The sequence below is a fragment of the Delphinus delphis genome, chromosome 15 (assembly GCF_949987515.2).
Source record: "Delphinus delphis chromosome 15, mDelDel1.2, whole genome shotgun sequence".
Classification (NCBI taxonomy): domain Eukaryota; kingdom Metazoa; phylum Chordata; class Mammalia; order Artiodactyla; family Delphinidae; genus Delphinus; species Delphinus delphis.
The window spans coordinates 20,977,123-21,043,473 of record NC_082697.1 but is presented as its reverse complement, the minus strand read 5'-3'; the positions used below and the strand labels follow the sequence as shown (position 1 = coordinate 21,043,473).

At 48.1% G+C, this 66,351-nt stretch overlaps 1 protein-coding gene across 1 annotated transcript; it reads left to right on the top strand.

The window, feature by feature from the left end:
* Positions 1 to 28,042: 28,042 nt before the first annotated feature.
* Positions 28,043 to 57,866, top strand: BPI (bactericidal permeability increasing protein). Its single transcript, XM_060032719.1, has 15 exons — positions 28,043 to 28,172; positions 30,659 to 30,773; positions 32,032 to 32,160; positions 33,642 to 33,803; positions 35,315 to 35,378; positions 40,899 to 40,962; positions 42,330 to 42,421; positions 46,169 to 46,345; positions 47,359 to 47,418; positions 48,847 to 49,014; positions 50,103 to 50,170; positions 52,301 to 52,343; positions 55,174 to 55,237; positions 56,279 to 56,355; positions 57,828 to 57,866. Exons 1-15 carry the CDS (start codon positions 28,043 to 28,045, stop codon positions 57,864 to 57,866), a joined length of 1,452 nt encoding a protein of 483 aa, XP_059888702.1.
* The last annotated feature ends 8,485 nt before the right edge of the window (positions 57,867 to 66,351 follow it).

Here is a 66,351-nt window from a genome sequence, read left to right as displayed (position 1 = left end):
GGCCAACCCCAAATTGTTACTCATAAGGAGTTTGTGGCAATGCAGTAGAGAATAAAGAGATGGGAGTGAGACTTCTCTGAATATATTTTTATACAGTTTTGATTTTTTAACCATGTAAACATTTTACATTTTCAAAAACAAATGAGAAGATGAAAACCTAGACCCTAAGCTTAAAAGAAAGAGGAAAAAAATGAGCTTAATTGTATGTCAAATTCATAATATAGGGGCTTCCCTGGTAGTGCAGTGGTTGAGAGTCCGCCTGCCGATGCAGGGGACACGGGTTCGTGCCCCGGTCTGGGAAGATCCCACATGCTGCGGAGCGGCTGGGCTCGTGAGCCAAGGCCACTGAGCCTGTGGGTCCGGAGCCTGTGCTCCGCAATGGGAGAGGCCACAACAGTGAGAGGCCCGCGTACCACAAAAAAAAAAAATTCATAATATAACCACACAAAGAAAACAATTAATTTAAGTAAGTTTGGCCACAGAACTCTTATTCCTAGATTATTAGTGGGATATATTCTAAGAACAAAAAGAACTACAAAGAAACTTTAATTAACAGTACTTGGCAAAGGTATTGGTGTTATAATTCTGAAACTACTATCTCTGTTGTCTGATAGAAGAAATGAGTAAATATATTGACGATTTGGCAACCTGGGTTCTCACTATGGGAATGAAAGTTTAAAATATGGAACAGAGGAAGGGTCTGTGGCTATGAGTTTTATTTGGAGACATCGGTGTGAGCTCCTGCTTTACACACACACACATATTCTCTAGCTCTGCCCACTGAGAGGGCTAGGGAACACTGCCATAGCAATTAGCATACCCAGTGCTCAGATCTTGGCTCCTAAATACCATTCCCCACTAAAGGAGACCCACATTCTTAGAGGAATGGCTGATTCCAGGATTGTGCAGGGAAGGTGCGAGGTGAACCTGAAATGTCTTGTGTCGGGAAGCAAGGAAGTCTTCAAAGAATGGTGAAACCAAGTGAAAGGAGCCGGCTTAAAAGGACTTCCATCAGCCAAAGTTCAGACAATTTGATCATCAGAAGAAGAATGGTGTGGGTTTCTCACTATTGGAGTGAGAAGTTACAGACAAGCAAGGGACTAGACTGATCCATGTGGTAATGGATTAGAGCTGGAGACCGTGTGAACTCATCATGCTTAGCTTAACGTAGATACAGATGTAGATAGATTGGTAGATTGATAGATACATATAAAAATATGTACGGATATGTGTGTACACAGAAGTCAGCCTATACACACTTATTTCTTTGCTCCATCAGCTGAGAGGGCTTAGAAACAACAACACCCCAGTAGCAATGAGCCCACCTAGCATCCACAACTTGGTTTCTAATACCATTCTCCAATAAAAGAACCAGGGCTCCTGGGAAAAGTGGCTTATTCTAGGACTGGGATAGGAATACACAAGATGAGCCTGGATCATCTTGCAGTGCCAGAAAGTAAGGAAGTGCTAACGAACAAACAAAACCCACAATGATGGCAGCATGTCAAAGGGACACAGGAGGGCTTCCCTGGTGGCGCAGTGGTTGAGAGTCCGCCTGCCGATGCAGGGGACGCGGGTTCGTGCCCCGGTCCGGGAAGATCCCACATGCCGCGGAGCGGCTGCGCCCGTGAGCCATGGCCGCTGAGCCTGCGCGTCCAGAGCCTGTGCTCCGCAACGGGAGAGGCCACAACAGTGAGAGGCCCACGTACTGCAAAAAAAAAAAAAGGGTCACAGGAACCAACTGAAAGAGCTTCTAATGACCAAAGCTGGGACAATTTGAGCAAGAAAATAAAGCATTATACTGATATAAATAAATGAGTGGATAAATAAGTGGGAGAAAATAGATAAGTCTCCTTGCAGAAGAATTCCAAATAATTTCTGTAGATACACCACCTTCGAGGAGATGGAGCATAACTTGTCACTCCTAAAGTATGGGCTGCACATAGTGACTTCCTTCCAAAGAGCACAGGATGGAAAGGAAGAAAAAGAGTAACTTTACATGGAGAAACCTGACAAACACTACCTCAGCCAGGTGATCAAGGTCGACAACAACAGTGATAAATCCTGTCGGTAGTAACTACTCTTCGTATGTGGGCAAGGTAAGGTAATTGAGGTACAAACTGCCTTAGACAGCCTCGATTCTGTTCCCACCTACCTTGCAAAAATACCCAGAGAGGGCAATAGTCTTCTCCAAGGACACACAGAGTGTCCATGGCAGATCAAGATTCAAACCCTCTACCCTGACCTCTAGTCCAGGAATCTACCCCCAAATTCCAGAGTGCTGGAAATGGGAGGCACACAACAGGCCTATTTACAATATTACCCAAGCTGCCACTATGGGGACACCCATTTCACAGAGAAGGTAAGTGGGGCTCGAGGGGCTGGTAGAATTTCTCCCGCATCACCTTGGAGTGGCAGAGCTGCAAAAAAATAGGATGTGGGGCTTCCCAAGTTACGTATGCCCCCAACAGCCACAGCTTAGCCTGATTTACCTTCATCCCTGGAATTCTCAGCCCTAAAATGTCTCCTTCCCCAAATCTGTGGCTCTTTCCCCCTCTTTTCTCATGAGAACGCCCCTTCTCCTTGTGGCCCCCACTTCAAGGCTTTAGGGCCACCCAAGGACACCCCAGGCCTCTCGCTGGGGTGAAAAGGCCTGGGCAGTGCGAAAAAACTGGGCAGATGGCGCCACGGCAATGGCCACAGGGAGGGGGCCAGGGTCATCCTGCGGCCTCTTCCCACCAGCCAGCCAAGAACTTAGCTCCTAATGAAAGGGCTAAATTGTCCTGTGCAGCTGTGCTTGTTTTTTCCTCCTCTTTCAATCTGCAAGGCTGATAGGAGAGAGGGGAAGGTCTCTTTCTTCCTGCCTGTGTTCTACCCCCCACCCCCAGGGAATCCCCTAGGACTATTCTACAAGGGCTATCAAGTGCCGCTTTCCCTTTCTGGTTTCTTGTCAAAGCAGTCTCAGGTCTGCAGAGTGAGAAGGGGGTCTCAGAAGCCATGGTGTCCAGCTGTCGCCACATCAGAATGACCCATGGGGTATATTACACGTAGAAGTCCCTTTCTTCTCCGGAATCGGGACCTCCAGGGCTGGGACTGGAAATTGTATATTTTCATAAACACAGCTGGTTGGTGAGACACCTGGTTTCACAGATTGAGAAAAACTGAGGTCCATAGAGAGTTGTGGACTTGCTCACAGTCACAGAGTGATTTTTATGGCTAGACCCAAGCCAACTCACTCATTCAGTCAGTCATAAAAGCATTCATGGGCTTCCCTGGTGGCGCAGTGGTTGAGAGTCCACCTGCTGATGCAGGGGACGCGGGTTTGTGCCCCGGTCCGGGAAGATCCCACTTGCCGCGGAGCAGCCGGGCCCATGAGCCATGGTCGCTGAGCCTGCGCATCCGGAGCCTGTGCTCCGCAACGGGAGAGGCCACAGCAGTGAGAGGCCCGCATACAGCAAAAAAAAAAAAAAAAAAGCATTCACTCAGCGCTGACTCTACCAGGCTATATGTTAAGGATTTACCAGAAAGAAGGTTTGCTAACAAGATGCTCACAATAAGCAAACAAGCAACAAACGGGTCCTTCAAAAGCACAATGATAAATCTGACCATTGAGATGTCCAAGATACTGCAGGAGCCCAGGAAAGGGTACTTAACCAGGCAAAGGAGCAATAATCAGGGAAGGCTGCCTGGAGGAGGTGATAACCCAAGCAGACTCTTCAAGGAATCCTATGAAATATCTATGTAGCGGAGGAAAGGCCCTCCAGGAAGGTGGATCAGCATGAGTAAAGGCTTGGAGGTGATAAACAGCATGTTGTGCTTGGGCAGCCAAAAGCAGTTCAGTGTTGCTGAAGCCCAAAATCTGAGGGAGGAAGAAGTAGAATTTCACTCACTGCTTCTATCTATTGAGTGCTTGCTGTATGCTGGACCTTTTTCAGGCACTGGGTTTGGGCACAGTGAACAAAGTGGACAAAATCTTTGCCCTCGTGGGACTTACATTCTAGTGGGAAGGAGAGAAAAACACAAACTGGTAAGCAAACAAGCAAATAACATGCATGAGGTGATAAGTGCTGAGGAGGAATATAAAGCAGGGTAAGAGGCTGGGGTTTCCTGTTTCATGAGGGGCAGACAGGAAGGCCTCCTGGAGAAAATGGCCATTAGTGGAGACTTAAAGGAAACAAGGCAGTGAGTCATAAAGTATCTGAGTGGAATGTGTTCTAAGAAGAGGGAGTAGCAAGTGCAAATGTCCTGAGGCAGGAGTGAGATGGAGAAATGTTGGTGGGCATCAATTCAAGGAGGAACTTATGCAACATGTTAAGAATTTTGTTTTTCTTCATTATGGAAAGTATAAGTCAGCAAAAGATTTAAGCAGAGGAGGGGACAAAGTCAAATGTGGACTTTAAAGGTCCTTCTGACTGTCATTTAGAGAATGGAGCAGATGGCAGCAGGAAGACCAGTGAGGAGGCTGCTATGGCTGTCGAGGTGGGAGGAGATGGTGGCCTGGACTGAGGGGGTTGATGAGGAAGAGAAAAGAAATGCTGAACTAAGTCTCCAACAAGCAAAATCCACAAGGCTGGATTGGTTGCTATTGTAGGGAGAGAAGGAGGTGTCCAGGATGGCATCAGGTTATAGGTGGGAGGCATGACCATCTCTTAGTTGGAGGCATACTTGGACCTGGACGAGCAGGACTGGGGGAAAAGATACATTTAATTTTTAACTCCTGAGCCTGGGGTTCCTGTGGGATTCCCCTGTCCAGAGGGAGGATGATGTAGGGCTCTAGAGGGATCTGAGACAGAGATGGGGGTTGGGGAGTTGGCAGCATAACGAGGGGCTGGGGAGAGGCTGGACAGATGGGTCATTTGAGATGGTTCATGAACGTTGAATGGGAAGGAAAGGGGGCCTAGAACAGAACCCCAGGAAGCCCCAGCATTTAAGGAGTGGAACAGACACCCACAAGGGAATAAGAACCAGGGAGCTGGGACCCAAGGAAGTGAGGAGAGAGTCTTTTGGGTGAAGCCAGGGGATGCTTCAACGGGAGAAAGACAGGCTGTGTTAAGGGCTCTCAGAGACACATTCAATCAGGGACTAAAATATGCCCATGGGATCTTTGTCAGGCATTAAACAGAATGACACTCCTCTCAATGGGCTGATGTAGAGCTGTCTTCAAGACTGTATTCATTACCTACTGCTGGGTAACAAATGACTGACAACTCAGCAGCTTAAAGCAACAGTGAACATTTATTGTGTCTCACAGTTGCTGCGGATCAGGAATTTGGGAAGGTTTAGCTGCCCTGTTCTGGCTCAGAGTCTCTCACGAGGTTGCAGTCAAGATGGCGGCCAGGGCTACAGTTATCTGAAGGCTCAACTGGGGCTGACAGACCTGCTTCCAAGATGGCGCACTTACATGGCTGATGAGTTGGTGCTGCCTGCTGTCAGGAGGCTCCGTTCCTCACCCCGCGGGCCTCTCCACGGGGCTGCTTGAGCAGCCTCACAACGTGGCGACTGCTTCCTCCCCCAGCAAGTGATCCAAGAGAGCACGTGGAAGCCACAATATCTTATGACCTCACCTCAGAAGTCACACACTGTTATTTCCACAATATCCTATCGTAGTCAGTCCTATTCAGTGTGGGAGGGGACTCTACATAAAGGCAGGGGTCACTGGGGGTCATCTTCGAGGCTGGCTCCACAAGATGAAGACAGTAAGACCATCAAGTGCCCAGCAGCACGTTGGGTACACGATGATTTGTGGAAGTCTTTCAAAGGCCACCCATCTACATAAGCATGTGATGCTTATTTCATAGAATATTTCTGGGCAGATATGCTTTTCACTGTTTAATCCCTTTGTATATTTTACATGTTTCCCCTATTCTAATAAATACATTTTAAACAATAATTATCAGGTGACTGGAAGAAGTGTCCATTGAGTTTGGAAAGGAGTTCTTTCATTCCTTCAAACAACAGACACTTGTACTGAGTTCCTACTGTGTGCCAGGCATTGCTCTTGGCATTGGAAACAGTGAAGTGAGCAAAACAAAATTCTTGTTGTCAGCTGATTTGTTTGCTAGGGCCACCATAACAAAACATTACAGACTGCAGAGCTAAAAAAACAGAAATTTATTTTCTCACAGCTCTGAAAAATCAAGGTGTCAGCAAGGTTGGTTCCTCCCAAGGGCTCTGAGAGAAGAATCCATTGCAGGCCTCTCTCCCTGGTTTATGAATGGCCATCTTCATGTTCCAAAGCCTTTTCCCTGTGTTTATGTGTGTCCAGATTTCCCCCTTTTTATAAGGACACCCATCATATTGGATTAGGGCCCCCTCTCATGACTTTATTTTAACGTGATTACCTCTCTAAAGACTGTATCGCCAAATAAGGCCACATTGCGAGGTACTGGGAGACAGAACTCCAACGTATGAATTTGGAGGGAACACTATTCAGCTCATAGCATCACCTTATGATCTAGTGAGAGAGACAGATGATAAGCCAATAAGCATATGATTCCTCAGGAGGTGAGGGGTGTAATGGAGAGAGAGACAGCAGCACTAGGGATGAGTAGGCCAGAGGAAAGGTGTGGCTCTTATCTGTGGGATGGAAGGTTCCAGGGGCTGGGTGGGGAGGGGTGGCCTGAGGGCAGGAAGTGGGAGTCTGGGCCAAGGAGACAAATGGGGCTTTGTGGAGGTTTAGCTGAGGAGAGGGTGGAGGATGATAGCTGGAGGGAGGACTGAGATCAAAGGGAAGTTTCATCTAATTTTACGAGGAAGAATTTCATGAGCTGAGAAGACTCAGAAATATTCAGGAGGGCTTCCCTGGTGGCGCAGTGGTTGAGAGTCCACCTGCCGATGCAGGGGACGCGCGTACGTGCCCCGGTCCGGGAAGATCCCACATGCCGCGGAGTGGCTGGGCCCGTGAGCCATGGCCGCTGAGTCTGCGCGTCCGGAGCCTGTGCTCCGCAACGGGAGAGGCCACAGCAGTGAGTGGCCCGCGTACCGCCAAAAAAAAAAATTCAGGAAAGTGGGGCAAGACCCCAGGTGGAGAGCTGGGCCTCTTCTGGGAGCTATGAGGAAGTGAGGGAGGGAGTGAAGAGGCGGAGATATCAGCGTGAGTGTCAGGGAGGGGAGGGAGGGAGCTGAAGTAGGAGACTTGCTGATGGAGCTGCAGGGTGGGTATGAGGAGAAGGCTGAGGGCTTGGCTGAGGGACACAGGAAGCTTGAGGGTGGTGGCTCCCCAGCCCTCTCTGCCCACAGGCCTCCCTCCCAATCCCCCACCAGCCCCAGCAGCCTCTGTCCTTCCCATTTCCTCCCTGTCTCCCCCAGGACCCTCCTATGACACGGCTGTGGGACACTCCCTCCCCACCGCTGTCCACTCCATCAATGGATGCTGTGTTCTCTCTGACGTTCCCCCCACCATGTGTCCACCGTCACAGGGACCACATGGCCTGGGGTCAGTCAAGGCCATCTCCATCTGGCGGCAGGGAAGCTCTGCCTCCACGTTATGACAATTCGGAAATTCTTAAGAAGCTGTGCGGGGCTTTCCTGGTGGCACAGTGGTTGAGGGTCTGCCTGCCGATGCAGGGGACACGGGTTCTAGCCCTGGTCTGGAAGGATCCCACATGCCGCGGAGCAACTAGGCCCGTGAGCCACAATTACTGAGCCTGCGCGTCTGGAGCCTGTGCTCCGCAACAAGAGAGGCCGCGATAGTGAGAGGCCCGCGCACCGCGATGAAGAGTGGCCCCCACTTGCCACAACTGGAGAAAGCCCTCGCACAGAAACAAAGACCCAACACAGCCAAAAATAAATAAATAATAATTAAAAATGAATATCTGCTTATAAAGAAAAAAAGCTGTGCGATGGTTTGTTTTGGGGTTTTTTTGTCTTCAATTTTTATGAGAAGCTGTGTTTTGTCTTTTCACACCCATTGGACTCTGCCCCACCTTTTGAAAACCTTCCAGTGATGCCCTGTTGCTCAGAGGACAGAATCCAAACACTTCAGAGTGGCCTCCAAGGAAGGCCCTGCATGGTTTGGCTTCTTCAGTACTTTTTTTTTTTTCCACATCGCGCATGCGGGATCTTAATTCCACGACCAGGGATCGAACCCATGTCTCCTGAAATGGAAGCGCAGAGTCTTTTTTTTTTAATTTATTTATTTTATTTATTGATTTTTGGCTGTGTTGGGTTTTCGTTGCTGCGCGCGGGCTTTCTCTAGTTGCGGCGAGTGATGGCTACTCTTTGTTGCAGTGCGTGGGCTTCTCATTGCGGTGGCTTCTCTCGTTGTGGAGCACAGGCTCTAGGCACGCGGGTTCAGAGTTGTGGTACACGGGCTCTAGAGCGCAGGCTCAGTAGTTGTGGCGCACGGGCTTAGTTGCTCTGCAGCATGTGGGATCTTCCTGGACCAGGGCTCGAACCTGTGTCCCCGGCATTGGCAGGCAGATTCTTAACCACTGCGCCACGAGGGAAGTCCCTAAAGTGCAGAGTCTTAACCACTGGACCACCAGGAAAGTCCCTCTGTAGTACTTTTAAAAAACTTTTTCGTTTTGAAGTAATTTCAGGTTTGCAGAAGACTTGCGAAGACAATATAAAGAATTCCAACATACCCTTTGCCTAGGTTCCCCTAATGTTGCCATCCTACCTCACTATAGTACATTTATCAAAACTAAGAAATTAACGTTGGTGCAACGATGCGTTACTTTTATAATAAATAAAAATGCTTATGGATTTTTCATTTTTATTGTGGAATTACCACAAATACAAAGGCATATATGTGCAGTTTGAAGAATAATGATAGTGCCCTTGAACCCACCAGTCCATTTAAGAAATAGAACCTTACTGTTACCTTGAAGATCTCTGTACGCCCCTCCCCGATCAATTCCCCCGGTCTCAATTATTGTACCCACAGATTTTAATTTATGAAGGTGACTGAGTGACAACTCAGAGAGGCTAACGTCACTGAAAAAAGAATTGATTACTTACACTTTCCAAGGGAAGGGGGTTGCCCCAGGCCACTCAGGGTCACATGAGAAAGACACCTGGGTGATTAGCAGGCAGAAGCAAGGATGTAGGGAGCTTAAGTTCCTTTACAGGGGTTTCCATGGCTGTAGGGGTGGTCTCTAGTTGCCTGGTTAGCTGGATGATTTAGGGCAGGGAAGTATTGGTTTGGTGTGTGAGAGTTAGATGAAGTGGGTAGTAGTGGGTATGGACTCTGGATTCGTTGGTTTGCATGTAAAAAGCACACTCCTGGAGAAACCCTTTGCTATCTCTAAGAATTGGCTACCCTGCAGTGCCATCTCTCTTGGGCCAGCAAGATTTTCAAAATGTCAAAACACCATAAGATAACAGAAAATAAAAATCACAATTAAGGGAGTTCCCTGGTGGTCTAGTGGTTAGGATTCTGGGCTTTCTCTGCTGTGGCCCAGGTTCAATTCCCTGGTCGGGAACTGAGACCCCACAAGCCGCAAGCTGTGCCGCGCCGCGTGGCCAAAACAAAACGAAAACAAAGCGATTAATACGCCCCCCCTCCCTCCATGCTCCTGCTGCCTCACCTCGGAAAACCCATTCCCTTGTTTTTCGCTATAGTTTTACTCTTTATATATAATTTCCTAAACAAAATAGTCTTTTGCTTTGTCTGTTTTCAAACTTTATATAAATGGAGTCATACTGAATACATTCCTCTGCGAGTTGCTTCCTCCCAATCCTCCCGAAACCTGCTTTTAAGATTCATCCATGTGAACACAAGCAGCAGACAGTTTCATTTGCCTTCACTGCTGTATAGTACTTCACTGTCTGCATATTACAATGTGTATTGTACAATGCAAATTACAATGTAAGTTTGTTCTATTGTGGATGGATACTTGCATCTTCTCCAGGTTTTCGCGGCGGTTGTTTTTCTGTTGTGAACAACATTTCTCTGAGTATCCCTGCAGATATTGCTGACATACAGATGTGCTTCTTTTGGGTAAACCTAGCAGTGGAAGGGCACGTACAAATACATTCACGTCAAAGCACAGCATCTTCAGCGTTACTGAGGATAACGGAAAACTGTTTTCCGAAGTTTACATGCCTGCCAGCTCCCCTCAGACCCTCATCGTCTCTTGGTACCATCTGACTTTCAAAATTTTGCCAATCTAGTGGGTATGTAAGGGTATCGGATTGGGTCTTAATCTCGACTTCTTTGATTGATAATCGGGTGTCAGTCCTGACTGTTGGCTTTTCTTTTTGTAATGGAGGTGGCTGACTTAAGCTTTGATTGCCCGGGCATCCACTTCCAAGAGGGCTATCTCAGATAAACACATTGCTGGCCACAGAACTAGGCCACCTGCCCCAACTGAGGCTCTTTTGTTTTAGAGATCTTGGTTGATTTCAGTAATTGACCTTTTGGGCTACTTGTTTTTGGTTGTTTCCTCTTCCTGTGCTTTAAATTCCCACTCCTATGCTTCAAATTTTCCAATAAAGAGAGAGTCTGAGAAACCCTAGGTCCCCACCCTTGACCCCAATTAAAGCAGGACCCCAGGCCCTCACCCTCTCTCTCTGCTCGAACCTTGCTGTGTGGCCCCAGGTGTGCTGTGTAACTTCTGGTTCCTGTAAGTAATAAACCTTTATTTTTTCATGCTGAAGGGCATCTGGCAATCATATGAACCCCAAGGGCCGGTCCATCCCAAGCACTGTTTACTGATGGGCTGAGACCAGCACACAACAATTAGTAAAGTTGGCTGGATTCTATGATTGCCCTTGCGATTAATCAAGGGGAATGCCCCTTTTACCTGCAACCTTCTTACTAACCACCTGACTCAGGTGGGGACTCCACCTGGGAAAGAGCACCGCTTGCTGGGCTTGTGCACTGCTATGTGCTTTCTTTTTTTTTGCGGTACGCGGGCCTCTCACTGCCACGGCCTCTCCCGCCGCGGAGCACAGGCTCCGGACGCGCAGGCTCAGCGGCCACGGCTCACGGGCCCAGCCGCTCCGTGGCATGTGGGATCCTCCCGGACCGGGGCACGAACCCGCGCCCCCTGCATCGGCAGGCGGACCCTCAACCGCTGCGCCACCAGGGAAGCCCTGCTGTGTGCTTTTGCATATTGCTTCTGTGTTGCCTGCAGTATCCAACCCAAAAGGTAACGGCCGCCATAATAATCCAAAGATCTCCCCAGAGCAGCGTGATCAAGGACATATGGTTTAAAGAGACAATTAGACAACTGATTATAAAGGCTTAAATTGACTATAAATGTGCATAAGGGTCCTCCACGTCTCAAGACTAAGGGGAGCTAAGGAGGGTGGATTGGATCACAAGGCTATTGTCACTGCCCAGGGAGAGGCTCTGGGCTAAAGGCACCAAGAAAAAGTAAGGAGGACAAAGAGGGTGGGAGACCTCAGCCTGCAACCACTGAGTCAGTGGGTTGTGCCTGGACTACGTGTCCTACCCCAGGAGTCAAATAGCCTTGCAACCGGAAACCAATGGGAACACCAGAGGGAAGATACAACAGAGGCCTATGGTCTCTGTGTCACCATTTCACTCACAACCGTTGCTCTTCAGTTTACTATGGACTCAATCCCTGGCGTGATGTTGCTGGCAAAAGCCAATCCCTAAGAGGTCTCTTGGGATACCCTAGGGGGAAAAAAAGAAGTGAAAGGGCTCACAGTGATGTCATCCAAAATTTGCCAGTAACAACACACAAGATTAAGGTAACAGGAGAAATCAAGAGGTAGAAACTGAGATCAGAAGCTGTACCTTATTCAAACTTCAAACCTTTCTTAAAGATTTGACGCAACAAGAAGGAGGGAGAGGATCTAATTGGCTATTGTAGGTTTTTATTTGTTTGTCCGAAATGGGCTCCAGATTATTTTTCATGGCTGCCAACATGCATCAACTGGCTTGTATCTCTGAGGACCCTAAATTCCATAATCTTCTTAAAGATCCGTCCGGGCTACACGCTCATTGTCTTCAAGATACCACAGATCCTAAGTCCCCTCGGCTTTCCCTTGAATGGGGCATAACTAAAACACACACCTCGCTAGGGGTCCCTGCCACCAAGGGAAAAGCTGGCAGGGTTACTGAGGCCTCCAGTGAGGATCACTGCTAAGGCTCACAGTGAATGAAAAACATTAAGATGAGACCTATCTCCTGGTGCACAAAGTTGACCTGGTCCAATGGGTTTATCATTTCCGTGACCACTGTGAGGCAAAAGACCCCCTCTTCACTTCCAACCCTGAAGAGGCCCCATCTGACCTTGAATCGAAGGAATTATTTTTACAGGGGCCTTCCCTAATTGCAGGGCAATGCTACTACATTTTATTGGGACTGTCAAAACCATCCAAAGGACACTAAAACTTCTAGAAGAAAACTTACATTCTTTCTCTGTCTCTTGAAGATATAAATCTCCCCATGTCTTTGAAATTTAAAACCCCAAGAGGTAATTTAAGATCAGAAGTGGATCGACACAGTTCAAACCCGTGTTGTTCAAGGGTCAACTGTACTTTTTTTTCTCACTACCTGATCCCTCCAGCATTTAGAAACTCTCATCGAGTATTCTTACATTCATAGCAGTATAGTTATTTGCATAAGTTCAATAAGAATCTGTTCTCCTTGTGACAGGATACAATTTGAATCATTGGTTATATTACCAAGGCTTTGGCTGGAACATCGTATTTGAGAATGTGCATAAAAATACACATGACCAGGTCGAAGGAACTAAGGCTGACGATATTGAGCCAGTAAAGCCCAACACCAAGTCTCCCTAAAACTGAGCGCCCTTACTGAGTGTATGATTAATCTCTCTATCCAAAACTTTATGCCCCTCCTTGTCTCCTTTGACCTCAATCCCTTTTTCGTCCCCCCTGATTTCAATCCGGTGCTAACCAAACACTAATCAAGAAGGGTCAGATGACTAAGATTGCTGTGGTCAATAACATCGTTAATGTACTAAACTTGCCATTATAGTATCATCATTAATATACAAATTCGGTTTGTTTCTCCAGGGCAAGATGAACTAACAGACCCCCAAGCCATGGACCACCTGACCTGAGAATTGTAAACCAAAGACATCCTGACTTCCAAAACTATGATTAAGAAATGTTACAGAAATGTCCCAACATGATGTTTAATCCCAGTTTCTTTGTTCTTCCCCTTTAATACATCCCTAACTCAAAGACCAAGTTGGAGTGGATCTGAGACTTGTCTCCCGCTCCCTTGCTTGGTGCCTGACAAATAAACCCTTATTTTGTTGCAAACACTCACTGTTAGGAGTTTGGCTTTCTGCACCAGGGGCACATGAGCCCTTGCCCAGTAACAGCCCCTTGGAAAATCAGCCTGGCACGTTTCTTATAGGGTTTCTGGCAACCTTACCAAGTGGGTAAGAAAGGTCACTTCCTGGCAGGCCCAGGAACCTCAGGATATTTGGGAGACCTCGAGAAGAGAGGAATTCATCTAAATCTATAGGTATTGCAGGCAAAGTCTGATGGTAAATGTTTGGCTTGGCCTCCTAGCCTTTAAAAGTGCAATCTGAGATTCCTTATGAAAAGTTCCAGCAAATCAGATGTAAAAGAGTCTATATGGTCCATCACTATTCTTGCTGCACTTATGTGAATAATAAGGCCAAGTTTAATGAGACTAGATTTCTTTTGTGAGCAAATTAGTCTTACTTTGATTGTCTCTGATAGAAAAAGGGGTGACCGTAGAGAAAAAAATGATGTTTCAGTAGAAACTATAATACACGCTTGTGGATACTAGATTCTAGTTCTGTTAGTGGTCTTTGTGGTTTTGTTTTCTACCTGTAAACTGGAATGGATACTGAACCATTTTCATTTCCTCTGATATCTGGCTCCAGCTCTCCAAACTAATGTTTCCAATTTTTCTCCCCCTTTCTGACTTGGAACCACTGAGAACTAAAACTGCCCTTTCCCAAAGTCGCAAAAGCTGAAGTGGAACAACTTGAAATAAACTTCAGAGAAATCACCACACCAGCTCATATACGGTTGATCTTCATGTCTGTTGCTATGTGGGCCCCTCAGAACCATCACCAGAGGCATTCAAACTGCAAACCAGGAAAATCTGTCAGGTCACCACCGCCTGCCCTCATTCCATCTGAAGATGCTTCAAGCTCAGCACCTAGAAATCTTCTCTACTGGTTGCCTTCAAAACTCAGAATCTTTCGTTTCCATAGAAATGCCTCTCATGCAAGTACTTGCACCATGTTGGCCTGACTTGGAGAACTCACCTGCATCACAGCCAACTGAAGACACAACCCTTTAACTGAAGCAACCTATTGTCAGGACTAAGAGACTGATTCAATTAGATAATGGAGCAATCTACCAAATCAGGACAGGTTCAAACCTACTTATAGCAAATGGCCCAAGCTGTTAAAATATTTCATAAAACTACTCAAATCTTTGAACAGATTGCTAGGGCTCCCAGATCACTGAGTTAGTTCCATCACGAGGCCCTTCAAGTTTGAGAAAATGGCCACGAACTGGATTTCAGACTATTGGCTGTATAATTATTGTAGAATTTGCTACTATAATCCTATTTAGGTGTGTCATTTCTGGGTTGAAACGTGCCCTACCCCTGACTTTTAGCATCCAGCTATACAGGCAGTTAGTTGACTCATTGTCGACTCTGTTGCCTCCACATCACAGGGTAGATTGTAGTGTAAACCTTGACAGCTGGCTTTTCCTTTTGTAATGGAAGTGCCCGAGCCTCCACTTCAAAGAGGGCTATCTTGAATAAACAACTAGGTAAACAGCAAGGCCCACATCCCCCACTGAGTCTCCTTTGTTTTAGAGATCCTGGTTAATTTCAATAATTGACCATATGGACCACTTGTTTTTTCTCTTCCTGCACTTTACATTCCCCCTCTTATGTTTTAAATTCACCAATAGAGAGAGAGCCCAGGAAACCTGAAGCCCCCACCCTTTACCCCAATAAAAGCAGAACCCCAGGCCCTCACATGTGTTCTCTCTTGCTACTTGCAGCCTTGCTGTGTGGACCCAGGTGTGCTGTGTACTTTCAGATCCTGTAAGTAATAAACCTTTATTTTCTCAGTTTCCTGATGGTTATTTCTGAAGGACATCTTGTAATCATAATAAGAACCACAAAGGCCGGTCCAACCACATTGCTTATTGATGGACTGAGATGAGCACAAAACAGGTGGAGTGTCTTTTCTCATGTTTATGGATCATTTCTGCTTCTTTTTTGAAATTTCTGTTCATATTTTTGCTCACTTTCTATTGTGTTATTTATTAGTCTCTTTCTTATTGATTCATAGGTGTTTTTACATATTATAGTTGCTACTCTTTGGTTAGTTATGTGTGTTGCAAATATAGCAGATTGTGACTTGTCTTTTCATTCTCTTAATGGGGTCTTTTGATGAATGGAAGTTCTCAATTTTCATGTAGTCAAACTTATCATATATTTCCTTTACGGTTTCAACCTTTTGTATCTTTTTTTTTTTTTTTTTTTTGTATCTTGTTTTTAAAAGCTTTGGTTAAAGAATCTTTCCATAAAGATGCTCTCCTACATTTTATTCTAAAGTTGTAAGCGTTACCACTACATTTAAATTCCTAATTCATCTGGAATGGGTTTTTCGTATATGGCGTGAGGTAGGGAATCATTTTCATTTTCTTTGTTATGAAGAGCCGATTATTCTGGCACTTTACTGGAAAGACCAATATTTCCTTCTGCATTTGCAAGGCAGGTTGTGTTGTATACCAACTTTTCATATATGCATGAGGAAAAAGAAGTGTTAAGGAAAAAGTAGAATGAAATAAAGTGGCGTGCAAGTCTTCATCCCAGCAAGTCCACGTCTAGGAATTTATCCTAAAGGAATAACTATAAATGCAAAAGAACACTTAGCTCAAGGATGTTGTTCATAAGACCTAAAAAAAAAAAAAGGAAACTATCTACTTGCATATCCAACAAGAGGGGATTGTTTAAATATATTATGGTACATCCATGCATTGGAACACTGTATAGTAATCTAAAAAGATGTGGTAGGTTTCAATGTGGTGACATATGTTGACTGAAAAAAAAATGCACCACCTGAAAGTTGAGAATTATGTTTTATTTGGCAGACTTGCTGAGGACTTAAGCCCGGGAGGCAGCCTCTCAGCTCTGAGGGACTGCTCTGAAGAGGTAAGGGAGAAGCCAGGATATATAGGAGATTTTGCAACAAAAACCAGGTAGTCAGAACATCAAAAGATTACTGTTAATTAAAGAAAAAACAAACATCTCAACTTAATGAATTTAGTGCTTTTGTATGTATGGGAAGATTCAAGAGTCTGGGTACATTGAAATCATTCCTTTGATACGCACCTTAACTATCTAGGGCCAGTATCCGCTTTTTCTCCATCCTGAAGCCCCTCAGGGTACACAGCTGGGGGCGCTGCAGTGGCTGATGGCTTGCTGGCCACAACCTCCTTTGTTCACTGATACGGCAGGTGACATTTTTCGTTCACACATGGAAAGAAATACTGAGAAAAGCGGACTGTAGAACCACATATATAGTATAATTCTCTTTATATAATCTGTTCATAGATACACTTCAAAGAAGGGGAAGAATTTCTGTTAAAATACCGGCAGTTTATGTGTATTGTTCGAGTTTTTCACAGTGCACGTAAATAACACACAATTAGCTTTTCCTATGTTAAAACATAATGTTGCCTATGTTAGTAGGACCCAGAGATCCTACTCCTAGGTTCTTATCCAAGAGAAATAAAAAATTAAACACAAAAGCCTGTATGTGAATGTTTATAGCAGATCCACTCATAATCACCAAAAACTACAAACAGATTCCTTCGTCTGGTGAATGGACGAACTGTAATACATCCATACAATGGAATATTACTCAGAAATTAAAAAAAAAACAAAACACTACTATTAGATGGATATACCTCCATGCTCCGTTCTGTAAAAGAAGCGAGGCTCAAAAGGCTATACGCTCCATTTATGACATTTGGGAAAAGGCAAATGTATAGGAAAAGAAAATATCAGGGGTTGCCAGGGTAGGGCTGGGGGGAGGGGCTGACTGCAAAAAGGTACAAAGAAACTTTTGGGGGAGAAGGAACTGTTCTGTATGTTGATTATGTGGTGATTAGACAACTACGGGTTTGTCAAAACTCAGACATAAACACTGAAAAGGGTGACTTACTGTATGCAAATTACACCTCAATTTAAAAAATGCTAAGTATAAAAGGTGATGCGTATAATACCTTTATAAATTAAAACAAGCCAACCACATGAAAGCTAGAAAAAATACGCTGTGTAAGAACATCTAATGATATGGAAAAACATTCCCAACATTGTCAAATGAATATCCATGGCACACAACTAAGTAACAGACTTCCATCTGCTTGTGTGTATATACACAAATGTGTATACACACAAATGCACGCATACACGCACACACTGGTAGGAAGACACACTGCTGGCTCAACACCAGAAATGGTGTCCACGTCTCTCCTAGTGGAGGGGTCACAGCTGATCTTTATTCTCTTTTGCCCCTCCCTTTTTTTTTTTTTTTTTTTTGCGGTATGCGGGCCTCTCACTGTTGTGGCCTCTCCCGTTGCGGAGCAACAGGCTCCAGACGCGCAGGCTCAGCGGCCATGGCTCACGGGCCCAGCCGCTCCGCGGCACGTGGGATCTTCCCGGACCGGGGCACGAACCCGTATCCCCTGCATCGGCAGGCAGACTCTCAACCACTACGCCACCAGGGAAGCCCTGCCCCACTTTTTGCTGATTTTCCCACGATGACCACGCTTTGTCCTGGCTCCTTGGAACCACTGGAGTCCAGGAGGCTGGGAGGACACGGCCATTCCACAGCTGGGAAAACAGCAGCCCTCACATGAACCCTGAGCCCCATCCTGTCAATGTTTATTTTTCCTCCCTGAACAGACAAGGCAGGAGACTGGGACAGGGGGGCAGAACTTCAGACCCTGAAGCCCCCTTCAGTTGCCACAAGGCAGCCTGGCCGTCTCCCAGGCAGGGGCCCTACACCCTGGGCTCTAGTACATGAGGATAAGGTCAAGAGGGTGGGCTCTGGTGCCCCCTGGATCGACTCGCAATTAATCACTTATCAACTGTGTGTCCCTGGGCCAGGAAGTCAACTGCTCTGTCCTCCTCTGTAGCATGAGGATAAAGATGGTACCTCCTTCATCAGGATGTCGTGCGTGTATATGAGCACGCACACATGTGCAAAGGGTTTTGAACGATGCCTGGCACCATGTAAGTGCTCGGCAAATGACTAGGAGGATTGCTGTGAAAATCCCGCTGGTAGATGTATGTGTATGAGCCTACTGGTCCCATCTCAGGGCATGTGGTGCTCACAGGGTCACTGTCCTGACATCCCCCAAATAATTTTTAAACAACTCATTGTGATCTAGAGCACCCAGAAAGGAATAGGCACAATCTCCTGAGATCCTTCTTAATATTTCCCTCGCAACAGTTCACATCCCTCACCACCATCACTATCATCTCTCTGGAGGTCTCCCTTAATTCAGCCAACAGGCGCCTACTGTGTGCCAGAAGCCAGTCTAGCTACTTAGGAGCAAAACAGGTAAGAATCCTTTTATCCATATGTAGATTACAGAGCCATCCCCCAGAGCTAGCCCTGGAACCTGGTCTTTTCCCTCTTTCTTCCCCCACCCCTGCTTCATCATTTTGCCACTCAGAACCCCCAGATCCCTGCAGCTCCCTCTTCAGAGGGCGGAGGACAGGAAGAAGCTGAGCCAGCCTCTCTTTAGCAGGCAGGGCTCAAGCAGAGCCTGGGCACCTCCAGTCATCAACAGCCATGTCCATTACAGACGGAGATTTCCAGCTCTGGCCGGGCACACAGGAAAGGCTTAGCCATGGTGGCCTCATTTTACAGTGGTCATCTCAACCCCAGTTGTACTGGCAGCAACTTCCAGGACAGAGCCCACTGTTGTTCACCCCTCGGGGAAGGTACACCATGGGGCAAGGCGTGCAGTAGGCTCTTGGTGGCCAACGGGGCCCTGTAGGGCACCCCATGGACAGATCTCTTTCAGAGGCCATGGATGGCCCACGTCAGAATCCACTGATATGCTGGGGAGGTGTGTGGGGCAGGGGGTGGGACTCACCAGCCCAGCCAGGGTTTTCTGTGCACTTACAGAAATCACAGCGCCCCACGCTGGCAGAGCACTCTGCCCCTTTTGAAGACCCCACCTGGCCAGTCTGCCACACGTTTAGTCCTCAAGATACACCCATGAGCTCCAGGGGACAGACAGTGGGTACGGTGGGAGGAGGCCAGGGTTTGGACTTGTCCTCAGCTGCACGCTTAGTAGTGCTGAAGCCTTGACAACCTTCCTGACCCTCAGTGTCATCTTCTATAAAAAATACAAATGTTAACCCCTTCCTGGGTGGAGAGGATTCAATGAAAGGTGGTACACAGAAGCATTTTGTTAATGTTTGTCTGCCCTTTTCTCTCAGAAAAATCCTCCACCTTCAGACTATCAGACACCCGGGAACAGAACCCAGTACACGGCTTCTCATGGTTCTTATCACCGCGGTCACTGCAGATTCATACATGCGAGCTTGTGTACACCACGCACACACACACACACGCACACACACACACACACACACACACACACACACACACACGGCAATTACGGATATTGTTCTAACCAGGGATCTTAACTGCAAGCAACAGAAGGCAACTGTGGCTGATTTGAACAGGAAAAGAAATGTATGGAAAGGATAAAAAATTGCTTCACAGAATCACAGGAATCTCCAGGCCTTTAGTCTGAAGGCAGAGTGAACTTCATTAAAATGAATTGAGAGGCACACATAACATTGTGCCTTTCACAGAGTTAGTGCTCCATAAATGTTATCTAAGCTAAGAATTACCTTATGCTACACCTCTGCTCAAAATCCTTTAATGGCTCCTACTGTCACCAAGGTAGTCCTGGCCTCGGGCTGTGGTGCAGGTGGGGATGGAGGATCTGAATTCTTTCAAAGGATCTGTGAACACAGATAGTCAGGAAGCGTCTGGAAGCCAGCTCACATCCCCAAGGAGGGTAAGAAATGCTCTCAACCCCACCTGCTTCCCTGCTCTCGCCACCTTTCCCCCTCCCCTAGGAATTTGGAATTGCTACTCCAATTGGCTGGATTCCAGGACGCTGATGGGTTCTGGTTTGCTGGTGGGCAGGAGTCTCTGGGGCTAAAGGGCCACATACCCAGGTGCCCTTTCTCTGTTCTTTTGCTCTGTGCCTTGTGACCAGTAAGCCAAACCCAAGCTCACTCTGGCTTTCTCCCCCCCCCCGCCCCCCCTCCACTCTCTCTCCACGCAAGCCAGCCATTGTTGGGATTTCTCCACCAGGCAGTCAGTCAAAGTCTGGGAGGGGACGGGATGAGCCATGGGAAGAGACCCGTCCCCATGGCGTCTGTGCTCCTGGCCAGGCTAAGCCACTGGCCACTGGTCCAGCTGACAATGAATCAGTACTTGGTTTCTGAGCTTGACAGTCTCTGAGTTCAGCTCCCCAGGTGTAGTGGGGGCCAGGCGGCGGGGAACCGGCAGCACAAGTTTTAGGCGTTTAGAGGTCCCTTTGCCAAACTATCAACTATCACCTGAACATGCCCCTGGCTCCTCATCTCAAATGTCTAAACCCTGAGCTCGAAAAATGCAAATTCATTTAAAAGAGTGGCTGGTGGCCCCCACTTGCCACAACTAGAGAAAGCCCTCGCACAGAAATGAAGATCCAACACAGCCCCAAATAAATAAATTAATTAAAAAAAAAATCAGAGAGAACATTTCCTAGCTGTGGTCAGAGGAAGTCCTGACTACTGAATAAAGGCACAGAGATGCAACATTGGTGCCTTTAAACAATAAAAAAATATAAAAAAATAGAGTGGCTAAATCTTTAGTGGTTTTCCTCAACCTCCTGGTTGCAAACATTAACTATCATCACGGAGGACCTTCATACTTGAAAAACTTGGGAGTCAGTGGGCTTTCAGAACAAGACCACAATGTGCCTTTGCTTACCTGTTCCCTCCACCTGGCCTCCCCCCACACGGTCCATGGAAAATGCTCAGGGGGCTAAGGGGATGTGTTTCTCAGGGAGTCCTGACATTGCAGAGTCAACTCCATCATGCAACCCAACAGGAAGTGCACCCTCCCCTCTTTTTGAGGCCCTCAACACCCATGTGCCATTCCTCAGTTGTGTGGCCTCAGGCAAGCTACTTAACTTCTCTGAGCCTCAATTTTCTCACCTGTGAAATGGAGCCAGTGATACCTACTTTCAGGGATGGGTGAGGATTATTAAAAGGGAATGTTAGGGTTTCCCTGGTGGCGCAGTGGTTGGGAGTCCACCTGCCGGTGCAGGGGACACGGGTTCGTGCCCTGGTCCGGGAAGATCCCACATGCCGTGGAGCGGCTGGACCCGTGAGCCATGGCCGCTGAGCCTGTGCGTCCGGAGCCTGTGCTCCGCAGCGGGAGAGGCCACAACAGTGAGAAGCCCGCGTACCATAAAATAAAATTAAAAAAAAAAAAAGGGGGGGGGGGAATGTTAGCCAAGGGTTTGACATGGTTGCCAGTGTGGTTTAAACCCTCCAAAGGGGGGGCTGCTCTTACGGATGAGGACCCTGGGCCCAGAGAGGAGCAAAGACTCGTCCAAGTTCACACAGCCGCGTAGAGGCAAGCCAGGGCTCAAAGCCAGGCCGTTCCTCACTGGCCCTCCGTGGTCCCAGCCCGCCTGTGTCTCCATCTCCGTGCTCTTACCACTACTGGGCAGGGCCAGGCCGGCCGGGGTTTGCTCTTTACCAGCCACAGTCCCCCGGGGCTGGCTGAGCACACACCTATTTCCCAATGTGGCTGAGGCGAAATGGTTCTGGGTGCTCCTTGGACATTTGGCAACTGTGTGTCGCTTTACTTCCTGTGATCCGCTGTGGGGCTGGAGGAGGCCCAGCCTGCTAGAGCCAACATTCTCAGCTTCCAGAGCGAGTGGAGAAGCAAGAGCGACACTCTCTCTCCCCTCTGCCCCCTGGGAGAACAACATTGCTTTCTATTTCCCTTTCCCTCGGCCTTCAGCTCTCCCCAGAAACTGTCCTTCCTGCAAAGCTAATGCCTTCAGACTCAGAAGTGGCCCTCCTCCTCTCAACCCCAAGGCTGCCACCCCAGGGCCCAGGTCAATTCTCACCTCCTCCTGGAAGCATCTGGGGATTGTCAGGCTGAGCTTGTCCTTCTCAGTCTCCATACATTTATTGTCTGGAATTTATGCTCTGGGTTCTGACCCTTCTTTCATTTATTCATTGGTTTTATGAAATGTTTAATTTTTATAAAATTTTAAAGGTTACTTTCCGTTTACAATTATTATAAAATATTGGCTATATTCCCTGTGCTGCACAGTACATCCTTGAGCCTACATTACACCCAATAGTTTGTACCTCCCACTCACCCACCCCTATATTGTCTCCCCACCCCGCACTGGTAACCACTAGTTTGTTCTCCTGAGTCTGCTTCTTTTATATTATATTCACTAGTTTGTTGTATTCATTGTGATCTACTCCAGGACTGCACTAGTAATAATAAAAATAATAATAACAATAACAGCACCATGAGAAAGACCTGCCCTCACGTCCAAGACCAGGGTACCCAAAGGGGTCTTTTTCTGAGATTTAAGGCTCAGAAAGAGATTTTTTTTTTTAAACATAACAAGGTAGGGGAGACACCCTCTCAAGAGGTTTTCTCCACGGTACAAAACGTCTGATTGCCTTTTAGATACTACATACCTTGAGGCCTGATGTCCATGAGGTCCTATTCTTCTCCTCCCCTCCACCCCTCGGACCCACCACGAGACCCTTCCTGTTCCTGCATCCCCAATCCACGATCAGAAAATAACTGACAACATACACCAGAAGCCAGACACACAGAGAAGTTGGAACCAGGAGGGAAAGAGCAGGAGGACCAGGGGCTGAGGGGGAGGGAGAAGTTTATGGGGCCTCCACTGACCGCAAGGATGACCTCATGGTCACAGCTGAGCATCGAGGCCTGATGAAGAGCTGCCCCTGAAGATGGAGTGTGGGGACAAATGAGGAAACAGGTTCAGCAAGGTTAAGTGACAAGGTCAAACTCACAGAGTGAGTAAGTGGCAAGCTGGAATCTGCCCCCAGATCAGTGAGGTTTCAGCTTCCACTCCTAACTGCCTTGCTGTGCTGGGAGCGGGTGTTCCTCTGCAGAGCGCCTGGCCGAGGAGTGGCGGCTTACAGAGGCCGTGGGAGCCCTGGATTCCTCTCCCTCTACGCATGTCCAGCCCAAACACAAAGACCCGAGGACCGAGCGCTCAGTATGTTGTGCCCCTAGTGTGTTTTCCTGGGGGCTCCAGGACTCTCCAGCCAGCTAGCCATGAAGGTTAAGTTATGACTATTTGTTGAGCACCTTCTCTATGCAAATTGATCCACACTTGTTATCTCATTTAATCCTCAGAACAACCCCCATGATGGGCATTGTTTCCCCATATTTAAATGAGGAACCCCAATTTCAGAAGGGTCAAATAACTTGACCAGAGCAGGTAGCCTGGCTGGAACTATGAACCTAGGGCTCCAAGCCCAATGAAATTTCCTCTGGAAAAACTCGACATCCTAAGGAGCACGGATTAGAAAGATGGACAGAGCCAGCCCCCGAATTAACCACTCTTGACCCATCCCACCTCTAAACTCCTGCTGAGGTAATATATTTTCCTATGATTTAAGCCATGTTGAGTTGGGATAACAGGAGAGAATTTGAGTGGATGACAGAATTTTTCTATATCCTTATTGTGATCCTGGTTACGTACACATAGCTATATAGGCATTACAATTCATAGAACTAAAAGAAACTATAAGAAGTAAATATGGCATAATATTAAGATTTTATAAACCTGGGTAGTCTATTCTTATCTATATGTTTGAAGTATTTTACAGTAATGATAAAAAGACCAAAAAAGAGGAGGAAGAAAAAGAAGAGGAGGAAAAGGAGGAGGAGACATTGGAATAAGCCTGTTTAGACGCAATGGCTGGAGCTGCTGCAACCATCTTGCAACTGTCAATGAAAGATTAATCAGTAGATCTAAGAAAAATGAAAAATTTCATTCACGCCAAGTTGAGGATTATAGCCCAGGAACTGGAGAAGTTAATCTGTGAACTTAGTTCCTGCTTCTCCATTCTCTGGTCACTGAATAAAGCTTGTATTGTTTCAATCTAAAACAAAACAAAACAAAATGAAAAAACGAAAAAAAAAAACCCAGGAACAGCATCTCAGAAAGCTCTGAGAACTGTTCCACCCATTAGAAGTCAAAACACAGTTACATAAGTTTTTTGAGACAGAGGGCTGTACGTTAGATGACGTATTATTGACATTTTACACAATTCAGATATGCAAGTACAAGGTGATGGGCCATGTGATCCCCTTACAAGATCAAGAAGGAATGTTATCTTTAAGGAGTTCTCTTGGTGATGCTAGGAGAATGTGGCTCTTTAGGGTTGAGCAGGTATTTCTGCCAACAGGGAAGTTTCGGTCAATGCCTAACGCAATGCACAGTAGAGGGGAGAGAGGAGGCCAAAGGGCAGAGAAAATTTTTTTTTTTTTTTTTTTGTGGTACGCGGGCCTCTCACTGCTGTGGCCTCTCCCATTGCGGAGCACAGGCTCCGACGCGCAGGCTCAGCGGCCATGGCTCACGGGCCCAGCCGCTCCGCGGCTCGTGGGATCTTCCCGGACCGGGGCACGAACCTGTGTCCCCTGCATCGGCAGGCGGACTCTCAACCACTGCGCCACCAGGGAAGCCCCCAGAGAAATTTTTTTACATTTAAATTTTCTTGTCTTGCCATTAAATGTGAATTTGATTTCACACAACCATGAAAGAAGCCAGTGTGAGGGTAAATCTGAGACACTAGGATGGCAGGGCAGACAGGTGTGGAGAGATGGTAAATGTCTGTTAGCTGTTGAATTTTTTTTTTTAATTCCCATTTTTATTGCGAATTTGTTTGTTTTTGTTTTTCTTGGCTGCACGGCATGTGGGATCTTAGTTCCCCAACCAGGGATCAAACCCACACCCACTTCAGTGGAAGCACAGAGTCTTAACCACTGGACCTCTGGGAAGTCCTGTTAGCTGTTGAATTAATCAGAACCTCAAACCTGCCCTCTCTCTGGACTTTGTCTCTGAGATATTATATGTGTTTATTGTTGAAGCCAACGTGAGCTGGGGATTTCTATTCCTTGGGTTAAAGACATTGTCACTCATACCGAGTAGAGAGTCAGGCCTGAAGCAGTAGGACACCTCCATGGCCAGTGGCAGAGCTGAAAAGGAGGCCAGAGGGTCGCTGATGGACTCGTCTGGATTTGACTGATCAGAGGGAAGCCAGTGGGGCTGGCTGCTTCAAAAACTTGCCCGTTGGTTTTAAGATTCTGATGTAGTGGCGGTGTAAGTCATCATCATGTGAGTTTGCTCTTAATACTTCTTTCCTGTCTGACACCCTCACAGATGCAACATCTGCCTGGACCCAGGGCACTCAGGAATTTGGGGCAGTTAGAGCTGCAGGTGTTCAAAACTGTGTAAGATAACTCTTCAAAAATCTAATTGTCTGACAAGTCATGGATCTATGTGTTTTGGCATCTATCTTCCTTGTACAGATACAGACATGTGAGTCTGGGGGCCCAGGAAGGTAGAGCTAGGGTGAGGACCCAGGGTGACAAGTCCTCTTGGAAAGCTAGAGGGGAGAATTCTTCTCTCCATGAAAGGCAGTGTGACCTTGATAGGGACATAATCGCTCTGTGACTCAGTTTCCTCAACTCCAAAATGGAGAATAATCATCCCACCCTCACAGGTTGTTTTTAGGCTTGGAGACAATATATGTAAAGTGTCTGCCACATACTAGATGCTCGGCGCATGGTCACTGTTTTCATTCTTAAGCAAGCCAGAAGGATTCTTGTTGTGGCAGGTTGGGGCAGGAAGGGAGACCCTTTTAGATACAGAGGAAGAGAAGAAAGAAAAAAAAAACAACAACTCAGGAGGTCTCATGTCCTCCTGGCTCAATGGGCTTCATTAGGCTTTCATCAAATCAGAGTCGCGGAGACAGGGCGCCAGGGGGCTGATGAGGACTCAGCAGAAGAGAAGCCATCCTCCCCCTCTGCAGCCCCGCCCCTCCTCTAATCACCATGGAGATGGTGTGGCTGCCCAGCGGGATTCCCGCCCACACCGGGCCTGAGGCTGCTGCAAAGGGAGGGGCAGGTGCAGAGCAGACAGAGATCCTTCGGGGAAGCTGGTGTGGAGATGGGGAGTATGTGCTGGTCACCGCCCCCCTCAACCCCCAAGACACTGAAGGACTCAGGATGGTGTGGGATGCATCTGCGTTTGAATCCCAGCTCTGCTAGCAGCTAGCTGTCTGACAGTGGGAAGAACACTTCCCCTCTCGAACCCTCAGGTTCCGCATCTGTCAAAGGAAGCGGTAAAAAGAATAAAAACAAAAGCTTGGTGAAGAAAACTGTGGGATGAGGAAGCAATGAAATACCGTGCAGTGCAGGTAGAAGGAGACAGAACCCTACATACTGTTCATTGAAGAAAGGGAACTTTGCAGAACTGATCAGTGTGATCCCGTATTTCTTCGTTGAAAAACACACTCTATCTACACTTACCAAAAGTGGGGAGAGGGGAGAGAAATGCTCTAAAATACACTTCTGCTTGTCCTCTCTGGAATTAGGGATTGCAGGTAATTTTTATTTTTTGGGTTCTTTCTCAAATTTTGGTCAATGAACATGGATTACTTTTAAAGCCAGAGTGACATTAATAGCTACCATTCGTGGGCTTATTATGCAGGGGTGTTGTGCTAGGTGCTTTACGTGGTTTAAAGCCCTTTATGTCTTCACAAAAACCCAGGGAGGGAGGGTATTCTGTTTATCCCCACTTTACAGAGAGGAAATTGAGGTTCAGAGAGGTTAAGGGGCTTGACCAAGGTCAAACAACCACAGAGTGGCAGAGTTGAGATTTAAAACCAGAGTTAAGATACCAGACTCCAAAATTCAAGCATTCAATTATTACCATTTTTGCCTCTCAGGACAAGAAAATAATCAATGTTCTGTTTCCTTAAATGTTTTACTGTGGAAAACATCGAGGGAATCAAAAATAGAAAGACAAATATAATTTTCAGTTATAAAATGAATGAGTTTTGGGGATCTAATGCACAGCAAGGTGACTATAGCTAAGAGTACTCTATTGTACACTTGGGATTTGCTAAGAGAGTAAATCTTCAACCTTCTCACTACATACACAGAATGATAACTATGTGAGGTGATGGATGAGTTAACTAGCGTGGCTGGGAAAGTCACTTGACAATGTACACATTTATCGAATTATCACCTTGTACACTTTAAATATACACTAGACCCTTGAACAATGCAGAGGTTGGGGCACTGACCCCCCCGACAGCAGCCGAAAATCCACGTATAACTTAAGAGTCGGCCCCCCATATATGCGGTTCCACCATATCCGAGGTTCCACACCTGTGGATTCAACCAACCACAGATGGTGTAGTACCGTAGCATGTATTTATTGAAGAAAATCCCCATATAAGTGCACCTGCACAATTCAAGCTTGTGTTGTTCGAGGGCCAACTGTATCCAATTTTATTTCTCGACTGTACCTCAGTAAAGCATTAAAAAAAAGAAAAGAAAAATATAATGAGCACTGATGTACCTACCACCCAGCTTCCAGGAAGTCCTTAGATAAAGGGATTGGGGTGGGGGTTCAGGGAGGGAGAAGGGGTGCTTAGGGAGGAGAATGATGCCCAGAGCCAGAAGTCTCAACCTACACACACCACACACCACACATACAAACACACACAGCATACCACACCACACACACAGACACAGGGCTCCCAGGCTCCACTGCTGGCTGCTCTGGGGCTGTGGCCCCGACCATGGTGGGGGACCGCAGGCAGGCAGCCGTCCATCCCTTCTCCCGCCCCTGCTGTGTTCCTTCCTCTTTTCTACATTCCACTGACTTGCGCTTCCCCGGCTGCCTCATTTATAGGTCCCTGCGTCCCCTCCAAGGCCTCGAGGTTTTGGCAGCTCTGCAGTACGAAGACATGGCCAGGGGCCCTGATGACACGTGGAGGTGGGCGACCCTGGTGGTGCTGGCCGCCCTGGGCACAGCTGTGACAGCGACCACCAGCCCCGGCGTCGTGGCCAGGATCACCCAGAAGGGCCTGGACTACGGTAACTGGATGCCTTCCTTTTCTCCCCTCCAACCCCTGAGGAGCACTGATTGAGCACCTGCTGTGTGCAGCCCTTTACATCCAGTGTATGGCCTGCTCACAGCTCCTCCAAGGAGGCCCTCTTACCCCTGTGTTACATATGAAGAAGCTGAGATAAGGTGAGCTACCCAAGGTCACAGGGCTGGAAGCGGCAGCACCGGGATTGGAGCCCTGGCCTGGAGGACTCTTGAGTCCAGTGCTCAGGTGCCTCATGGTCCCCTCCCTCTACGCAATACCCCACTTGGCTTCTAGGCCTTTCACTTCCTTCCAAGCTGGTTCTCAGCCCTGATTTTTGTCTCAAGGTCCCTGGCTCAGTCTTCAGGGCGGGGAGGCCCTCCCCCAGGGCAGGGGCTGGCAGCCATATTGTGCACACTAGCCATCTGGGTGACCCAGAGAGGGTCCCCCAGGCCATGCATCCAGGCCCAGACAGAGGAGAGACTGGCATGAAGCAGCCCCCTGACCTGCTCAGATCGGTGCCAGGCACTGTGCTAAAAGGACGTACTGTTACTAGCGACCTTTACAGATGAGCAGACAAACTTGGAGGAGGGACTGGGAAGTGGGCGGCCTGGAGCTGAGCTCTGGTCTTGTCAGATGTACCAGGGTGGGGCTGCTCAATGCTGCCTCTCGGTGGCAGAGAGATGAACTGCAGAACAGTGGGGGACAGCCAGTGCCGGAGAAATCAGATCCGGAAGGCAGAACCACAGCCGCGGTGGACCCCTGGGGAATCAGGACAGGACCAAAGGGACCTGGTATCCCACCCCTGAATTCCTACCCCAGCCCAGGCAGGACACCTCTGAATCCCAGGGGTGCAGACGGAAGGTTCCCCATGAGCTAGGAGAAAGGATTATGTCCCTGCTCTATACCCAGAGCTGGGGTGGTTCTGAAGTCTTCCAGAGAGCAGAGGCTTGGGCTCGGCCTTTAAGCCCAGAAGTCTTCATGTCCTGTCACAGCAGCCTCGGTTCCCCCTTCTACTCACACCCCATGCGGCAACCAGTGACAGTTGTGAAATACAGCAAACTGCCCATTCCCCCTCTTTACTTACACTGTTCAGTGGTTCCCTAGTGCCCTCAGTGGATGTCTTGGGCTTGGCATTAGAGACCCTTCAAGACCTGGCCGCTGCAGACCCACAGATCGTGGCCATCCCACATTTTCTTTTCCCTCCGGGCAGTGACAATCTATGCATTTTGAACCCCCAGAAGGCCTATCCCAGGGCACAGGCTCTGGGACCAGAAGGCCTGGATTCCAATCCTGCCTCCATCACCTGCCAGCTGTGTGGTCACCTTTCTGAGTCTCAGCTTCCTCATCTGTGAACCGGGAGTCGTAACAGGACCTACTACCCAGGATTGTTCAGATTCAGTAACTTAATACGTGTATAGAGCCCAGAACTGTGCCTGGAACAGAGTGAGAGCTTGATAACTGTTATTATTATTATTACTATTATTATTCTTACTACTTCCTAACTGGCTCCTGGGATCCCTCATCCTACTACTTACTCTTCTCATTTAACGTGTTTGCCTTTTAACTGGTTTTTCGATGCTGTTAACCACCTAATAACTGATGGCAGAATTCCTGACCCTGGAACATTCATTCATTCATTCCTCCAACAGGTATTAAGTTCCAGTCACTGTGGTAAAGATAGGGGATGTCCGTGACGTCTACCACTGACCTTGGGGGGCTTACATCTAGCAGGGAAGAGAGATAGTAGTAAAAAAAATCACATGAATAAATGCATAATTACAAACGGTAATGGGAGCTCCAAAAGAGATGCCCACAGCATCATGAGAATGATAACAAGGGGGATCGCTCTCATCTGATGAGTCAGAGAAAGTTCCTAGAGGAAGTGATGACTAGAACGACCAGGTGAAGATGAGAGGAAGGGGCTTCCTAGGCAACAGGAATGGTACATGCAAAGGTCCTGTGGCGAGAGAGTCCGAAAGCCAGAGAGATAGAGTATCTGTGAGGGCAGAGCACAGAGCAGATGTTCAATAACACCCGCAGGATGCATGACTGGGTATTTGGAGGGGGTGATATTTTAAACTAGGGCTTGGCAAATGACAGCCCATAGGCCAAATCTGGACCAACACGTGTTTTTGCATGGCCCAGGAACTAAGCATGGCTTTTACAGTTGGAAAAAATCAAAAGAAGAATCCTATCTCACACCATGTGAAAATGATATGAAATTCAAATTCCAGTGTCCATCAATAAAGTTTTATTGGAACACAACCGTACCTACTCATTGACGTATTGTCTACGGCTGCTTTTGTGCAATAAAAGCAAAACTGAGTGGTTGTGACAGAGACAGTAAGACCCACAGAGCAGAAAATATTTGCTCTGGGGCCCTTGACAAAAACCTTAACTTGAGCCCTGCTTTAGATCTTTCCAATCCCAACGTCCCTGCCATGAACAGGCTGCACACCTCTGACCACTGACCCCGCTCTTTCCCCTCAGCCTGCCAGCAGGGAGTGGCTACTCTGCAGAAGGAGTTGGAGAAGGTCACAATTCCCACTTTCTCAGGAAGCTTTAAGATGGAGTACCTTGGGAAAGGGAAGTATAGCTTCTACAGGTAAGGTCCGTCAAGCTCAGTCCTCCGTGTGCAGGACTGTAGTGTGTTGGGGCCACCAAGACCTAGACTCACAGAGCCACCGACTCCTAAACTCAGAGACATTAGGATCCCCAAGCTAATGTTTACACCATCCCAAGGGGATCCAATCCCCCAAGCTGCATGTGGAGAAAACCACACAAACGGTCTTTCAGGCACTCGCCGTGACTCCTACGGGGATGTCACGGACCCCCAAACTCTGTGCCAAGCCCACATGTTAATTAGGATTAGGGGTGGGGGTGAGGTTTCAAGGACAGAAAACCTAGTCCAAAATGGCCTAAACCAGAAGGTATTGGCTCACAGGTCCCTGGAATTGTCTGTCTTCGGGTTCAGCTTGAGGAAGGCTCAAATGTCACTGGACCCTGTTTCTCTCCTGCCACCTCTCAGCACCGCTTCCCTCGGGAGGGCTAATTCTTGGGTAGGGCCTCCCCGCGAAGCACTCGCCGGCACCTTCTCAGCACTCCCAGCCCTGTGGGAGGAGGGCACCTTCTCCTTACAGCTCAAGCGAAACTCCTAAGATTCACTCTGATTGGTCCGTCTTAGGTTATGTACACACTCCTGGACCAATCACTGTGGCCAGGGGGATAGCAGACACGAAGGAGCTTGTGCTGAAGTCTCAAGCTCCACCCCCTGAAGATGGCGGTGAAGTCAACTTTCTTTGGAGCGTCACGGACTAGATGTGGGGAAGGGTTCCTCCAAAGTAAATGGCACTTCTGTCATCACGAGAGAGGGGAATGGGTGCTGGGGAGAGAAATCCATAAATGTCCTCTAAAGAATTTTAGGCACTCACTCATTCAACAGATATTTTTGAACACCTACTGTGTGTCTGACTCACCAGGCTATGCTACAGTAGTGAAAAAAAGGCAGACACATTCCACCCTTTACAGAAATTGTAGTCACTGGGATAATCTTCACTGATCATCACACACCCTGCAAGACAGAGGTTACTGTGCTCATTTTACAACATGAGGAAACAGGCTCAGCATGATTAAGTGATGTGCCCGGGGTCACACAGCAGTAAACTGAAGAGCAGGGTTCAAATGCAGATTTGTCTGACTTCAAAGCCTAACCACAGAGCTCCCCAGGCTGCTCTCATAGCTTCTGGGTTCTTTTGGAATAACTGGGGTAAAGGGCCGGGATGGAGGGGAATGCGTCTGCACTGACCACTGACTGAGTCCTTGTGGGGACACTTAGAGACTAACCGATCATTTCTTCTTTGCAGCTTGGTTATTCGTGAATTCAAGCTTCCCAATTCCCAGATAAGACCGTTGCCTGATCAAGACCTTGATCTCTCCATCAAAGATGCCAGTATCAAGATGAGTGGAAAATGGAAGGCACGAAAGAATTTCATGTGCGTGTCCAAGCTCAGTGTTTGTTGAGTGTGTGAGTGAGCTCTTGGTGATATTTGGAGGAGATGAGAGCCAAGGTCTCGAGAATGCCCAATTTTTGCCTGGCCCATTACCATTTGGCCCCTCAGAGTTCCTGGGGGAACTTTTCACAGAAGAATTTTCAACATAACCCTTGGTTAATAGCTGAGAATTTTCCCACATCTCAATGCAGGGCACGGGCAAGGCTGAGCTGGTGCATGTGGCTTAGGATGGAAGGCTAAGTGGGACCTTTAGTTTACCCCTTTATCAGTTAGCTATCGCTCTGTAACAAACCATCAGTGACCGAAACTCAGTGACCTCAAACAAGTCATATATCATCACTTACCTATCTATGTGTTGACTGGGGTTCCCTGATGTAGGTTGACCTCAGCTGAGGTAGCCGTGCTACACAGGTATCTCCTCCTCCCTGGACCAGTGGGCTACCCAGAGCATATTTAGTGATGGCGGAGGTGCAAAAAGGGCAACCAGAAACATGCAGGTCCCCTTAAGGCCTGGGGGGGATTGAACTGGCCCATGGTCACTTCTATTCGTATGCCATTGGCCAAAGCAAGTCATGTGATCAAGTCCAAGGTCAGGAGCATGGATATACACACATATCCCCCCAAGGTAGGCAATGGTGAGGGTATGGGTGCAGGGAGGGGTGAAAATTGGGGCAGATCACCCAAACAACAGCTCTGAATCTAAATATTGGGCCCTCCCTGCAGTGACTCTGTGCAGCAGTGACAGTGGTTCAGACTGACCTGTCAGTTTATCAGCTTCTCCTTTCTGGTGAATCCAGGGAGAAAACAGACACTTTGGTGAGGAGAGGGGCTTGAGTCTGCCTTCTGTTACAAGGACTGCTGGGTGTGTCCATTCCCCACAACAAGAATTGCTTACTTCTTCACTTGGGCTGTTTCACATCTATCATTTCACTACTGATCACACACACACACACAAAATGATAACAATACTTCCTCACATTATAGAAGAGTTGACAAACTACATTCACACTCACTGTCTTATCCCAAACTCATTTCATCCCTGAGGGAGGAGTTATTAACCCCATTTAATGAATGAGGGCATTAATTAAAGTCATTGGTCCCCCAAACTGAGCTTTCTAGTGGCAAAGCTGGTGTCCCACTGCTGGTCCAGGGTCTGGGTAAGGAAACTGAAGCTCAGAGAGGTTGAGAAACACTCTCAGTGCCACACAGCACACAGGCAGAGGCTGAGGCAGTAAGAGCAGGGTTCTGCCAGGTAGACATGGGTTCAGACTTCGAGTTGGAATCCTGGCTCTTTCACTCAGCTGCTGTGTGATCTTGGGCAAGCTGCCTTCCCTCTCTGAACTCCATCTCCTCACCCAGAGTGGAGATAATAGCAAAACCTGCCTTCCAGCATTGGTGTGAAGTCTGAATGGCAGCGAGAAGAAAATGCTTGCTCCAAGTCTTTTCTTTCTGTTTCCCTTCAGCAAAGTCAGCGGCAACTTTGACCTGAGTGTGGATGGCATCTCCATTTTGGCTGGTCTCAAGCTGGGTTATGACCCCACCTCGGGCCACCCCACAGTCACCTGCTCTCGCTGCAGCAGCCACGTCAACAGTGTCCGCGTACGCATCTCGCGCAGCAGCCTGGGGTATGATCTCCTGGGGCTGTGGATGGGAGGAGGGACAGGATTGTCCTAGTTATTCTTTCTTTTTTTATAAATTTATTTATTTATTTTTGGCTGTGTTGGGTCTTCGTTGCTGCGCATAGGCTTTCTCTAGTTGTGGCGAGCGGGTCTACTCAGCTGCGGTGCACAGGCTTCTCATTGCGGTGGCTTCTCTTGTTGCAGAGCACGGGCTCTAGGCGCGCGGACTTCACTAGCTGTGGCGCACGGGCTCACTTGCTCCGCGGCATGTGGGATCTTCCCGGACCAGGCCTCAAACCCGTGTCCCCTGCATTGGCAGGTGGATTCTTAACCACTTCGCCACCAGGGCAGTCCCTGTCCTGATTATTCTTGTATTCAGAAAACACATCCCAAATGCCACTTCTATGCCAGGCCTCAGGTGTAAGGGGACAGGGGTCTACAGATGGAACACACAACATCCCTGCCTTGAAGAGTCACTCACTCATTCAATATTCATTCAGCAAACTTTACTGAGCACTTATGCTCCGGGCTGTGCACTAAACACTTTAAGTGCACCAAGTTATACAATCCTTACCACAAGCCTGCAAGCATTCATCTCTCCATCCATCCAACGAACATCGACTAAGAATCTACTATGCACCAGGCTTATGCATCGTGCTCAGGAAGTAGCAGTGGTCACTAAAAATTTGGCCTTGCTAACAGCGATTGGAGACTTACTGCATGCCTGGCACTGTTTCAAGCATGTTCCTTATCTCATTCAATCCACACAATGGCTCTGTGCAGTTCGTCAATTATTACCCCATATTCAGAGGAGACAAGACACAGAAAGAATAGGAAATAACCTGAGTTTTCATCCCTATTGAGTATTGAGAAGGGATTGGGATTCAGCCCAGGACTTGCTGGCCCCAGAGTCTTAGCTACACAGTCCCTGCTCTTTTGAAGCTTCCAGCCTGTGGGGAAGACAAACATTAATCAAATCATTGCATTAATGAATGGCTCACAATAAGAACTGAGAAAAAGAGGTACAAAGTGTGATGAACACATAGAACTGGAGGATCTGACCTAGTCTGGGGGCTGGTCATTTCATTTTCTTTGATGAAATGACATTTCAATTGAGATGAAAAGAATAAGTAGGAGTTAATTAACTTGGGGACAAGGGGTGTTTTAAGCAGAGCGAACAGCATGTGCAAATGCCCTATGGTGAGGGGAAGCACAGGACACAGGAGGATACAGCAAAGCAGTGTGGCTGGAGTACAGAGAGAGGGAGTGGTGAGGACTGAGGCTGAGATGGGATGGGGGTCCAGCCGTGCACCTGTTGAAGAAATAACCTCAGAAACAGGTCGCTGCACACAAGGGAAGAAGTGTCTGATGGGGGTGCACAGAGTTGGAGCCCAGGGATGAGGGAGTTTAGGTTTATTTGGAAAAGGGAGGAAGGCTTCCCAGATGAGGCAGCCTTCGGAATGCATCCCAGGGCCACCTGGGAAGCCTCATGCATGTCCCCACGTGTCAATCTCCAGGTGGCTGATCCAACTCTTCCATAAAAACATCGAGTCTTCGCTCCGAAACGGCATGAACCGCAAGGTACGAGGGGCTCAGAATCTCACCTCCTGTCAGAGCGGGTGGGGCCTTCTGTGTCCACATACCTCACGCATCGCTGGACACTTCTGCTCTCACCCAGACCTCTTTTATATATATATATATATCTTTATTGGTGTATAATTGCTTTACAGTGTTGTTAGTTTCTGTTGTACAACAAAGTGAATCAGCTATATGTATACATGTGTCCCCATATCCCCTCCCTCTTAAGCCTCCCTCCCAGCCTCCCTATCCCACCCCTCTAGGTCGTCACAAAGCATGGAGCTGGTCTCCCTGTGCTATGAAGCAGCTTCCCACTAGCTATCTATTTTACATTTGGTGGTGTATATATGTCACTGCTACTCTCGCACTTCGTCAGAGCTTCCCCTTCGCCCCTGTGTCCTCAAGTCCGTTCTCTATGTCTGTGTCTTTATTCCTGCCCTGCAGCTGGGTTCATCAGCACCATTTTTTTAGATTCCACATATGTGTGTTCTTTGTTTTTCTCTTTCTGACTTACTTCACTCTGTATGACAGACTCTAGGTCCATCCACCTCACTACAAATAACTCAATTTCGTTCCTTTTTATGGCTGAGTTCCCTTGTATATACGTGCCACATCTTTATCCATTCATCTGTCGATGGACACTTAGGTTGCTTCTATCTCCGGGCTATTGTAAATAGTGCTGCAGTGAATATTGTGGTACATTTATCTTTTTGAATTATGGTTTTCTCAGGGTATGTGCCCAGTAGTGGGATTGCTAGGTCATATGGTAGTTCTATTTTTAGTTTTTTAAGGAACCTCCATACTGTCCTCCATAATGGCTGTATCAATTTACATTTCTACCAGCAGTGCAGGAGGGTTCCTTTTCTCCACACCCTCTCCAGCATTTGTTGTTTCTAGATTTTTTTGTTGATGGCCATTCTGACTGGTGTGAGGTGATACCTCATCGTGGTTTTGATTTGCATTTCTCTAATGATTAATGATGTTGAGAATCTTTTCATGTGTTTGTTGGCAATCTGTATGTATACTTTGGAGAAATGTCTGTTTAGGTCTTCTACCCATTTTTGGTTTGGGTTGTTTGGCTTTTTGATATTGAGCTACATGAGCTGCTTGTATATTTTGGAGATTAATCCTTTGTCAGTTGCTTCATTTGCAAATATTTTCTCCCATTCTGAGGGCTGTCTTTTTGTCTTGTTTATGGTTTCCTTTGCTGTGCAAAAGCATTTAAGTTTCATTAGGTCCCATTTGTTTTTTTTGTTTTTATTTCCATTCCTCTAGGAGGTGGGTCAAAAAGGATCTTGCTGTGATTTATGTCATAGAGTGTCCTGCCTATTTTTTCCTCTAAAGGTTTTATAGTGTCTGGCCTTACATTTAGTCTTTAAACCATTTTGAGTTTATTTTTGTGTATGGTGTTAGGAAGTGTTCTAATTTCATTCTTTTACATGTAGCTGTCCAGTTTTCCCAGCACCACTTATTGAAGAGGCTGTCTTTTCTCTATTGTATATTCTTGCCTCCTTTGTCAAAGATAAGGTGACCATATGTGCGTGGGTTTATCTCTGCTCTCACCCAGACCTCTTCAGCAGTCCCCCACGGCCCTTGGAAAGCACATGTCCAGCTCTAAAAATCAGTCATGTCAATTTTCCTGGGGATCCAGTGAGAAACTAAGAAAGGGTCATGTGACACACACACGGCAGATTCCCCCGTGCTTGGACCACCTCTGCTCTTCTCCCATCATTCTTCCCTGCAGAGAAACTACCATTCTCTTGCACTGAGCCCCTCTCCTCATAGCCCTCCAGCCTCCTTCCCCATCCCCCAACCCCGAACCCCCTTGGTAGCGATACCCACCCAGAAAACGTGCAGCTGATGAAGCTGCTAGACTAGAGTGTGGTCAAACTATGTCCTGAGGCTGGAACTGGTACGAAAGACAGACACGGACCAGAGCTTCCCAAGCCTACCTTCACCCTAACCCCCGCCCCACGCAAGCCAACCTCTTCAGCTGAGAAAAGGGGCCATTCCTTGGGCTAGTTTTCCATTAATAAATTGTCAATCTCCAGGAAATCCCTGAGCCTGTCTCCCAAGACAAGTGAGCTTGAGTTTTCTCAAAGGGCAATGGGGAGCCATTGAAGGTTTTAGGCAAAGGGGTGACCTGGCCAGATCTGTGCTTTAGAACAACTTCTTTGGCTGCCGTGAGAACGGCTGGAGAGACCAGGAGTCTCGGGGACACTGAGGAGGCTTGTGCAGTCTTCCAGGTGGGAGACCTTGGTCTCCCAGTGAAAGGCACTGACAACATGGGTAGGGAGACATCCATCAAATGAGATCATCTATCTGAAGGCACTCTGTCAAAAGTTAAAAAAAAAAAAAAAATCCATGCCTGGTGGTCAAAATGCATAACAGAGGAGATTATAAAACAGGTTTTAGAGTCAGAGTCTCTGGGTTTTGATTCTGGCTCCAGGGCTTAGCTGTGTGATGTTGAGCAAATCACTTGACTTTTCCAAACCTCAGTTTCACCATCTGTAAAATGGGGACATTGATACCTTCTTCACCAAGCCGTTGTAAGGATTACTAAAATAGTGAAGGCTCCCCACCAGCCTGGCTCAACCGTAACTCAACCATCTTTGTAATTAAGTAATAGTATGAGGGGAGTGTTAGCATGTATTTAACGTAAAGAACTATTGAAACAGATTATTTCTTGTTAACGCCTTAAGAGTGACCCCTTGAGAGCAGCCAAGCTGAACAATAATAACACTGAGACACAGATAGAGGAAGTGATAGGGCTGGGCTTCAAACCCATGCCGCCCCACCTCAGAGGTGAAGCTCTTAATTAGTCTAAGATATTGTTTAGAAGAGAGTATGGGCCTGAATGAATGAATGGATGGATGGATGAATAAATGAAGTGTCAGGGTGTCCATGATGTTACGAAGGCCTGGAAATGGCAAGGAATGAGTTTGGGAGTCCACTCCCCAGGAATTCAGAGAGAAGAGTGGGCGTCTGAGGGAAGGAAGGGTCTATATAGGGTGTGGATGGGGGTGGGGGCGGAGGAGGGTGGCAGCAGACAGGCAGGCGCCAGGCTGCCGTGTGATTTGCTGTGATTTGGAGCCCCCTGGTGGCCCTCATTAGTAACTGGCATTGGAGGGCAGTAGCTGAGGGCAGGCAGCCCAGGTGTCCAGCTGGCCCTTCGCTGCCAGATGTGCCGCCTGCTCTCACCTTTGGGCCACTTGGAGCAGAGGCACGGGTTTCTCCGACAGTGACATTCTTAGTCTCCTTGGGACATCCAGAGTTTTATGTGATAGAAACACACTCCACGAAAACCAAAATTTCTCCCTCCTTCCTTCCTTTCCTTCCTCCCTCCCACCCCCCCAGATAAAATAACTTGATTGACAGTGGGGAAGGCGGGAGGGAAGTGTGGAGGTGCCCTATCTGCCCTGTGGGCAGATAGGGGGACCAGTACTGTGGAGGAGTGGGAACCTGATGGGTTTGGTTGAGATGTGCTGGCCTTGGGGGCCTGTGGGACATCCAGGGACTTGGTCCAGGAAGGCAGCTGGACTCTCAGGCTGGAGCTCAGGGGAGATGTCTGGCTGCAAACCAAGGTCTGGGTGCTGGCCGCAGGTTGGGAACGTGGAGCGGGGGACCCAATCAGGGTCCCCCCAGGCATGGCTGAGACAAAGATTCAGGTGCGAGTGTTTTATTGGGCGGGGATCCCAGGCGAGGGGTGGGGAAGAGAGCTGGGGACGGGAACATTATTGAGTGAGCTACCACTCTGGACAGCTGGGGCTCAGTGCTGCGGGACTTCGGGGCACACACCTCAGAACTGTCTCAAAGGGGTGGGGAGGATGGGTATTTACCCATCAACTCTCACCCCTCTTTCTGGCTGCTATAACTCCTTGGCACTTGGGAGCAAGGTCCAGGGATTAAAGTCCTCAGGCAGGGAGAGTTGCTGGGTGTGTAGGGAGCTGTCATGCCAAGCGCAGGGGACCCCCGGGGTGGACCAACAATGTCCCACAGGGGCCATGGGCATGTATGGCAAGCTCCAGAGGGGCTCCTGGTGGAAGGAGCGGGCAGTCCCAGGAGATCAACATCTTCACGAGGGAAAAGGAGCTCACAGGGTGTCCGAGGAAGAGGAAGTAGCGGGCCAGGCGGAGAGCGGGGAGGGTCCTCAGTCAGAGACAGTGGCCCACCATGCCAGGGGCTGCCCAACAGTCAAGAAATGCAAGGACTGGAGAGACTCCGTTGGATGAATGAGGTCATTCAAGACGTGGGGAGAGCAACGTCGTGAAGGCGGGACTTATCTGACCACCGCCACCTACTGCACCACCTACCCCATCAGCCCCAATGGGTCAAATTAAGGAAGCCTGTGATTTTAATCCTCTATTCCAGCTGTTGCTTCGAAACAAATAGCCCCACATACAGCGTCATCCAGCAATGACCATTCGATAATGTTCACGGATTCTGTGGATCAGGAAATCAGCAGGCACAGTGGGACCAGCGTAGCTTGTCTCTGCTCCATGATGTCTGTACCTCATCTGGGAAGACTCCAAAGCCTGGGGCTAGAGTCATCCGGTGGGATCTCCTCTCATGTCCGTGGTGCCTGAGCTGGGAAGACTGGATGCTCGGCTCAGCCGGGGCTGTTGAGTGGAGCATCTACCCGTGTCCCCTCCATGGGGCTGGGGCTTTGCACAGCTCATCAATGGGTTCCAGAGGGAGCATCTCAAGAGACCAAAGTGGAAGCTGCACAGCCTTTTATGACCTCACCTGGGAAGTTACACAGTGTCACTTGCGCTGTTTTCTATTGGTTAGAAGCAAGTAGCCACCCCGCCCACCCAGATTGTAGGGGAGAGTTCACAGACTCCACCTCTAAATGGGTGTGACAGGGCCACATTCCAGAAGAGCAAATGGAATGGAAAATATAACCCGCAGGGCTCCATTTTACAGATGAGAAAATAAGGGTCTCTTTTCTCATAGAAATGGAGTAACTTCCTCAGCGGCAAAATCAGCATGTGACCCAGGGCTTCGCAGACCAGTGCTTGTTCCCCTATGAGTTATGGGAGGGGGACGGCTGGGAAGTCTTCTCTGGCCACACAAAGCAAAGATGAGGGTGCCCACTCAGGCTTGAGCAGAGGACCTGCCCTCTCCTCCTAGAAGCACACACAGGGGAAGGCTGACATCTGACCACCTCCTGTTCATTTTTTCACCACCTCATTCCACAAAGGGTCTGAGTGCAAACAAAAACAAACAAACAAAATCTTACATTAAAAAACAGAAAACATAAATACCCATCAGGAAAGCTCCATGCCAGAGTAGGAAGTAAAATGCAGATGTGCAGGTCATACAGTCATATAAAGTTACTATTTCCAAGTTACATGTTGAACTCTGAGCTTCCTGGTGGCCAAAGAGAAAAGGGAAACTTGAGTAGTTATATGATTTTCAAGGAAACATTCAAGAAGAGCAAAACATGTCTGGATAATTATTCTCAGAGGACATTTTCTACTATAGGAAAACTTTGCTGATCAGTTCTTTTGTTCTCCCCAGATCTGCGAGGTAGTGACCAGTACCGTATCCTCCAAGCTGCAACCTTATTTCCAGACACTGCCAGGTAAGGAGGCTGGGGTAGAAGGGGGAGGGGGTGAGGGACACAGGGAGAGTGTGATGGAGCCAGCAATTTTCCTAGGCAGGCCTGGGCTTGGGTGGGAATGGGTAGCACAGATTATTTTCAAATGGCAATTGGCATCAGATCCCCTATTGGGCCAGGTCCTTGTGGCAGGTCCAGAAGTTTAATGGAAAAGCAGCTCTGCAGGGGCCAAACAACAAATACCTGCAGCTCTCTGGAGCCAGAGATACATAGCTGGCCTGAGATCTGAGGCTGATCGCTTCCCCTCTCAGAGCCTCAGTTTCCGTATCTTTAAAATGGGGACAATCTTCTCTTTCCCCAAATGCTTGGTAAATGGTGAAGGGCTGCAGTAGGTGGGGGAGGACCCGTATGGCCAAGTGCTCACCATGTGTCATGTACCCAGCAGAATGGTTTCCTCTCGGCCTCCTGACACCCCACTGAGATCACTGTTTTGTCCCAATTTTACCACCAGGAAACGGAGGCTCAGAAAGGAGCCGAGACTTACCTGAGGTCAAGAGGCAGTAAGAAGCAGAAACAGGATCCCAAGCCTCTGCCCCAAACTGCTGCCTGGGCTGCCTCCCTGTGGAGCCTGGTTTGGCTGGCACATGGCACATGTCCATTTCAGATACATTCCCTTCCCCCAGGCATCGCCCCAGCCCCTCCAGGCACAGGGCCCCTCCTGGGCGTGTTCAGTGCAGTTGCAGTGTCCAGGGTTTGGCCTCACCAGGCAGGAAAAAGATTTTGGCTTGAGTCCCAGCCTTGTCACTCACCAGCTTTGCCATCTTAGACTAGTTACCTTTTCTGAGACTCGGTTTATTCCCCACTAACATGGGAAGGAAGGGCTAAAGGAGAAACCAATATTTATTTAATCCTCATTGATTACTGCTGGGAAACAGAGAAACCACTCAGACCTAAAGCCAGTCTGAGCTCAGCCTGGGATATTATCACTGCTAATAATGATTCCTTCTGGCTTTTGAGTTCCTACCATGTACAGGGCATTATCAAGGTCACTAGTAGTACCCCATTTTACAAATGAAAAAATGTGGCTCAGAGAAATGAAAGGACTTGTCCAAGGTCACATAGATTTCAATTCAAGCCCAGGTCTTTCTGCTCCTTGACTCTGTTTTAGCCACGTCTCCGGGCTGTTGGAAGAAGGGAGAGAGATGATATCTGTGAATGTGGGTGTGGGCTCATTTTCCTTTAAGGAGACCTCAGGGAGGGCTCCCTGGAGGAGGTAGGAATGGAATTAGCACTGCAGGTCTTGATTCAACTTTAGGGGATGCTGCCCCTGCATCCCAGGCCACAAAGATGCCATGGGGAGCCAGTTCATGGTCCATCTTCTTTCCCCCTAGTGACAACCAAAATAGACAACGTGGCTGGGATCGATTACTCTCTAGTTGCACCTCCCAAAGCCACAGCTGATAACCTGGATGTGCTGTTGAAGGTAAGACTTACACCAAGAATCATGCACCCTCACACCTTTGCCTCAGACCACCTCCCCCCCCAGACTCCCCATCATCCTTGGAGACAGATCTCATGACTCCACCCCTTTCCTATCCATCCTCACTGCTCTCCCCAGTCCACTCTCCTCATCTTCTCCCGGTTCCAGTCCCACTGGCCCTCCGGCTATTCCTGAAATGTGCTGCGACTGCTCCCTCCCCAGGGCCTTTGCACTTGCTGCCCCTTCTAAACAGGAGGCTCTGGCCCAGATATCCACAGAAACTCTCCCTTTCCTCCTTCAAGTCTTTGCTCAAATATCTTCTCCCTAAAGAGGCCCTCCCAGACCACTGTTGCTAAAATAGCGCCCTCCTCTTCCCCTATATCCTGCTTTATTTTTCTCAGCAGCCCTTAGTACACACGGTCGCAAGCTTGTCTCCCTCAATGTGACGAAAGAAAAGGGGCTGTGATTGCTTTGTTCTTTTTTTTTATTTAGTTTTGTCTGTGTTGGGTCTTTGTCGCTGCACACGGGCTTTCTCTAGCTGCGGCAAGCGGGGGCTATTCTTCATTGCGGTGTGCAGGCTTCTCACTGCGGTGGCTTCTCTCATTGCAGAGCACGGGCTCTAGGCACGTGGGCTTCAGTAGTTGTGGCATGCGGGCTCAGTAGTTGTGGCTCGTGGGCTCTAGAGCGCAGGCTCAGTAGGTGTGGCACATGGGCTTAATTGCTCCGCGGCATGTGGGATCTTCCCGGGCCAAGGCTCGAACCTGTGTCTCCTGCATTGGCAGGCGGATTCTTAACCACTGTGCCACCAGGGAAGCCCGCTTTATTCTTTACTGTATGTGTAGCACCTAAAACTATGCTTGGCATATAATAGGTGCTCAGTAAATATGTATTGGACGGATGGATGGATGGATGGATGGATAGATGGAGTTAGTTTCATTTCATGCCACTTTCCCCCTCATTCCCCAGCCTCCAACCAAACTCACTGGCCTTGCACTTCCTCAACATATCCAGCTAGTTCCCACCTCAGGGCCTTCGTCCTGTCCATTCCCTCTGCCTGGACTCCCCTCTTTCCCATGCCCTCCTCTACCCCACTGGCTTCTTCTTATCCTCCAGTGGATGTGGGCTGGGTTGTCGCTCCCCGAGCAGCCTTCTCGGACCTCCTCAGCTGGAATAAGTCCCACTCCCTGAATCCCCTCCGGATGTACCTCAGTCCCTCCACAATCGGTGATTGGCTTGTTTGTTTACTATTTACTTGTTTGTTCTAAAACACATTTGATGTCAAAAAGAAGATGTAGAAAACACAAAAGAGCAGAGAAATAAATAGGAGGGAAGGAAGGGAGGAAGGAAGGGAAGAAGGAAAGAGAGATTGCCCTAATATTACAACTCAGAGATATGCACTGTTGACACCCAAGTTACAGTCTCCCAACCCTCCAATCCTTGTCTCTGCTGAGACACAAGAAAATACACGCACATACACACACACACACACACACACACACACACACACACAGACATGCGTAACAGAGGCAGAAACAAATACACATAAAAACCACATATATAGACGTAGAAGTACATACACGCACATGCATGTATACGTCATATTTTACATTCTGTTTTACAACTTTTAAAACCAGAACAGTATAATGTGAACATCTATCAATGAAATGTCCTCCCGTAGCCCTTTTACTGGCTCTTGGGTCTCTCAGTGGACAGCTTGTGGTAAGGTACGTGGACAGTGCCCCCTCCTGGGGTGTCTGTGCTCTCTCCATTTCTCCCACAAGTTGAACCAGAGCTGCCTCGAATATCCTTATAGCTGGATCTCTGCCCATCTTTGACTATTTCCTAGAAGTGAAATTGCTGGACCAAGTAGTATAGTTTTTAAAAAAATCTAAGTGATATGATGGAATAAAAGATTAAAACAATTCCTGTTTATCCCTGGCAAATGAGAATGTCCTGTTTATTGCCCCCTATCCCCACTCGGGGCTCCTGCCCAGAGGTAATGGCTGTCAGCCGTGGAGGGTATTAGCCCTCCGGTCCCCTGGTCCTGAGCATGTATGCGAAAGCCCATCTAGTTTTGCTGAGAATCTGTTTGCACGTAGGAATACACACTGTTCTTCACTTGCTTTTCTCACCTAATGATATACATTAGAGCCGGTTCCTCTTTGGTACATAGGTCCACCTGTTTTTTTAATTTTTGTCTTTTATGTTTTCTTTTTTTGTCTTTTTTTTACACCTGATTTTTTAAGAGTTGCATGTGGTATTTATTCTATAATATGAGCGTCACAGTCATTAATTGTAAATAATGAAATGATCCAAAAGTACAGAGGATACTGCACCTTCTCACGTACCCACAACCCAGATTTCAGACACGTTACATATTTTGTCATAGTCACCTCTGATTTTTTTGAAATGAAACATCGTAGAAATAAATAGCTGAGGCCCCCTTGGGGACCCTCTACCCTCCAGGGAATCACACGGATGACGTCCCTGTGTGTCCTTCTTGCCTGTGTGTGTCAATAATGCGTATATAGTATGTTTTATAGGCCTTTAAATTTTACATAAATGGCATTCTAACATATGTATCCATCTACAGTTTGCTTTTTTATAACTCAACATTCTTGTTTCTTTTTTTTTTTGAAGTTTTATTTTTTTATTTTTATTTATTTATTTTTTATTTATTTATTTTTAAACATCTTTATTGGGGTATAATTGCTTTACAATGGTGTGTTAGTTTCTGCTTTATAACAAAGTGAATCAGTTATACATATACATATGTTCCCATATCTCTTCCCTCTTGCGTCTCCCTCCCTCCCACCCTCCCTATCCCACCCCTCCAGGCTGTCACAAAGCACCGAGCCAATATCCCTGTGCCATGCGGCTGCTTCCAACTAGCTATCTACCTTACTACGTTTGTTAGTGTGTATATGTCCATGACTCTCTCTCGCCCTGTCACAGCTCACCCTTCCCCCTCCCCATATCCTCAAGTCCGTTCTCTAGGAGGTCTGCGTCTTTATTCCTGCCTTACCCCTAGGTTCTTTATGACATTTTTTTTTTCTTAAATTCCATATATATGTGTTAGCATACGGTATTTGTCTTTTTCTTTCTGACTTACTTCACTCTGTATGACAGACTCTAGGTCTATCCAACATTCTTGTTTCTTTAGCTAAATAAGTGATCTGTTTTTGCAGTGTGTTTCCAAATTGCTCTTCAGAAACATAAATGTATAATCCCCAGCAGCATGTGAATGCTTTCACCAAAAACTGGGTAGTATGAGCTTAAAATACACACACACTTAAAACAGTTTACCGCTCTCTTGAAAATTTTGCTAATTTGGTAGATGAAAACAAACAAACAGAACCTCCTTGTTCTCTTAGGAGAATTTCTGCGCTTCTTTGCGAGGTTGAGGCAGAGGCAACGGCGTGGTTGGGCGTGTGCTTGCCCGACTCTGGCTGCCCAGGTTCAGTTCCTGACTCTGCCACTTACCCTTCTGAGTGACCTTGGGCAAGTCATTTCACCTCCCTGAGTGTCCTCTCCTGTAAAATGAGTATAATCTCACCTACCTCACCGTGTTGGTGGGAAAAGCACTTAGAACGTAGCCCCAGGAGGAGATGCTATTGTTAGTTTCTGGCCATGGCTTTCTCCTCTGTGACTACGTGATTGGTATCCTTAGCTCAGTTTTTCTTGGAATGGAGACATCGAATTGTAATTCCTGAAGGATGCCCAGGCTCACTCTGCCGCCTCCTCCCCCAGGGGGAGTTTTTCAGGCTGGCCCACCGCAGGCCCCCTCCCTTTGCCCCGCCGGCGCTGACCCTTCCCAACGACCACAACCGCATGGTGTACCTGGGCATCTCCGAATATCTTTTCAACACGGCCGGGCTCGTGTATCAAGAGGCTGGAGTCCTGAATTTCACCCTCAGCGATGACACGGTAAGGCCAGGTGGGCTCAGAGTGCAGTAGACGGTCTGGATCTGAGTCTTGGTTCACAGTTGGGGAGATCAAGGTCTGGACTCTAGAGTCAGCCAGACCTGAGTTCAAATCCCGGCTCCCCTCTTTTCCAGCTGGGTGACCTTAGGTGGTTATTCAGCCTCTCAGAAGCTCGGTTTCCTCTATTTCCTCCAAAGGGTGTAATGAGGGTTAAATGAGATATGAATGCTTGTGCAGCCCCAGCACGGGTTTATCAGCATGGAGGAAGTCCTCTGAATACTAACAGTAACAGCCAACGTTGACTGAGTACTTGCCATGTGTTGGTCTGTAATCCAGCCTTATCATCATTTCACCGTTATCGTCATCATCCTCATTGTATATTTGTGGCTGAGTCCTGCTCTGGGCCTCAGTTTACCCATCTGTAAAATGAGGAAACGACCATCTTCTCCAGAGTCTAGGGGCAACCTGATCCCACCCTGGTCACCACCCGCACAGGGTTCCTTCTAAGCTGCTCCCTGAAGAGATGCCACATCCTCCCTCTCTGTAGAGGCACCAAAGGGATGCTGACCCCCACATGTCCCCCTGTGGAAATAAAGAACGGCCACCCGAATGAGAACTCTTCAGGGCAAGGGAGTCAACCTCTATCATTTGCGTTTGGCAGAGAATCGAAGGCAGACAGGGGGCAGGAAAGCTTTGTAGTGAAAAAAAGGGAGGGCTTCAGGTAGGCTCTTATGGAGGTTGTCGGTGCGGGGAAGCTGGAGGTGGGCTAATGTGCGCATGGGCCGGGCAGCCTATGGGATTGGTTTGAGCAGAATATTTGACTTTTTCAATGCAAACAATAGGGAAGCTGGCAGTCACTGATCATGCCCTGACCCTTCTGGGTCGGCATTCTGTTGTCATATGTGGTCTGGCCATGGTCTGTTTGTATGTTCAGCCTCTCACCCCTCATATGGAATTTGCCACCCAATCTATAACATAATCTTCCAAGATCCTTTTCTCTTCTTCTCTCACTACAGTTACCAAAGGAATCCAAGTTCCTCCTGACAACAAAATCCTTTGGAACCCTCCTACCCCAGGTGAGAAAGGATCTGCTCCCCTTTAGGCAGCTCGGTGAGGAGGCCTGGGGGAGCTAAGTAGGACAGGGCTCTGCTGAGTGGCCTGCCGAGAGCGCCCCTCTCCAGATCCAGAGGCAGCCCAGTCCGAGAGTATGGAAAGAGCTTTGTGCAGCCCATCCCCGGTACAGAGAAAGGCTCCAGGCACCCACGTGATCAGGTGTGAGGGTAGATGCTGAGGGCTCATCCGTTCAACAAATATCCATTGAGTGCCCACCACCTTTCTGGGGCCCTGTGCTGGGCGTCTAGCAAAACAGACCATATCCCTGCCCTCCTGGAGCTCCAGTCCAGTGGAGAGAGAAAATTATTGTTAGAAACCCAAAACAATCAAAAAGAAAATGCAGCCTGTGATAAGTGAAGCCAACACTAATTGGCTGAAGTTGATGAGGTCACTTCAGACAAGGCAGCGGGGGAAGGCCTCTCAGTCTGCTTGGGCGACCATAAGGAAATGCCACAGACCAGCTGGCTTAAACAACAGAAATTTATTTCTCACAGTTTTGGAGGCCAAGAAGTCCAAGATCAAGGTGCCAGCAGATTCAGTGTTTGGTGAGGGCTCTCTTCCTGGCTTGTAGATGGCTGCCTTCTTGCTGTGTCCTCAGATGGCCTTTCCTCTGAGCACATGGAGAAAGAGCAAGAAAGCTCTGGTGTCTCTTCTTATTAGGACAGTAATCCTGTTGGACCAGGCCCCAGTCTGATGACCTCATTTAATCTTAATTACTTCCTTAGGGCCCCACCTCCAAATACAGCCACACTGTGGGTTAGGGCTTCAGTATATGAATTTGCGGGGGATGGTGGGGGGCAGGGAGACACAAACTTTCAGTCCATAATGGCCTCTTCGGTGGTGGTACTTCCAGAAAATTTTATACAGGAGGTACTGGTGTAGAGGAGGTGTGACTGGTAGGGGGCCAGGGCAATTGTCTTGAGGCTTAATTTGCATAACAATAGCATTCTCTTTACTCAGACTGTGAATTTACCTGGGGGAGGATTGGAGGCTAGCTGAGATGGGGGTGTTGCCAAAGCTCTCCTCTGTTCCCCCTTGAAGCCACCACTGCTCTCTAGACTTGAAGGAAGGAAAAGAGCGAAGCTAGGGAAGAATACAGGACAAGCATTCAGGGAGAGGGAACAGAGAGTGCAAAGGGTTTTAGATGGAAGAGAGCAGGTCATATTTGAGGAAGAGAAGTCCCCTGTGGCTGGAGTTAAAGGGCGAGGGGTAGAAGCATGGGGCGTGAGGTTGGCAGGGTACCAAGTGCTGAATTATGCAGTCTTTAGGATTTATTCCAAAAGCAATGGGAAGACATTGGTGGTGTTTATGCAGGACCAGGACAAGATTGGATTTAGAAACATTTTAATAAAATTGCCCCTTGTGTTGGTTGTCCCTGCTGGGGGCTGCAGGTGGCTAAGATGTTCCCCGACATGAAGATGCAACTCCTCATCTGGGCCTCCTCCCCACCTAACATTGCCGTGTGCCCCACCGGCCTTGACCTCACCTTTGCCCTGGATACCCAGGCTGTTGCTGTCCTCCCAGACTCCTCTTTGGCCCCCCTCTTCCTGCTTGAGATGGTAAGCTGCTCCCGGGTGAGAACTGATGGGGAGCCCTGGACAGGGCCAAGAGCATGGCCCTCAGAGTCAGAGGGACCAGTGTGAATCCTGCCCAGACTCAAACCTGGACTGTGTGTTTCCAGGGCCTGAGACTGGAGCCACTGTCCTACTGCTTCTGACTCCTACCGGCATTCATTCATTCCGTTGTTCGTTCCATCATTGGCTTGAAATATGCGTACTATTTCCAATTCATTCACTTGTATCTTTGGTCATTCAATTATGTATTTGTGGATTTGTTCATTCATTTATTCATTCATTTATTCATTTGACTGCTATCTTGAAATATACTATATCTTTGCTGGTTCATACATACATTCATCTATTCCATTATTCATTTACTTATACCTTTGTTCAATTGATCATTCATTTGTATATTTGTTCACTCATTCCTTTATCATTTATTCACCCATGCATATCTTTATTCTGTCCTTTGTCAGTTTAATCCTCCACTTATTCAAGTATTTATTCCATGATTGACTTGTGCATTCATTCATTTGTTCGCTCTGTCACACCGCAAACATTTGGTGGTACCCACTCTGGCAGTTGAAGGCGAGGGCCAGATTCTCCCCACCAGGAGGTACTCAGGTCTGCCCAGTCTCAGGCTGAGGCCCATTTTCCCCACTTTGCAGATTCAGTGGGTTCTGAGGGGGTTGCCCAAGGCCGCACAGACAGTGGGCAGGAAAGCTGAGGTTAGGAATCTTGGTTTCCTGACTCAGTAAACATTCGTTGTGTGAATGAATGAATGAATGTCTGTGGGAATAGGGCTGGCCTGGACTCCAGCCCCACAGCCTGTCTCCCACAGTCCACGGGAGTGGCCTGGGAACGCTGAAATGGTCTCAGAAGCAGGGGGAGAAAATGGTAATTGGTTGACAAGCCGGGACTCATCAACAAGCACAAGGTTTGCAAAAGGAAGAGTCCTCTCCTCCGTGGGTCCCGCAGGCAGGCTTCTCTGCCGAGCCTTTGTGAAGCTTACCTTCCGGTCTTGGAGGTTCGCAGAGTCCCCAGCCCCTGGGTCAGGGGCCTTCACTTCCTGGATTGTCTCTTTGCAGTACGTGAACGTTTCTGCGGATATTGGTGCCAGGTCAGACAGGCTTGTTGGAGAGCTCAAGTTGAACAAGTAAGTGGGCCTGTGGGCACGCGAGGAGGGGACTGCCCATCTGTTCTTGGTGCCCGTGGGCTAGCAATGACCTTACAACGTGCCAAGCTTTCCTGTTCGTCCGTCACATTTAAGCCTCAAACAGCGCATGGTGGGCACCGTATCCGCATTTTGCGGACAGTGAAACTGATGCTCAGAGATGAAGTGACCTGAGACCACACAGTGTAGGGTGACCAACCATCTCGGTTTGTCTGCAGCGTCCCAGTTTTAGCACCGAAAGCCCCGCAGCCCAGGTCACCCCCCACCCCATCCTAGGCCCACTCATGGCTGGGCAGTGCCAGCTGATGGATCTGCTCCAGCCCCCAGCCACTCCACATCCCTGGCCTTCCTTGGCACTTGGAAAACACTTCAACTTCTTCACACCCTTCCTTGGGACTTCGTCAGCCAACTCCTGCTGGGAGACTCTGGAATCCGTGCCTGGGTTGGAATCCCAGCAGAGGAGGTTGTGGTTAGGGATGTGGGCTCTAAGGTTGAGCCTGTTGCCTTGGAAGCGCAGCTCACCTTCGGCAAGCACTGAACTCTCCAAACTTCAGTCAGTTTCCCCGGCTGGTAAAATAAGCCCAATAATTGTTCTTTGCCAACAGCATCATTTTGAGGGTGAAATGAGGTATTAATATGTGTTGCAGTGCTTAGAACACTTCGAGGGATACAATAAGCAAGAGGAAAAGAGAAAGACAGAGGGGCACACAGAAAAAGAAAAAAAAATCAGAAATGAGGGAGAGTCAGAAAGAGACAGAGACAGAGAGAGACAAGGGAAGGGAGGGAGAGACACAGAGAAAGAGAAAGTGAGAGCAAGACAGACAGACAGATGGAGAGACACATTAACAGGAGAGACAGAGAGACACAAAAGGTGGAAAGAAGAGAGAGAGACAAGCAGATACACAGAGATCAAGAGTGAGGGAGACGCACAGAGTCGATGCGGTGACCCCCGCATTCCAACCTGGCACCTACATCTTCATCACTTTCACACTGTTTAAATTGAGTCGACCCACATTCCTCCCCAGTTATGCCTTCTCTCTGGCACAGAGCTGTCCTTCTTAACCTTGAGTTTGGCTCCTGAGGTTTACGTGCTGCTTATTTCTCCTGGCATCATTTTGACAAGTGTTACTGCTTTAGAAACGTGGATTTAATTTTCTTGGAAACACCCATGGGCCGCTCAAGTAGAGGAGCCGGGGAAAACAGAGCTGGGTGACGGCTGAACACAGACTTTCTAAAATATGCAGGGATGGGGTGGTGAGAGTCCATAGGCAAGAGTTTTCAAACTTTGTAGGGTACTGGAGACAACAAAAGCTTTGACATCAGGGAGACCTGTTTGAAATTCTACTTGGCTGAATGTTAGCTGTGTGACCTTGGGCAGATTGCTTGACTTCTCTGAGCGTCAAGGACCTCACCTGTAAAATGGGAGTGTGATGGCCTTTGGCTCTTGGGTATTACAGGAATTCAATCGGATAAAGCAACCAACATAGCGAATGATAAGGGTTCAATAAATAGCCATTTATTTACCTATTTCCTAGATCATTGTTAAGATGCCATAAAGTCTGCAAATATGGGATTGTTTATTGGCTCAAATAATTGAAAAGTCCAAGGGTTTCAGGCAAGGGTGGATCCAAGTGCTCAAATGATATCCTTACAACTCTGACTCTCTTGATCTCTTGGCTTTACTATCCCTTATGCTGGTTTCATTTCCCAGCAGGCTGTCACCAAGTGATGGCAAAAATTGTTACCAGCATCTCCCTAATTTTGCTGGAGAAAAGAGAATACCTCACTTCCAATATTTCCAGCAGAAGTTCTGGAACCAACTCTCATTGGACCAGCACGGGCTAGAAGTCAATCCTTAAAGCAATCACCTTGGCAGGGGAGATAGACTCTGCCCTTTGGCCAGCCCACCCCAGAACCCAGCATTAATAATGTAGGGAATGGGTGACCGTCCAAAAGGAAAAATCAGGGGGCTGTCACCATAGAAAGGGGGAATGGATACAGGATGGGAAAACCAGACAGCATCTACCAGAGTGGGCCCCTTCTCCCCAGCAACTGAACTCTAATATGAGTCAGGCTAATGGTGGTCTCCACTTCCCCCTCCCCTTCTCACAGGCTGCTCCTGGAACTGAAGCACTCGGACATCGGCCCCTTCCCGGTGAGTCTGAGGCCATTGGTGGCTCCTTCCTTCCTCTGATCTTGAGATAACTGTCCTGAGGGCACCTGGGCTCATAGCATCATTTCAACAGACCACTGGTTCATTTGCATATAATTTGCCTGTGAAGTAATGATGCAGGGAGCTTTGTGGGCACAGAGACCCGAGCTGGAATTGCTGCTCCAAGCTTACTAACTGTGGGCCTTGGGCAAGTCCCTTCCCCTCTGTGAACTTCATATCTTCCCCACAAATCAGGGATGATCCTTTCCACCTGAGTTAGTGTGGTGAGTTTTAAATGGGATTAAATGTGCACAGTCAGGTACAGAAAATCTGCTCAACAGATGTGTGTTGAATAAACGAGTTAATTACTTTATTGAGTACCTACTATGTGGCAGGCACTGTTCCCCAGGTGTGGGAATGTGCTGATGAATTAGATAAGAAGTGACTTCTTCTAGAACCTACATTGTAGTAGAGAAACAGACAATAAGAAATGAAGAAGATCATTTCAGTCAAGATCAATGCTAGGAAAAACTAAGTGGAGGTGGGGTAGAAAGTGATGGGGGAGGTTAAGGGTTAGACCGTGTGATCAGGGAAAGCTTCTCTGGGGAGGTGATATTTGGGCTGAAGGAGCCTGCAAGGTGAAGATCTGTTGCAGGCAGAGGGAATAGCAGGAGAAAAGGCCCTGTGGTCAAACAAGCTTGGCATGTTTGGGGAATGCAGAGAAGCAGTGTGGCTGGAAAAAGCAAGTAGGGGCTGTAGAGAGGCAGGCAGGGGCTGGCTCGCCTGAGCTTTCTGGACTAGAACAGGTTGTGTTCAAAGGGCAGCGAGAAGCTGGTGAACGTTTCATGCATGGAGTGACATGATCTGATGTATACTTTATAAAAGATGCCTCTGGCTGGGATGGGGGGAATGGATTACGGGGGACGAGAATCAGACCATGGGGATGGTTGGGGAGGCAGGTGCATTTGCCCATGTGAGAGATGATGGAGGCTGGGTCTAGGCCAGGAAGAAGGGGAAAGATGGTGGATTGGAGACACACTTTGGAAGTAGAATTAGAACTTGGTGAGAGATTTGATGTGTGTGGTGGGGGGAAAGGCAATGAAGAATGACTCCTAGATGTTTGGCTTGAGCAGCTGGGCGAATGAATGGCAGAGTCACTTAGAGATTGAGTAGGGCAGGTGGGAGGGAGACGACAGGTGTCTTGCCAGCCCAAGTAGATGATTCCACTACCCGGAATCACAGACTGTCATCAAATAGACTCACCCCTGCTGCTCCCCCATCACCACCCTCTGGCACTGGTGGGGAGTTGCCCGTGTAGATAGCAGGTCAAGTGTAGTTCCACAGCCGACCTGAAGGAGCATCACTCTTGTGGCTTCCATTAGAAGCCACAGTGTGCTAATTCTGTCCACAGCACTTCACTGCACATGGCCCGAATCTTCCAGAGAGCCTCTTGCTAAACCTCTGGAGAACATTTCCTTAGATCTCTGAGATGCCCCCCAAGATTTCTGCTGAGTGGGTACCTCATAAACCACCCAGCCCTGAAGTCAGTCCCAACATCCCCTCCAAATCCAATGGAAATCCAGCCAGCCATTTCCATCTCATAAGATTACAACAAACAGAAGGACCCAAAGCGACCTCATTGTATTTTCATGGATTTACTGGTGCCAAGGCTCTCATGGTGGCAGCTGGACTCAGTCGGTCACTAACTTCTGCTTCCGCAGAAAATAAAAATTTAAAGTTCCCAGATTCATGAGAAGAAGGGCACCACATTTGATGAGCCCAGGGAACTACAGTCTGGGGAAGGAAACTCAATTGTTCTAGAAACAAAAATGTACATATTTACAAGGTGTAAATATCACCACTACAGGCGATCATCGTGAGGGTGTTACATTATTTTTGAATTTTTTAAATTATAGCAAAAGCAAAACATATACATTATAGAAGAGTCAGAACCTACAGATTTGCAAAACAAACAAACAAAAACTAAAAACCATTCCTGGTTTCACCACTTAATTAATAATTTGGAGTACATCCTTCCTGACTTTTTTCTATGCATATTTAATAACAGAATGGAATTACATGGTTTCTGTAGCCTACTTTTTCTTTATTTTTACATGTTTATTGGAGTAGAGTTGATTTACAATGCTGTATTAGTTTCTGCTGTACAGCAAAGTGAATCAGTTATACATTAGCCTGCTTTTTCCTACTCAAAAATATAGCACGAAAAATTTGTGCTGATAATTACATTTCTATATCATAGAAATGATATAGAAAATATCATTTTTAATAGGTGCATAGTATCTCTTAGTATCAAGGTACCACCATGCTCCCCAGATGATTCCCCAATTGTTGGACATGTAGGTTGCTGTTAAGTTATTGTTTTGGTTCTATCTGTCGCACTACTTCATTTCCTTAGGATAAATGCCTTAGAGGCATGTTTGCTGGCCCACCACGCACACACATTTTTAAAGGCTTTGGATGAACATTGCCGAATAGCCCTCCAAAAGTTTGAACTAGTTTGCTCTCTAGCCCAGTGTCAGAGCAGGTGCATTTTCTTATGCAAAGTTTTTCACATTTGAATACTCTGTGACGACCTTCCTTACCTCAGCCTTGCCCCCTACAGTCTAGAAAGTGATTTGCATCTGGAACTTTTAAAGCAAAAGGGGTCACTTTGGTGACCTTGATCGAGCTGCAGAGTTTTCGCGTCACCCCTGTGTCCGTCTCTCAGCGGTTTTCCCAGCTGTGAGGTTGCCCTGGGTGGGAGGCAGGGTGACGGAGGACAGCTGATGCTACAGTGCCCTGATGTGTGTCCCATCATCCTCGTGACCCCCAGGTTGAATTGCTGCAGACTGTCATGAACTACGTTGTGCCCACTGTCGTGATTCCCAAGATTAACGGTAAGGAGTTTTGGAGAAAGGATTGATTTTCAGTCCTGGGGAAGAGGCGGGGTGGGGGTGGGGTTCGGTCCTGAAACCACCCAATACCCAGCCCCAGCTGTGGTAGCTGGAGGTGGTGCCCTCAGATGAGCCTCAAATGGCATCTGACCCAGAAAAGGGATGGGAAAAATGGTTGAGTTCCTCCCATGTGCCCATCCAGCCTTTGAGACAGCCCCTAAGACAGGGGATGGCAACGGCGTCAGTTTTCATAGGAGGAAATGGGAGATCAGAGAAGTTAAGTGATTGTTCCAGGTCACAGAGAAGGTGAGAGATGGAACTGGGATTTGATCCCAGCCCTGAAGCCAGAGCCCTAGGTCTTTTTCCACCTCTGAGAGAGAAGGACCAAGGAAGAAGGGCGAACCTGGGCTAACGCTTCCACTCAGCTCACTCACTGGTGAAACCCCTGACCTTTGCAGAGCCAGGGGCAAGGGCACAAATAGAGGTCCCCGTGCTGTGTAACTAGAACACTTGGAAATTGTAAATGAAGACAACAAATTATTACATATAGTCTCTGGCTTCTCCTCCTACCTTGACAAATGCAGCTTCATAATGACCTGAGGGACCGGGTTGGAGTTTAGAATTCTCCAGAGTTTCACAGCAGAATGTGGCGGGATGGGGGGGCTGGACCACAGCCCGTTTCCAGTTTCATCCTAAACGTGGAGGGGCTTCGTGTGCCTATCCATCACATGTCCCCGGGGGGCCTGCACAGCCCAGCAAGCAGCCGCTCCGGCCGTCACTCGGGCTGGGTGTGCACCAGCAGCGCCGGCATCCTCAGGAGGGTGGTCTTGGGGCTGAGGGGGCGGGAATTCACCAGTCCTGGGTGCTCAGAGCACGGTGGAGGAGAGAGTGGGAGATTCCAGGCAGCCTCTTCACAGGTTTCTTCCCAGAGCCGGGCCAGGGCGGCCGGGCTGTCTGTCTCAGATCCTTGCCGCTCCCTCCACCTCCCTCTTCCCTACAGAGGAAGTCCCTTAACCTTAACCTCTACCTTAACCTCCAATGCAGAGAAGCTGCAGAAAGGCTTCCCTCTCCCGCTGCCCGCCTCCATCCAGCTCTTCAACCTGGTGTTTCAGCCTCACCAGGTGAGTCCCCAAGCTCTCCTTCGCCACATCTCCCATCACAATAGCCACCTTCCTCCATGTCAGCTGTGGATCAAGCGCTTTCTACCCTTTCAATAATCCCAGAGGGTGGGCGCTGTTACTAAACAGAGAACAGAGGCTAAGACTCAGAAAAGCCACATGGCCATTACATGAAGTCCAAAGTCAAAGCCAGGTCCCTGCTTTTAACCATATGCACCACTCCCACCCTCCCCTTGGTAAAAATGGAACTCACGTGGTGGCCCTAAAGCCTCTTTTATAAGGTGGATGCACTTAAATTCTTGACAAGTAGGTGTCGCGTGCCTTCCTTTGCATCCAGCATCCTTCTAGGCCCTGGGGTATAAAGCGCAGGGTCTGGCAGATACCGTAATGGACGGCCTCCTCTTCCCTTTCCCTCACCCTGACCCCCTGACAGCCTCTGACACTATTTTCCCCATCCATGGAATGCTTTCTTCTCCTAGCTTTGAAGATTCCCTCTCCTGGTTTTCCAGCCACCTCTCACTGGGCTGTTCGGTCTCCTTTGCTGGCTCCTCCTTCCCCTACCAGTGGGAGTTCTCCAGGGTTCCTGCCCCGGCCTCCGCCCTTCCCCCACTATTGCTTTCCCTGGTCACTTTCATCAACTCAGGCTCAACAGCTACCTTTGTGCCGCCCAGTGACCCGGCTGTGCTTCCAGTCTCTTCTGCGTGCCCGAAGTGTACATATGCTGGTTTCCTCGTGCCTCCATCCTTAAACCCACTGTGTCCCAACAAAGCTGTTAACTCTGCAAGGAAACCATCACCCACTCTTACATTCCTTACCGCTGTCCATGGCTTCCTGATGACCTGGTGGCCCTCCTGGGAAACCTCCGCCCAGCTTCCTCCCTCTCCCTCACCCCCAACATCCATCCCATCAATCCCTGATTCTTTCAACTTAATGGGAGAACTACCAGGGCTAAGAGACAGTAGAGAAATAGCTGAGCGAGCAGCGGAAACACATTCCCCATGTTCCCTACATTTTACTAAGTTCATCCTTAAAATAAAAAAATGACCCCATAGGCACAATTTAATTCCTTCATTTCTGAAAATTCTGAGTGAAGGTCAGGAAGGAGCAAAAGAGAAGTGGTTTTGCAACTGTGATTGCAAGGAGGGCTCCCTGGAGCTGCCAAGAGGCAGGGATGACAAGTGAAGGCCTTCCCAGCAGCCCAGGGGTCTCCACGTCTGAGAAGAAAACAGCTGGCAGAGAAGCTGCTGACAGATTCACGGGCCGTGGCAGCCACGGATGTGCAGACCCCAGGGGTGGGATGCCAGGTGTCCCCCGCCCCACTCACTCCTGCCTTTCTGTCAGCAGACAGGCCTGCACCACTCTCTCCTTCCCGACAGACAGGCTCCCAGAGTTTCCTTCTAAAAACCCAGCATCCCCATAGTCACAGATGAGGGGTACACTTCCGGCTGATGACAGCCTTCTCGTCTCTCCCCCAGGATTTCCTCCTGTTCGGTGCAGATGTCCAGTACAGCTGAAGTCCCCATGGGTGCTGGGGGCTGTCAATCACATCGGGAGGTGAGGGGCTGTCAGCACCCTAACCCTGACAGGCCCCATGGGGCACGGGCTGCCTCCCTCCAGGCTTCCCTCTCTAGCTCTTGACTCGGAGACTCTTGCAAACGTCTCTGAACTCAGATTCAGAAATGATCTAAACATGGGAACCTTGTTCCTTGGAAAAGTGTGTGGTGTGTATTTTAGGGATTATGAATTTCTTTCAAGGGCTAAGGCTGCATGGACGTTTCCTCCAGGAATTGCATTTCAATTGTCATCACAATATTTCTCTTTGTGCTTCACACAACACTAAAAAAGAAAAATAACAAAAACCCTGTTTTTTCTGTGGAATTCTGTGTGATGGTATGGTTTCTTCTTGTTTTATGTCCATTCATTCGTTCATTGGCTGTACGCAGTGTGGCCAAGATACAATCACCTCTTTTTAGTTCTCTAATTCATTTCTTGAGCCCCCCACATGCTTTCCTTAGCAGAAACTCCCACTGTCCCTTTTTGAGGGCACCTCTCATTCAACAATCCCCAAGAATATTTGGGGTTTACTTAGTCCAAAGGGAGTGGGTCTTGCTTCCTAATGTCAGGCAGAGGTCTGTAGAGTGGCTCTGTCCATTGGGCTGTTGTTCCTGCTACTGCCACATGGTGTCGCTGTTGAACAGTGATTTCGCACCGCCCATTGTCTTCCTGTGCAGTCGTCTACCGCGGCTGTTGCTCCTGTCACTACCACGCGGGGTCGCTGTCGGGCGCTTATCCTGCACAGCCCGTTTTCTCTGCCCCACACTTGGGCTCCACCTTGATGGCTCTCTTAGTCCATGCTTTCCTGCCCAGTCATTGGGCCCAAAGCAGAACACTGAGTCAGGGGACAGAGCCCTTTGGAGTTTTTAGTCAGTCACATTCTCAGCTGCAGTTAACACTTCCCCATGACTCTCCAGGCTGGTATGGAAGCCTGATCACCAGCCCAGACTGTTGTTGGACTCTTGGTGAGTTTCCCTGGGGACTTTGGGCCATTCCCTATCATGGAACATCAGGTGTGGCTATCTCAGGCCATTAGATGGAGCCTAATAGCACTGTACTTGAAACTGGTGGAACATTCCTGGAAAGCCTCCTTAGATGTTGACATTTGGTCTGAGACCAGAAAAATGAAGAAGAGTTTGAAGCAGGCAGTGGTGTATGGATGACATGACCAGATTTCGTTTTAAAAATGGTTTTTTTTGTGTGACTTCTGAAAGCATTAGAGGGGCAAGAGTGGAAGAGGGTGGGCACAAATTAGGAGTCTGTTGTCCTTCAGAATTCATCCAGGCTGGTGCTAGTAAAAATGGAGAGAAACACTGCAGTGAGGAAAAGCAGATAAAAGACGTTTTTTAATTTTAAAAGAAAAATGTACATGCTTCTGCTAACATCATTGATTCTCTGTTAAATGGAGGTAGCGACTCTGGGGCCACGAAGGGAGGGACATTGATCAAGCACAGCACACTAATGATTTCATTTAATCCTCACAGCACTTTCCATCCCCCAGGGTGAGATTTGTTCAGTCCTTGTAGATTGAGTCAGTCCCTGGATTACACATCTGGTAAGTGGCTGAGCTGGGATTCCTGCCTTTTATGTCATCAGAGCCCGTGCTCTTTCTACTCCTCCCAGATGTCCAAATCTGGCCTGTTTGGGGTTTGGCATATTGAAGGCAGGACTACTGGTTTCAGTTGCCTAGGCAGTGCACTGTAAAAAGGCACCAGGCTGGGGCTTCCCTGGTGGCGCAGTGGTTGAGAGTCCGCCTGCCGATGCAGGGGACACGGGTTCGTGTGAGCCATGGCCGCTGAGCCTGCGCGTCCGGAGCCTGTGCTCCGCAATGGGAGAGGCCACAACAGTGAGAGGCCCGCGTACCGCAAAAAAAAAAAAAAAAAAAAAAAAGGCACCAGGCTGAGGGAACAAAACCCTTTCTCTAATTTGTCCTCCAAGAGGGTGCACTTTTTCTGTTGGCCAAAGACTAATGGAGGCACTGAATAGGAACAGAGAAAAGCAGCTTGTTAGGCTGGAAGAGGGCGAATGGAGCACAGCATGGGATGAGGCTGGAAGGCCTTGAAGACTGTTAAAGACTCTGGATTTTGTTCCAAAAAATGAGGGAAGCCATTGGAGAGTTTTGAGCAGGAGAAGGACACAATCTAATTCTCATTTTTTAAAGACCCCTCTGGCTGGGGTGGGAGCATAACAGATAAGTAAGGGGACATAACCCTGCCTTTTCCCACCCTCACTTCATCTCCCATCATTCTCTTTGAAGATGGTCGGCCCCTTCCCACGCCTACCCTCTACTTTCCAAAACATTCAGGCAGCCCGTGCCCCACTTTCTATAGAAAAAAGTACAATTATTTCTTGGATCTAAAGACCTGTGAGTGGGACTTCCCTGGTGGCTCAGTGGTTAAGAATCCACCTGCCAATATAGGGGACACGGGTTCAAGCCCAGGTCCGGGAAGATCCCACATGCCGCGGAGCGGCTGGGCCCGTGCGCCACAACTACTGCATCCCACATGCCTCGAGCCTGTGTTCCACAACAAAGAGAAGCCACCGCAATGAAAAGCCTGCGCACCACAACAAAGAGTAGCCCCCACTCGCTGCAACTAGAGAAAACCCATGCACAGCAACGGGAAAAAAAAAAAAAAGACTAGTGAGTGGAACACAGTGTGCCCTGGAGACCTCTTACTAGTGGCTGAGAAATAGGCAGTTGTTTGGAGGTCTGATGTGAGGGGCATCCCCCCAACACACTCCAAATTATCTGCCACGCTGCCTACAAAACCACTGTTAGAGCGGCTTCTCCCTTCAGGCTAAGCACTGCTCACTCCAAATGATGGCTAATGGGTACAGGGTTTCTTTAGGGGGGAGGTGCAGAAAATCTTCTAAAATTAGATTACGGCGAGAGTTGCACAACCCTGTGAATGTACAGGGCTGGCCAAGAAGTTCGTTCGGCTCTTTCCGTTAAAAACCCGAGCGAATTTTTTGGCCAACCCTATACTAAAACCCATTGAACTGTACACTTGAAGTGGGTGGATGTTATGGTATGTGAAATATGTTGATAAAGGTGTTTAAAAAAAAAAGAATTGAGCTGTCCACTGTGGACTGCCTAAAAGCTCATCATCAGAGCAGTTTCACTTCTGGTTAAGCATTGCCCACTTGGGGCTCCTTTTGGCAGTGCTGACTTAAATATGAAGGAGGGGCACCCTACAGGGGGAGAGAAGAAGAGGTGTCAACCCAATCCCTCTTGGGCTGCACAACTTTGCGAATGGCACTTAACCTCTCTAATCCTCTATTTCCTCCTCTGAAAAGTAGAGGTAGAACCTTGCCCTCCCCTGTGGCGTGAGGGTGTTGTGAGGAATGAGTGGTACCATTGATGAGCTCATGCCATGGTGGTTAAAAGCAGAAGCTGTGGTCCCAGACACCGTGGATTCAAATCCCTGCTCTGCTGTTTACCAGCTGTGTGACCTTGAGCAATTAAGCCTCTGGCCTTCAATCTTCTCATCTGTAAAATTAGGATCATAATAATACCCATCTCAAAGCGTGGTTATGAGAATCAAATCAAAAACTCACTAATCCTCACTCTACTGTAAGGACTATATCTGGCTTGCCACAGGTCTCTTCCCAATGCCTGCCGTACAGGTGACACTCAATAAATATTTAGTTTTTAAATGATCTGGGATTTGAATCCAAAACCACTTTGTCATGATTTTCAAAGTATGATCCAGGGCTGCCTGCCAGGATGGGCCTGACCCCAAGAAACAGAACCACTGCCTGGCTAGAAATCTGGGTTCAGTGATGGATTCACCGTGTGGCTGGTCTTCCCCACCTCGGTCTCAGCCTCCCCTTCTGTAAAAGCAAGGGCCCTCTGGACTTCCAGGAAAGGAATCCAATAAAGTGAACTCTGGCAACTATTAAAGAATCTTTTCTTGCTGAGACATTTTCATTTTAACAGAAGCTCCTTAGAGTCCCGAAAGCTATTAAGACCTGTTGAAATGAGGCTATGGCTCGAATTTTAGATGCTGCCAATTGCAGAGGCGGAGAAGGGGTGGAGGGAGACATGGGAGGGTTTTCAAGTTCCTTAGAGTTTCCCCGGGGTGAGAGGCTGTGTGTCCTCATGGCCAGCCCTGCTTCAGCAGGTGACATCTCCTGGCATCCCAAGTAGGTGACACAATCTCAAACCATATTGGATCGGCACTGACAGTACTATTTTTTTTTTCTGTAAATCCACATGCCTCAGGGCTCATGCGTGTGTGTGTGTGTGTGTGTGTGTGTGTGTGTGTGTTCATGCACACACATCACAGAGCTGCAGGTGACTGGGTTGAGAGAGGGGGCAGCCATAGACATCAAACTCCAGAGTGCCTACAGAGCTCCAAACAGGCAGGTCTTCACGACATCCTTCTCTTCAACTAGAGCCAATGTGCTCAGGAGTGCAGGCACCACCACAGAAAACCGTGCCAAAAATAAGAGTGAACAGAGGTATAAAATCACTGAGCTTGGAGGGAACTTGAGGCCCACTTAGTCCATTGTTCTCAAAGTACAGTCCAGGATTGCCACCACCTGGAGCTTGTGAGACAAGCAGAGTCTCATCTACCAAAGGAACGTGATGAATCAGAATTTGTATTTAACAAGATCCCTGGTGTATATATACATACCACAACTTCCTTATCCATTCATCCGTTGACGGACTCTTGGGTTGTTTCCATGTCTTGGCTATTGTGAATAATGCTGCAATAAACACTGGGGTGCGGATATCTCTTCAACATCCTGTTTTCATTTCCTTTGCATATATATCCAGAAGTGGAATTGCTGGATCATACAGCAGTTCTATTTTTAATCTTTTGAGGGACTTTCATACTCTTTCCCCAGTGGCTGTACCAATTTACATTCCCACCAACAGTCTACAAGCATTCCCTTATCTCCACATCTGGAATTTGCATATCTATACGCAATGGACTATTATTCAGCCATGAAAAAGGAGGGAATCCTGTCATTTGCAATGACATGGCCCTTGAGGGCATTATGCTAAGCAAAAAAAAAGATAAATATTGTATGATATCATTTATATGTGGAATCTAAAAGAGCTGAGCTCGTAAAAATGAGAGTAGAATGGTGATTACTGGGAGCCTGGGGCAGGGGGGAACTGGGGAGATGATATTTAAGGCTCCAAACTTGGAACTAGTAGATAAATAAGTCCTGTAGGTCTAATGCCCAGCATCGTGATTACAGACAAGAATACTGTATCATAAACTTCAAAGTTGCTAAGAAACTAGATCTTACTTATTCCCACCACAAAAAAGAAATGATAATTGTGTGCTGTGATAGAGGTGTCAGCTAACGCTACAGTGGTGATCATACTGCAATATATAAATACATCAAGTCAACACGTTGTACAGCTTAAACTTACCTGTCAATTATATGTCAATGAAAATAAATTTTAAAATAAATAAATGAGATCCCTGGGATCCGAGGAACACTGTCCTAGTCCAACACCTTCATCTGCATTTGGAGGCAAAGTGAGGATCAGAGAGGGGCATGGTTTACCCCGTGTCACACAGCACATCAGGAGCAGAGCCTAGACAGGGACCCAGGCTTCCTTGCTGCCAGTGTGTCACGTGTTCTGGCTCTGTGTTTCGACACACCCTGCTTCCTTCTCTTGGACGCTCGGCTCTCTCCTCTGCAAAACCACGTGTGACCTACAAGACCCAAGAGGATCTCACCTCCCCACGGAAGATGGCCCCCAGAGACATCCTTGGTGGCAGAGTGAGGGTTGCTCTGTACTTTTAGTTCTGTCTCACAGGCTACTGTTCCCGCACAAGACCTGTTCAGACTTTGGAAAAGAATTCAGAGCTCTCCACGAGAGGAAGGCATTTGCTACAAAAGGTCAATAACAGAAGAAATACTCAGTGTACCAACTGTCCATCAGGGTCTAGGCAGGAAATCAGAATCCAGCTCAGATGGTTCTCGGGATTCGAATGAAGGGGCTATTTACAGAGCTGGGGGACAGGCTTAAGGAAACCTGTGAAGGATGGGAGGCCCCCAGGAACTAGCCTCCCTAGGCTTGAAGCAGCAAAGAAAGCAGTAGGGGAGTCCCAGCCTTGGGGGGGAGATGGGGAGGCTGGAGCCAAGGGTGAGAGGAGTGTCAAGAGTGATGCAACCGCGGCCAGACTTAAAATCCAAAGCAAGGAGGAAGCAGGGAGAAGGGCCTGACCCTGCTCTCTTCCTAACCTCCGACCTCCTGCTGTGCTGGCCTTTGGCTGAGCCCAGCTACAGATGAGAAAAGTGAGTCAGCGTGCCCAAGTTCACCCAGTGGGCGAGCCAGGATTCAAAGCCAGGCCACCTGGTCCCAGCATCCATGCCCTTAACCTTTCACTTTTCCCGTTTACGTTCATTCACTCAATTATCTACCATGTGCTGCTCAGTATTCCAGGCACTGTGGTTTCCAAATTCTGGGTTTTCCAAATTCTTTTCGAGACTTTTGTAATCAGAACACACTAAACACCGTTCCTGCTAAAAGGGAGAGCGTTTTCTCTGCTGTAGGACTCGATGGTGGGGGAGTGACAGCGGCTTTGGCTTTCGTGGAGGTGGATGGACAGACTGGTAGGAGAAAAGTCCAGGGGTTCTGACCAGTGTTGGATTCATGCTGCTCCCAGGGGCCTCTGCTGGGTCCTGGGTCACCAGCAGGGACCTTGACCTGGGGGTGGGCACCTGTGGCGGTGGAGGCCGGGCCTGGGCCCATGGGGCACGCTGGCCAGCCGGGGAGTTCTAAGGTCCAAAGCTCACTGCTATGGGAACTCCCGCCCCTGCAAACAGCCCCCAGCCTGGACGTTCTCAGATCTCTGCCAGAGGAAGCGTGACATCTGTGTCCCCATGAGGTCCTCACTCTCTAGAATGTCCTCCCTCGTCTCCCAGCTGGAAGGGCCCATGGGAGTCACCTGCTCTGTCCCCCTCATTTTACAGAGGGAAACTTGGGCGCAGGAGGAGACAAGGCTTGCCGAGGGCCCCATGGCCCGGCAGAAGCCAGATCCGAACCTTGGTTTCCCGGCTCCCAGCCCAGCACCCCTCCCTACCTCCGCAGTCAGAGTCCAGGGAGCAGATGCCCCCAGGCACACTGCTGCCAGGCTTTTGTCCTTGTTCTTTGCTGGCCTGGAATGGCTCTTCCAAAGGTCACATCGTCCTCATCCTTAGGGTCCCAGCTCAGCATGTCACCTCAGAGAAGCCTTCTCTGACCATCGCTTTGGAATGGCATTCCACTGATCCGGGTTCAAACCCCTGCTGGGTGACTATGGCTTAATCACTTCACCCCTCTGAGCCTCAGTTTTTTCAGCTCAAAACGAGACTTCAACACTCACCGTAATGGGCTGCTGCAGGGCCGAGAGGGGCTGTGTGGCATAACCAGCATGGTGGCCCGCACATCGTAGGCGCTCAATAAATGCTGCTTTCCTGCCAGTTCCCACCCGGAGCTGGAAGGATCACAGGACTCACAAGGCTCAGCCCTGCCCTCAGGAGCACTCAGGCCTCTTGCAGGGGGATTGGGGGGTGGGACACAGGAGCCCAGAACCTCAGCCTGATGGACAGAAACAAACGGACACAGAGGAGCAGAGAGGCCCCAGTGTGGGTTTCCCTGTGCTCAGCATGGGAAGTTCTGATCCCAACCCCAAATCCAGTGCCTTTTATGACCCACTGGGAAGAAACCCTGTCCCTCCTGCCACAGTCAGTGTATTGAGGCAGTCCAAAGACCCACCCAATTTCAAAATGAAGACACAGAGACCCCACCTTTTGATGGAAAGAGTATCAAAGAATTTGTGGGCATATTTTTAAAGTACCACAATTACAGAAAAGCAGAGAGTGGTTTAATGCTATGATGGAGAAAGTACAAAGGTTTCTGGGATCTCAGAGGAGGACCTTCCTCTAATCCAGGGAAATATTGAGGTGATCGGGGAAGGCTTCCTGGAGGTGGGGGCAAAACAAAACTCACGAATATAGGGAGTTCTTGGGAGGCTAGAGATCCCTACAAATTAAGCACAATCCCTACTATAAATTTTGTTTCCCAAAATAAAATTTTATTTTCTCTACTTACTGCAAATACAATATATCCCAACAAAATAAAAATTGAAATACCAGCAAACAAAAAGTTTTCCAAAACACTCATAATCCTGCCCATCCAACCAGAAACAATCCCTCGTAACTCCTTGCTAAGAATTTTCCAGATTGGCAAACGTGAGAATAGAACAAAGAAATAGAACCTCGCCCTATGATGCCATTGGCAATGGGCCCCTCATAAGCATCTTTCTGAAGTATCAAGAAATACATTTATTTCTACAGTCTCACTTTAAATGTATGAGAGTTAGTATACCCAGTGCGCTTTTGTTGAACGCCTTAGGGTCCCACTCTGACCTTGCCGATGTCACACGGAGCAGCAAAGGGCATCCTACTGCTGTGACATATTTCCACACTGAC

Excerpts from the sequence above, each read along its gene's own strand:
- BPI (XM_060032719.1), top strand. The coding sequence starts at position 28,043 with ATGGCCAGGGGCCCTGATGACACGTGGAGGTGGGCGACCCTGGTGGTG. Across the intron at positions 32,161-33,641 it reads AAGGCACGAAAGAATTTCAT|CAAAGTCAGCGGCAACTTTG; the intron begins GTGCGTGTCCAA and ends GTTTCCCTTCAG. Across the intron at positions 50,171-52,300 it reads GGAGAGCTCAAGTTGAACAA|GCTGCTCCTGGAACTGAAGC; the intron begins GTAAGTGGGCCT and ends CCCTTCTCACAG.